The sequence below is a fragment of the Pipra filicauda genome, unplaced genomic scaffold, assembly GCF_003945595.2.
Source record: "Pipra filicauda isolate LSUMZ 115617 unplaced genomic scaffold, ASM394559v2 scaffold25_size4600443_pilon, whole genome shotgun sequence".
In the NCBI taxonomy this organism is placed as follows: Eukaryota; Metazoa; Chordata; class Aves; order Passeriformes; family Pipridae; genus Pipra; species Pipra filicauda.
Window position 1 is genome coordinate 2,791,232 of NW_024104376.1, and position 72,089 is coordinate 2,863,320.

The 72,089-nt window shown below is 40.0% G+C and overlaps 1 long non-coding RNA gene across 1 annotated transcript; it reads right to left on the reverse strand.

Annotated features, from left to right (window-relative positions):
- Positions 1-8,671: 8,671 nt before the first annotated feature.
- Positions 8,672-23,909, reverse strand: LOC113991036. The gene is made up of 3 exons (XR_005563845.1): positions 23,811-23,909; positions 9,156-9,242; positions 8,672-8,773 (listed from the first exon to the last, which is right to left on the reverse strand). It is a non-coding gene; the product is annotated as an uncharacterized LOC113991036 (long non-coding RNA).
- Positions 23,910-72,089: the final 48,180 nt, after the last annotated feature.

Below are 72,089 nucleotides of genomic sequence, written 5' to 3' on the forward strand. Positions count from 1 at the left end.
CTGTGCCATCTGCACATGAATATATTTGGGAAATGGCTAAGACTGTATCACTAGATAGGAAAGGAGGGAGGGTGGACACCGAGATGCCTGTAGGACATTCCTAGTGCTGTGCACAGGCCAAACCCCAGGATAGAGCTGGAAGGTAGATCGTCAAGTGTATGGGAAAACTGAAACTTTTACACTTGGGAAAATGTTTCCAGATCTAGGAGAACTTGGAAAAACAGAGGTATGTGTTTGCCATAGTCATGATGATACTCTCTGGGCATTTCTCTCCAATTTCATTTTTCTTTGCATCTCTCTCTGTGCTGTCTTTCTACATAAACATCTACATATGTCAGAGACCTCTTAAAGGTTAAAGAAGTCTATGCTGTGTTTATTCCACCTGTCAGTGCTACTTTAAATGTAAGATTTTCTACCTCCAGTCCTGAATCATTCTCCCAATGAACAACCCGAGGAGCAAATGGACTCAACGTATCTGAGCAGGGGGGCTTAACAAAGGTCTTTGACTAAAAAACCTTTGAAACAGTCAAAGCAAGTATAACCAAGTGTTCCCCTATAGGCAGAAAACTACTGTAGCTTCATATAAACTGTAACTACTCTTCACTTATTTCCTTTTACTCCCTGTTTGCACCCTACAACCTGTTTAAGGTCTGATTTAATTTCTGGAAAAAAAATATAAGAGAGGTTATTTCACAACATTAGAGCAGCAATACCCAAATGCAGTCTTACGAGGGTAAAAGCAACCCACAATTGGAGGCATTGTGTAGGAATATTAAAACTGTATTTCTGTTAGGAGCATTGTGAAGAATGTGCAGCACATGTGACTAGTGTGGCTCTTACTGTGATAACAACGCTGTCAAGCCGGACTCAATGCAGTGTCACTCTGTCCTTAATCTCACATAAGCCTGCAAAGCCATTTTTATTATATTTGCCGCACAACACTAATGAAATCAGTTGCATAAATAACCCTTAATTTTCTGTGGGACTCTAGTCTTTATTAAAAACAAGGTTAATTACAGTGGTGAGTTTTTAATATGTTGGTGCTTACCTTCATTTACAATGTCAAGGTCTGGGATTCTACCGGTCAATTAAGCTGCGTTTTCAAATCTGTGGCAGTCTCTTGATTGACTGATTAGAGCTTAGAAGTAGGTGTTTGTGTAGGTTTTTCTCTCTTTTCTGAATTTCAGCAGGTCCAAATTCCATAGTCAGCAGCTCACACACAAGAAATTGTTGTTGGTTCATTTGGAGCTGTGAGCCTTGGATGTAGGGGGTGGGAAAGAGCAGAGACTCACTCTGGTGTGAATCTAATTATGCCATTCAGTTACTCCACTTTACTCTGAAGCAATCAAATGCAGAATGTGATCCATGAACATCAGTAGAAATTGGTCTATAAATAGTTCACCTTAAGCTACTGCAAGTACCTAAAGGACGTGAGAGTTCATTTCTCTGTTCCAAATGATGGAAACCCCAGTTGGTAAATTTTTACATGTTAGGTACTCACTGAGGTGTGTGTGTAGGACACTCATGATACATGTTAAATAGACAACTTACATACTATTTCCTCTGCTTAGGGACCTACCTCTCTACTTGCTTTACAGAGAATTTGCATCCTTAACTTTGGTCACAGTGATGTGACACCTTCACAGGTCTGCAAGGAGAAGTGTGAATTACTCTCCTCATTATGTCTGAGGGTGTGACTGAGGGACATTTGCACTGCATTATACAAACTGCCAGATGATCACTGTCCTCCAACAAAGACATAGGATGGGAGTGAAGGACCAGTGTCCGACTTTATTTCCAGCTCAAAGCACTTGGGAGCCATTTTTCTGCCCTCCTCACTTCTCCTCCAACATCACAAGATTGACCTTTCATCTGTCAGGTTGTTAATCATGGAATTGTTTAGATTGGAAAAGACCTTTAGGATCATCAAGTCCAACCATTAACTTAGCACTGCCACTAAACTATGTCCCTAAGCAACACATCTATGCCGAGACACATTCACAGATCTTTTAAATACTTCTAGAGAAGGTGACTCAACCATGTCCCTGGGCAGTCTGTTTCAGGGCTTCACAACCATTTTGGTGAAGATTTTTTCCTGCAGAAAACTGCAATTCTGCTGACATCCCTCCTTATTTCTCAAAGAACTGAAAATTCTATAATTTCATGATCATTTTGACCAAGACAGTTTCCAACCATTGCACCACCCACCTGTCCTTTTCTGTTCACAAACAGCAGGTCCAGAGGGGCACATCCTTTAGTTTCCTCCCTCTCTAGCTTTGTTAGGAAATTCTCTTTCACACACTCCGGGAACCTTCTGGACTGCTTGCTCTCTGTTGTGTTGAATTTTCAGCAGACATCTGGCAAGCCTAAGTCCCCCACAAGAAAAAGGGCCAGTGATTGTAACACTTCTTCCAGCTTCTAATAAAACATTTCATCTGTCTCTTCATCATGGTTAGGTGGCAGAATCCCCCTGTGATATCTGCTTTATGATCATCCCCATCATCAAGCTCTAGACAGGCAAAACACTCTCTAACATACAGGGCTACACCATCGGCTCTCCTTCCTCGTCTGTCCATTCTAAAGAGTTCATACACATCCACTGAAGCACTCCAGTTGTGTGAGTTATCCCGACATGTTCCTGAGTTTAAAAAAATGGTAACCCCCGAGGGAGTGGTGTCTCTCTTGGTGTTGACCCAATCAGCACCCCTGCAAAATTTAAACATATCACACCAGACCAGAAAAGAAGGATGATGAGGTGGTTGGAGAAGAAGTGGCCATGTTCTGAGACCACGAGGAGTGAGAGAGGGGGCTAAGAGCCCTGCTGGGGGGCCACGGCCCCCCAGCCCCTGGCTGGGGTCATGGAAACTTGGAAACAGTGTTAAACTGGACTGAGTTCTGTGACTAGAAAAGCTGAGGGAATTTCTCCACTGTGAGTGGGCAGCAGAAGACAGAAAAGAGGCGGCAGAGGCAGTGCTGAGTGGAAGGCTATGGCTGAAAGCCAAAAGAGATAAGAGGGAAGCAGCAAAGAAGGCATACAGCAATGCAGAGAGATATCCTGCAAGGAGAGAGAGCCGGCAACAGAGCAGAGAAAGCTCAACAAAGACAGTTTTGGGGGTAAGAACTGAAGCAAAGCCCCTAAACCCTTTTGAGACCCCTCCTAAGAGGAGGGAGTGGACTCCTACTGGATGGAAGTCCTAAAATGCAACATGCAGCAGAGAGAAAGAGGAGCTAAGAAGCTCAGATGTCCTGGAAGCTGGACCGGGACGGCCAGATGGAATGTGGAGGAGGGCCTTGCCTCCCCCTGCTGCTGCCAAGCTGGCGGACTGAGACAGAGCAAAGGAGCTCTGATAGAACACTTAGGGCAAGGACTGAACTGAAAGCTGTCCTAAATGTTCTGACTCGAGGGAACTCAACCCCTCGAGGAAGGGACCTTCATGGGGGTCTTACACTCCATGATATGACGTGGTGAAGCGAGCCTGTCCCTGCTATCGCAGTCCACGGGAGAGAGACCTTCGCTTGGAGTCGAAGGGCCAAGAGGGGTGAGAGGAGACCTCCCTTGCGTGTAATGGAGAGAGAGATCCAGCTACAACACTCCAAGCTACAGCTGCTGCATTGAGGAGAAGAGACTGCTGCCCTAAAGGTGGAAAGTATCTTTCCTTCTTCCCTTCTGAACTTTTATTTGAGGGAAAAGAGATTTGATCCAATGTAAATACTGCTTTGTCATAGGAGAGATAGTTAAGATTATGTATATAATGTATTATAATATTTATTTGTGTAGTGATTGTAATACAATTCCCTTCCCCCCATATTGAGTCTTGTGTTGTGTCTGGAAAACCCCTCTCACACTGGGGTGAGTTGTGGGAGGGGAGCCTGGACTCAGGAACTGGATTTTTGGGGGTCTCAAACCACCACAGTTCCTGTGTTTGCAGTTATGTCATGGTTTTCCTGCTGCACAACTGCTTCCAACTCTTCTTGTTTGTTGACCATGCTGCAGTTGAGCTTTTGAGCCCACCATCTTTTTTATGCCCTGATTTGTATGAGTCTGTTCCCAGGTTCTTCTTTATTTTCTGACATCAATAATAGAATGTCATCACAGAGAAATGAGATGCTGATCTTGGTTGATATTTTGTGAGCCTTGTATTTTCTGCCTTTTCTACCTGACCTTAAGCTCTAGAAACTTTCTCTTCTTAATGAGAAGAAAATATTTCTCATTTAGTCACAGGATGCTGGGAGCTGGATTTTGAGTGAAAATACTGCATAATAGTACACTGGTGACATAATGAGAAAACTCACCGAGTGTAGCATTCATCTCAGCCTTCCTCAAATCTGTTCATGAATCCTCAGCTGCTTTGAGCTTGAAACCACAGGCCTTGTGCTTTCTTCAGCTGTATGCAGGAGAAGGGCTGGAGCCCAGCAATTAGCCTCCCTGTCTACCTTGCAGTTGTAATTAGGGAAAGCATTGGCTGTGGCATGCTACCCACCTGGAGAGAAGAAGGTCACTGCTGTAGCCCTTCCACATTCATTTGCACACCTGCCAAGGGCCAGTGACAGCGTGGTCCACTGGTCACAGGCATTACCCAGTGACAGAAGGCTGTAAGCTATGAAAAGTTTTTAGTTACAAGCCTTTTTGTGAATTAACCCCAACAGGCAACTAAGCACCACATAGCTGCTCCCTCCCTCCCTGTCTTCAAACCGAAGTCCCAGTGGGAAGGAAGGGAGAGAAAAGGAAGATAAAAAGTGAGAAAACTCATGGCTCAAGATTAAAAAAAAAAAACACAAAAAAACATAAAAAAAAAAACCAAACAAAAAAACCACACAAAAAAACCCCAACTTAAAAATCACAGGAGAAATGGAAGAAGAAAGCAAGCAAAACAAAACAAGCTATGCAGAGGCCATCACTCACCACCTCCCACGGGTAGCACGATGCACAGCTAATTCCTGAGCAAAAGAGCAAAAGATGCGTAACCTCCCTAAATCTCCTTCTCTCTCTTTTTTTTTTTTTTAAGTTGCTGAGCATGACACATATATGCCACGGATATCTCTTTGGCTAGTTTGGGTCATCTGCCTCGTTATGTCCCTGCCCGGCCTACTGTGCTGCCCCCACCAAGGGTGGGGAGCAGAGTAAGAAACAGTAATGTTCAGCAATGGATAAAACATTTGTCTGTTATTGGCATTGTTTTGGTCACAAATCTAAACCACAACACCATATAAGTTGCTATGAAGAAAATTAACCCCATCTCCCACTTAGGCCCAGTACAATCCCCTGTCTTTGAAAAGAACAGCTTAATACAGGACTGTTGTTAGGTAATGTTATCCATGCTTTCAATAGAATTTAGTACCTGTTCTTTATTCTTTTTCATTTGTAAAGCTCCTCTGAGCTGCAGGAAAAGATTTGAATAAAAGAAAAGGCAAAGTCACTCTCATCCTCTTGGGACAAAATGTTCCTGCTGGTTTTCTACTATTTTACTTCAAAGCAAGAGTATCAGGAACAGCTACAGCACTGAGTATGATGAACTACAGGTGTACCTAATGTTATTCAACATAAAATGTGTCACGATAAAGTAATCCAGGAATATCAGTCACTGTTGTGCTGGGAAAGGTGAGTCAGACAGGTGCTCCATGGAATACATCACTCTCTGGACAAGTTGCAGGGAGGCTCAGAAGTGCACGTGTCACTCCTGGCTCTGCTTGTGGTCGTGACTAAATATGAGCTCACACTGTTGTTTGGTGGCATTGGGTTGTATTTCCCTGAAAATCCAGAGCCTTTGGCAGAGACGCTTGAGTTTGGATGGACACCTGTGTTTCTCATTACTTCCCAAGGTGAGCACTGCATTTGCAGAGTCCTATCTTGACCTTGACTCAAGACAAGGCTGCCTGATTTGTGAGCAGGTGGGCTCTGTGTTGGTCATTTTTCAGTTTTGTGTGGTCTTCAGCAAGTCAGTTCCCAGGATCTTTTCTTTAACTGTTGTTGAAGGTTTTTAAACGACGGGAGTGTAGTGGAGATATGTGAATATTTCCCAGAAATAGTGTTTGAGATTTTATAAATGCATGCTGAGCATGTGTTTGTGTGTGTAGGATATGTACTGTATGATGTGAATGATACTGTACAGTCAGTTGGTTGTAGTGACTGGGAGATTTGTCCCCTATGGCACTACAGTCCTGAGAACTGGGTCCTGGGATCCATTACAGAACTATGGTAGATTTGATGTGCTCTGGCATATGATAACCTCCTCTTTTGCAGCTGTTTGGCCCTCTGAAGAGCCATTGTTCACCATTGTTTTCAGACCTGAATAACCTTTTTGGTATTATAAGGCAGACAATGGACACTCTTCTTGGCACAAAGATGAATACCTGCTTTAATCAGAGTCAGGGCTGAAATAGGGCCTTGCAAAGCCATCTGTAAGCACATCCTGCAGAAGGGGGCAATTTTCATACCAGTCACACGAAGATATTTGGGTTTGCTTTTTACTACGGTTATACTGTGTTATGTGGGCTCTGTTATAAGCACTGACCATGGGGACAACACTATGGACCTTACACAAACTAATGACCCATGATGAAGATGCTATAGACTTTTCTCTGCATAGCATTTTTTGAAACTCATTCTTTTTGGTAATAATAATTGCAGACAAAAATAGTAATTATACTACAGAGAAGTCTGTGTTTTAGAGTGTATTCTCAAAAGGAGCAAACCCCATCAGGCAGACCGAATTCAGGAGGCTGTCAGGAGGCTGCACTAACTGCATTTACACATGTCTGTGCTCTCCCCCATTTTTCACAGGCTACAAATCCACAGCTAGGGACACTCATCAAAAACAGTCTCTTCAAGGATCTGTTTCTCATAACAAAGAAAGAGATGGTATTTACTGCTTTTCTTAAAGAAAAGTGTTTTCTTTATATATACAATAAGGGATTGCCATTGCACCCTCTCTAAAGAGCATACACAACTTTTATGGTACTTAAAAGTGTTTCTGTCAGTGAACAGCTACAGAATTAATAAACCCTTCAAGGCCTAGTATGGCAAGATTTCTGTTACCACGCAGGTAGCACAGGAGTTGCCAGAAGCAGATGTTGTGAAAGCTGCAGAGAATAATCGATGTTTAGTACAGAAGGTAGAGAAAGACACTGATGAAAATAAATGGAAATATGTTTTTCTTAACAAATATTTGTCAAGAGCCTAATTTCTGTGGTATGGACCAAAATTGTTGCTGATATTTTCTGTAGTGAAGTTTCTTCTGATTTGCTCAAAGTCTCCATCTGCACTCTGAGTCATCCACTTTATTCCTGGAGTGGGTACGTAAGACAGACTTTCATATCCACAGGACCCTGGCATCCTCCTGCAAAATGCTCCATCTAGGAAAGGTTGAGGCAGATGGGTAATATAGGTCTGGGGCTACCTGCTTGCCACTGTATAAAAAGAGGCCTGAGAGAGAAAAATCAGCTTTGTATCTGGATCCTTCCCTCTGGCTTTTTTCTTTTCCTAACATTAAGTGTTTAAACTTTCTTCTAAATGCTTAAAACAGCAGTTATGTCTCATCTATCTTTTTACTTTCCTGGCTGGATCTATAGGCAATACAGTTTGGCATAGCTCTATTGAAATCAGAGGAACGATCCCAGTTTCCACCAAATGATGCGGATCTGGTGTTTAAAATGCATATTCAGAATAAAAGAGTCCTGTACAGAAAGTAGCTGTGGGTAATGAGGCAAGGATTTCAGCTAGAGGTTTCCGAAGTATTTATGAGCCTTAGAGCTGCATTTCTCATAGCTAGGAAAATAATATCTGTTCTGTCACTTGTTAATATAATTATCCTCTGTTTCAGGAGAATTAGCAAGTCACAGTGCATTTAGGAACTGCTGCATTGGTGTTTTACAAAGTTGAAAGAAGATAATGTATTTGACGCATTTAGTGGTCCAAAATATGTGTTATGTTTGTCTTTGGAAAAGATTCTGTTACCTGTCCTTCTCTACAGACAATCATTGGCCCGTCAGTGTGAATAATTTGTTTTGCTCTGGAAAATTTCAGCCCCTGCTAGGATTGACTAAGAGGAATTGTTGTTTCAGCAATAATCTCTGTTGATGTGCTGTGCATTAAGCAATAAGCGGCTGCTGAAATTGATTAATCATCGAAGTGGAGATGAGATTTTAAGGCAATTTCAAATTCTGTTCATTGCACTCATATTTTTTTATTAAATATCCCCTTGTTGTGCTGTTATGTACAAGATGAATAGAACTTGTTTTTATCAGACTTCTCGGTGTCATACATTACTTCCTAAACATTTGGGATGTTTGAAAATCCCAGATATAAGCAGCTCTATTTCCAAGCCTTCACTGAGGAAGGAGAAAAGGATAACCTTGTCTTTTAAAACATATTTGTCTGTGGTTTCTTGTGTGACAGCAGATTTTTTTTCCACTTGCAATATATACAACAAGGAGAATTGCCAGAGCAGGTCAAACCCAAGGTTGATGAAGGCCAGTCTTCTGCAGCTGGCAGCAGACAGCACCAGCTGCTTCAAAAGAGGAGACAAGAAGTTTCACAGCTAGTGGCAATTTGAAAATTAACCTTTGAGAAGTTTTCTCTCAGTTTCCATGGGTGGAAAATTCATTTACACCTGGAGGTAGGAGGCTTTGCAGGTCTTCCTTTTCTTTCTTTTCTCTTTTTTTTTTTCTTTTCTTTTTCTTTAGGGTTTGCTACTATAATTCTGCCCATTCTTGATACTTGTATACGATCTTGCATCTTTTTGATTCCTGCAAAGCTCTCAACCTTGATGATATCCTGTGCCAAAGAGGTGAATTTAAATTGGTAAGAAACACTGTGTCCTTGTATCAGTACAAAATATGTCACCTTCCAGTCTCAACAAGTCTGTTGTGTTTCTAACAGTTTGTGTTATCAGTGCCTGGTTAGTTGCAAGTTTTAGGCCACAGTTATCATCATCATATCATGGCTAGGCTTTGCGAACGAAGATTTAGGAAGGCTCTATCCACATTTGTTACAGGCACGCTGGTGGCTTATGAGGCCAATACGAGATAGACATATCTGATTGCAAAAGGCACGGTAGAAAGACTCCTTAGATGGCATATTCTGCAAGACACGGTTCTTTCTGCTTAGGCCACAGTAGTTTGTTGTTTACTTGCTGTTATCCCTTTCCTCTTTTTACCTCTCAAGTCCTTGGAGTGCAAGTTCTTCAGAGCAGGCAGATCTTCATACAGCTTTTATACAGCACTCAGTTCACTGCAGACATCAGCTGTTTGCAAAAGAAAAATATTTATCAAAATCTAGGGGAACTGAACATTAGTAACATATTATGACTCTTATTTGACTAAATGTGAGTAGAACAACAAAAAAAATTAACAAAATTAACACCTCTGCACATGAAATGTGTTAACTACATCACTTGCTAACAGTGTATACCAATGTACAAGGGGTCTTATGATCCACCAAAGACTTGAGGTATCTGTAGGAGTTGTGAGGTTGAAGTATTTTGATGGCCATGTGTCCTTCATTACTTCAGGCCTCTGCTCCCCCTTTTGCCAGGGTTTTTTATCTCTAATGATGACTGTGAAAATGATGGCATATTAGACTCTATGAGAGTGTTTTATGCGGACAGAGTCCATCCACTGAGTCTCCTTGAGCTGCTCCTGTTTGCACTATGCAAGGTGAGAACGGGGCACGCAGAAGTGCTATGTTGGCTGGGGAACACGAGCTGCTTCCCTGCTCTTCCTTATGGCTGATCTCTGAACCTTCCAAATTTAAAGACTCTAAGGCTTTGAGGAACCACTACGTTTGACATCAATTTATGCTTTCGCTCGAAGCCTTTCTTATGAATTTGACTTAGAGGCAATAGTTTTCACATAAGGACAAAACTGAATCTGTCTTTGTTGTCTCTTTGTAGGAGATGAGATAGGTTTGCAGTAGAGACTGCATAGGAAAGCATGGGTTTCCTTTACTTTTGTTTAACTCCAAGTGGAGTTGGACAGATTACTGAGAAAGATGAAAAATGCAAGCTCAGCATTAAGTGAAGCATTTTACTGTTCTAATTTACTATTTCTCTTACTATGAAGGGATGCATTTTGATTGTTGCATGGTGCTTTCCTCAGGTGGCATTTTACAGGAAACCTAGCTATGGGTGATAAAGGCTAATCTAAATCTGATGGAAACTTCTGTTTATATAATGTAGTCATTATACACTCAGTGTTCAACTCTGTAGGTATCTGAAAGGATATCTTACCACTACTACAGTTTGGGAAGAAACTCGGATCCTAGAGCAGCTTGTTTTCATGCAGAGACGACTCATAACAACTTTTTACCTCATAACAACAACAGCACAGCTTGTCACTCTGTTTAGTTTTGCTGCAGTCCTAATTCTCAGATGAATGTGGCACACACAGTAAATAAATATAATGTCTGAATGTGCATGTAGGGGGAAGAGATATGGGTATATGTCTCACCATACTTGTGAATTTGTGTGTGAGATTATAGAGTCCAATCAGGGCAACTGGGTTCCAGCTGATCTTTAAAAGTAGGTCTCAGGCTGTATTAAAATTCAAGGTAAATCCATGCCTTTTCACTACATCTAATCCAATGTGATGTGAAGTTGGGGTATAGTTCTGTTGAAAGGAAGTAGCTGAGATTGTTTCCCTTTGCTATTGGTAAAATGGCAGTGATTTATGCCAGCTGAAATCAGGCTGGGTGACATACCTCACAAAAACATGGCATTTCTGGTTTCAAGAAGAGGTGAGTTTGTTTTGTGTTTGTGCCATACTTGCCTGCTTTCAGAGTGCTACTTTGTCAAACAATAGCCTTTTCAGTGCTGGTTTATCAAGTCTTCATGGATTTAATCAGTTTTTGTCAGAAGGTAACATATTTCTTTTCAGCCTAGGCAAATAATTCAATTGCAAAAAAAAATCATTCCATTGCCATAGTTTATCTGCATGATATTTATCCTCAGCACATCGTAGTGGTATCTCAGGAGATCTCAAATGCAGAACTTGTACTAAGAAGAAAATACAAGAACTAATTTTTCTTGGTTTTTTCTTACATTTTTTCTTATTATTCCCATTCTCTGATGAGAATGAGCAACCTTTCCCTGCGCATGCCTGTGGGCTTTGTGCTTGCTGGTCTGGGTGGAGGTACCTGTGCTAGAAGCACTTTTCGTTCAGGCAGAGTGGAAATCTTGGGCACCAGTCAGCCTTTCCAGCACTTCAGCCAAAAAGGAATTAGAGAAGACAGCACAAGGAAGCATAGGTGGGGCCAGCATTCACAAAGAATGGGAGAAGAGGGGAAATATTTTGCTGAATATCATTAACATTTGTCACCTCTTGTATGATGACAAAGTTCTGCCCTACAAATCTGCCCTTGAATGATTCAAACAATGGGTGCAATTTCAAGTGAATCAGGTGATGGGATTAAGACCATTAACTTTCACACAAGCGATCTCCCTCATATTCCAGTAGATCTTTCTGGCCTTGAGGAACAAAAAGAAAGGCTTTCGGGGAGTGAAAATGTGATAGAGGTATTGACTGGGAAAATTCCTACATCTCGGGTCTATTTAATTTCTCTTTTGCCAGTCTATTTTATATTGTTGGGTCCTGCACAGTGCTTTGTCAGTTTCCTTGGCAGAGCTCTCTCATTTATGGTTATCTGACTCTGCTTCATTTTTATGCCCATATCGTAGGTTTATTGGATTGGAAAGTTGACTACAAGCCATCCAGGGAGGCTGTCAGCAGTAGAATATCACATTACTGAAGTGAACAGAAATTCAGCTCCTGTACATTTTGATGTTATTTGCTGAACTAAACAGAAACATTCCAAGGTATTTCCCAGGAGGAGACAATTTTTCACTCAGATATGGTCATGTTATCAACTGGCATGACTGGTCATTTCTAAAAAATGCCCTCAGTATCCTGTAAACTCACATCAAACGTGAGTTAAGAATGTGTGAAGCAGCTGGAATATGGCACAGCTCAATGTAGTTTATACCCTAGGTCCAAATCTGTTTTTGCTCATGAAAGAGAACATCAGCATGATCACAAAGGGAACATTATTACAGGATTTGGGGACCTTGAATTAACCACAGGCTGAAAGTGTACCTAACAACAATTAACCCCAAACCATACTCTAAAGTCTTATTCCGTTTCAAATTCTCCAAGGGATCTATGGTCCAAAAGGTCATTGCATCAAAACTAAAAACATTTCTGTTCAGTCCTGGCTTCTGACTACAAATCTGAGCTGAAGAAAAAGCAATAAAGCTTAACTGAAGCAGCCCTAAATCATTGCTCAATTTGAATATTACTTATTGGTGCAAAATTTCCTAATTTCGTGACTGGGGAAAAGCTGTCTTGCTTTTTAAAGAGAAGGAGTCACATGCTAACCAGAAAGCAGCACAATATATTAAACTGACATTGATTTTGCAAACAATATTTTCTTCATATATTTAAAAAAACCAGCCACATTTTTATCGTGAGAATAAGCTGGTACTGTACATGACATTAAATATAACCTGGATGGAATAGGTAGAGAGGTGGGGAAACTAATAACAATTATAGTTCTTTGTTTGGTGCAAAATCAGTTTATTGTATTGACAGAACACAAAGAAACAGGCTGCAGGATGCTGAAAAGGGAGTCAGGTAGATTGATATTAGAATACATAACTAGGAATAATGGGATAAGTTAAACAGAGAGACCCTCATAACATGAACATCTTGCACTGCAAAACAGTCTCCCCTAGTGTAGTGGTTTGAACCTTGTTTTCCCCAGAGACTAAGAGAAGTGGTAGACCCCAAGGGGTGGAAACCCCTGGAAGTTTTGAAGTTCTGCCCAATGGGCACTCCTGCAGAAATGTAAACATACCACAACCAGACCGGAAAAGAAGAGTTGTAGTTTTGGTTGTTGGGAGAGGTGGCCATGTTGTAGAGCCACGAGGTAGGGGCTCTGAGCCCCTTGGGGCCTCTGGCCCCCTCCCAGCCCCTGGCTGGGGGGCTGCAGGGACCTGGAACAGCATAAAGCTGGGCTAGGTGCCTGTAGTTATGCCGGGAGATGTTTTCTCCATGGGCACAGAGCAGCAGCCGACACTGACCAGAGAAACGGTGGCAGAGAGCCAGAGATAAGAACCTGAACTGGAAGGAGCAGCAGAAGCAACATGCAGCACCAGAGAAAGGACTCCTGGAAGGAGAGCCGAGGAAAGGAGAGCCAGCAACTGAGAGCTACAGAGTTCTTGGGGGTAAGACTGTACCACACTCCCCCAAAACTCCCTTGAGATCCCTCTTGGAGAAGAGGGACATGGACTCCTATTTTGGAGAGCAGTTTTAGACATGCAGCACCGGAGAGAGAGGAGCTGAGAAGCTCGGAGCGTCCCGCAGCTGGACCGGGACGGCCAGATGGAATGTGGGGGGGGCGACCTTGGCTTCCCCCCCTTGCACTGCTGCCACGGTGGCAGCCTGAGAGACAGGGCACAGAGGCCCTGCAAGGAGCTTGAATCTCCTGGAGATACCAGACCGTCACGAAGACCCCCCTGTGTCTTCGTGATATGACGTGGTGAAACGACCTTGTCTGGGGTTACGAAGTCCACGGAAGACCCCTCGGTTGTGAGGCGATGGGGCCGGGGGAGCTTGAATACCTCCCTCGTGGATGCTGGCAGAAAGCCAGCTATCAGCTGCTGCATGCATGAGAAGAAGAAACCTGCTGCCTCAGAAGATGCTGCTGTTTAAGGACTGGAAGGGATCTGTCCTTCTTTCCCTCCTGGACTTTTATTTGGAGGAGAGAAGAGATCTGATCCATTGTAAATACATATGTCATGGTAGAGATAGTTTGTGATCATGTGTATAATGTGATATGGTATTTATTTGTACAGTCATTGTAATATATTCCCTTTTCCCCACTTTGAGTCTGGTGTGTTTTGTCTGGAAAAACCTCTCTCACATTAGGTTGAGATGTGGGAGGGGGGATGGAGCTAGGGAATTGGATGTTGGGGCTATCTCAAACCATGACACCTAGGAAAAGAAGGATTAGATTATTAAATGAGTAATTTAAAATGATCAGAAAAAAAGCTGGAAAATATGCTATAGGGAACAATCCTGGAGACAGACTACTAGAAATTACTCTTCATTGCCTGTGATTATCTGCATTCATATTTTTTTTCCTTGTGTTCAAAATGTGGGAGTGAGGTAAATGGAGGTTGTGCCTTTCAGTTGCTCAGCTACACAAACTGAAAAAATGAGGTTTGATTTCTTAATGACATTACTTAACTGAAAAGCACTGACCTTTTCTTTAAAAAGGAGAACAAGAGACACACTTATAAATTGAAAAGGCAAGGAATTGTCAGCATGTGAGTTTAAATTCAGGGAGGAAGATCAAACACTGGATTCAAGTGCTATGACAGAAAGACCCCTCAGACACCTCCAGCAGTAATGTATGTTTAATCAAGGGGGAACAACTTTTTTCTGGTATGAGTGCTTGGAATTTGTAATTAATTTGTGCAATATTTATTAAAATCTTGACTAAGGAGTTTTCTTTGTCATCCTTTTTATTCTCTCCCTGCTCTCAAGTATCCAAAGAGGCAACTGCTTTTTTGGATATCTTGGGCTTCTTTCTTCATTAAATGTTACATACCATCGCTGGCATAGCTCGCAACCGCATAGGGGTACACAGGCTTCATTCCCATTAAAACGATTAGGGCAAATCTTTCGCTTCCTTCTTTTCTGCTGCCTATCTCAATCCCAAGGAAATACCCGGGAACAACCCTTTGTCCTGACCACCCTTTCGGGATGCAACAAATATATCCAGAACATACCGAACCTGGGCAGTAGCCGCAGGTGAGCCAAAACCAAACAAACAAACTGTTCCAGCCCCTGGACCCACCCAGGGCTCGGGTACCTCTCAAGGCCCCAGCCTGGCTGAGACCCCTATCACTCCACTTGAAGAAAAGTACAAAGATCAGTGTTTACAGAGCCACAGTGCTGTCTACTCTCTTATATGGATCTGAATCATGGGTCATCTACCGCCGCCACCTGCGACTCCTAGAACGCTTCCATCAACGCTGTCTCTGTACAATCCTAAACATCCACTGGTCAGATTATGTGACCAACACATCTGTTCTAGAACAAGCAGCAATCACAAGTATTGAGGTCATGTCGATGAGAACAGAACTGTCCTGGGCAGGACACATCTTAAGGATGAAGGACCACCGCCTCCCTAAGATCCTGCTTTATGGTGAACTTGCCACTGGCTGCCGCAAGAGAGGAGCCCTGAAGAAAAGATACAAGGACTCCCTGAAACAACATCTCAGCCTGGGCCATATTGATCAACATAACTGGTCTACTCTGGCCTCCAATCAGGAGGTCTGGAGACACACCATCTATAAAGCTGCTGCTGCTTTTGAGAAAGCACGCAGGATCACTCTTGAGGAGAAAAGACAATGCAGAAAGAATCGTGTCTTGCAGAATATACCACCTAAGGAGTCTTTCTGCTGTGCCTTTTGCAACCGGACGTGCCTGTCTCGTATTGGCCTTTTTAGCCACCAACGCGCTTGTAACAAATGTGGGTAGTGCCCTTCCCAAATCTTCGTTCGTGCAGCCTAGCCATGAGAAATGTTACATATCTCTGATGATGAGGAGTCATTTGTGCATGCAAACAGAATCAATTACACTTCTATCCACCCGATAGTCTGTTATGCTGCTAGAATGCTCTCCACAGTGGGAATATACTTGATAACTGAGGCACTTCGGATTTTTTGTGATTTCAATGCACGAGAATGGTTCTGCTCCTGAAATAAGTGGAATAGTTATTTACTTCAGTTAGGACACCTTTAGACTTTAAGTCAGGAGAAAGAAACTTAATGCTTCTCCTTTTCCCTGTCCCTTTGTGAGAGACTTCAAATTGCTTTGCTGAAAATTTCCCGTTTCCACTGACTCCTATAGATTAAGCTCAACAGAAAAAAATCGGAGTGAGATATGACCCAAGTAGAAATTCCCTTGTTTATCTGTAGATCAAGATAGTTTTTCAGTCCACTCAACAGCTGTCTTACAATCTTTACTCTGTGGTTACTGAGTACACTTGTCATACAGTAACAGCAAAGTAATCCAAGAGTGCTGTTGGAGTTCTGGTCCATAGGGTTAAATGGGCCCACAGGACCCTTGAAGACAGCTAGTTCTGCTTAGTAGTTACTGACTCCTCCTTTGCACTTAGTGGGAAAGAGTGCCAGGCTGTGTGTATGCAGATTTGGTGGCTCAACGACCAGTGACAGCAATAAAGTGTTTCCTCATTAATTTTGAATTCAGGACCAGATAAGCAGTATGATAGACATAGTAGTCAGGTGCTTTTTCTTTCCTGTAAGACACTGAAAGACAAAGGAGCTTTAGTGTATGCATATATGTGTATGTATGAATGTCCATATATACACATATACATACAATTGCTAGTCTATCTGCTGGCATACCAAAGGCTTATGAAATAGAAGGCAGATGTCACAGACAGATCAAAGATATTTAATTATCAAAGCTTTACCAATGTCCATTGTCTTTGGATGAACAAGATGATTGAGATTTAATGCTTCTAAGTATTCTTTTCTAAGCCTGGGTGAATACACACACACATGGCTAGGCTTCGTGAACGAAGATCTGGGAAGGCTCTATCCGCATTTGCTACAGGCACGCTGGTGGCTTATGAGGCCAATACGTGACAGACATATCCGATTACAAAAGGCACAGCAGAAAGATTCCTTAGATGGTATATTCTGCAATATACGGTTCTTTCTGCGTTGCCTTTTTTCCTCAAGAGTGATCCTGCGTGTGTTTTCAAAGGAGACAGCTGCGTTATAGATGGTGTGTCTCCAGGCCTCCCGATTTGAGGCCAGAGTAGACCAGTGATGAAGATCAATATGGCCAAGGCTGAGATGTTGTTTCAGGGAGTCCTTGTATCTTTTCTTCGGGGCTCCTCTCATGCGGCAGCCGGTGGCAAGTTCACCGTAAAGCAAGATCTTAGGGAGGCGGTGGTCCTTCATCCTGGAGACATGACCTGCCCAACGCAGCTGTGTTCTCATCAGCATGGCCTCAATACTTGTGATAGCTGCTTGCTCTAGAACAGATGTGTTGGTCACATAGTCTGACCAGTGGATGTTTAGGATTGTGCGGAGGCAGCGTTGATGGAAGCGTTCTAAGAGACGCAGGTGGTGGCGGTAGATGACCCATGATTCGGATCCATATAAGAGAGTCGACAACACTATGGCTTTGTAAACACTGATCTTGGTGCTTTTCTTCAGGTGTTTATTACGCCATACTCTTTTGTGGAGTTTTCCAAAAGCACTATATGCCTTTGCTAATCTGTTGTCTATCTCTCCGTCGATCTTACCATCTGAGGAGATGAGGCTACCGAGGTAATTAAACTGTTGGACTGATTTGAGCTCTGATTGGCCAATGGTGATGTGGGGATGATGGGGGACTTCCTGAGGTGCAGGTTGATGGAGGACCTCTGTCTTCTTTAAGCTGGGTGAAGCTGGGTTAAGCCTGGGTGAATGGTGGAGACTAATATTGTTCAAATTACTGAAGAGAGCTCCTAGTCAAGCACAGGTGTGATTACTCATGAGAGAAGTGGGTAGTCAAGTAGGGACTGCTCTAGGGTCAAACAAGATGGTATTGTACCAGGCACTGCTCTGCTGCATAACCCTCCTATCCATTAGCTTGGAAGGTCTTTGGAGCCAAAGTTAATCCCTCTGGTATATTAGAGACACTCCCCATCTGGGAAGCTCACTAGGGCCTCTCACCACTGCTGGGCTGCCAACAACATTAAGAACCCTCTGAATGGCATAAAATGAAATGTTGCTTAGACCCATCAAGAGATTAAATTCCTTTTACACTGCTAATCCTGTGGGGTTTTAGGGATGACCAAGTGCTATTGCCTTATCTTGCCACTTACAAAACTGTGCACGTGACTGAGAGGCACCAGATGTGTGAGAAATCTGGGCAATGTTGGCCTCCTGCACTCCCTCCTCCTCCTCAGCTCTCAGATAACACTGTCCACAACCCTTCCCTCTGCTCCCAAAGCAAAACCCTAAGATCACTATCCCTACTCCTCCACACCACACCACACCACTCCCAGCTCTGGTTCCACATCTAACCTACCAACCCTTGTTTTGCTGGGTGTACAGATACAGCCTGACTAATTCTTACACTGTATGCTCTGAAACAGGAGTGCAGCAAAGAAGGGAGCCCTAACATGCAGCTTGGATAGCAGGCAAGTTACTATTTATAAGTCTCTGCTTTATTGCTACGTATTTCTCTCTTCAGAATCAGTTTGGCAACGTCCAGATGGTCTTGCTAAAACACACATAGCTCAGAAGGAATCCAAACACCCAGTTGTGGGCATAATGCTTGTAAGTTGCACGCAATTTATCTCTTCATAGGGTTTGATTTGATCATCACTGTTAGATCACAAAGGACCCGGAAGCATTTCAGATGTAAATGAGGCTTCCTAAACTTGTTATTCTTATGGCGAAGAGTCTCCCTTGCACGTCACAGATCCAATTAAAAATAATCTTTCCTTCCATTTAAAATGTACATTGTTTCTCTTTTAAAGAAATATGGGGAAAATGCTCACGTGCTGTCAGTAAAAGCTGTATATAGGAAGCCACACCATTTTCTTTTATTTTCATGTTTGTTTAAAGGTAGGCTTAACTGTTTTTTTTTATTTATGAACTTTATTTATAAGGATTGCAGACTGAAAGAAACATTATTTGATCAACTAATATCCCAAATTTTATTCAGCATTTTATCTGGACATTTGTTGTACCTAATCATAATTGTGTTTTGACTCTGAGAAATAAGGGACTAATCTTGTTTTGATTTAAAATTATAAACTTATAACAATTGCAGTCTTGCATAGACCTATTTGAATACCATTGTAATTCTATGAGAGATACTTGGAAACGGGATAGCTGAGCTCTGTGGATAAAGCGCTATCATGCTGCAAGTGAAATTGAATATCCAGAGTACTCGGTCAGTCTTTTCAGTTTGAATGGGCCATAATCAGATCAGAGAGTCTGTGAGACTCACCGTGGGGATTGGACTGCAGGACTGTTTTGAAAAGAAAGCCCAACTGTAGGGTTTAAAACAGGTCAGATATCTGGTCTCTGCACAGACTCTCTCCTGCTTCCTAATTTTTAATGTGGGCATTTGTCTACTACTTTGCTCCAATCACTTTGATTAATCATGCTCAGGGTGAGTATCTCATCGTGGTGAACTAACAGCTTTCAAGTCCTGACACTCTGATACATGGTCAGAGCCTAAAAGGGAGGGGAAACATCCCCTCGACAAACCACTTATCTTGTCCCAGCATGGGCAGCCACAACACAAACTGCAGCTAAGCCACTCCTATTCTCCCAGCACAGCTTTGGCAACTGGTACCCAGCAGGAGCTGTGCTGGGAGCTTGAGCAGCTTGCTGAGAGTGGGCATGTGAGAGTCAGGACTGCAGGAGGGCAGAGGGTGTGGTGGGGTTGCTGTCTGAATCCTCTTGCTTTCTCATTCCTTGGCCCCAAAAACTTGTTTCTGTCCACATTCAACACCGAGGAGGAGAATGGGGGAATACTCTCTTGTTGCTTTAGTTTATGTTGCATGCCTGTCCTATTACCTTAGTACATGTGTTGTTTTATAAAATTATCATCATCTTTCCTTAAGCCCATTTGTAGTTTTTGACTCATTTCCATCAGTAACAGCTGGCAAGGAAGGGATTTCTTCCTATATTTCAATTAAATATTTTGATGCTTTAATTTTTCGTTAGAGGGTCATTTTTAAACTTAGTTAATTTGAGTTGTTAAAAAGAAGAAAATCAGTTTAGCTGTTTCCATGAAAAAGAATTTGTATCAGGGGAGGTGTGAGCAGAGAGTGTCCATTTGCTGAAAAGCTCCATTGCATCAAACCCCAGGTATATTACATCAGTATGATGTTAGCACCCAGGAAGAATTTGCAAACCTGTTTGTTTTTGTATGAAGCTGTTATCTTTCATAGCACAACAGGGAAAACAACGGCCTTGAAAAGACTTTTGTGCTGGATAGACATGAGAGGGTTCTCTGTTGGCCTCCCACTGAGCAGGCACAGAACAGTGTCTGTGCCATCATGTTTGAGGGATGGTGTTAGGTACGTTTCTGAGACAAATGACTGTGACTGCTGCCTGCAATGGTGATGGATGAGGCTACGTGGCCCAGGCTTGCCCTGTGAAAGGCTGGCTGCTGCAGCAGTGAGGCAGAGCCTTTCTGGGCTGCTCAGGCATGTATGTAAAACAAGAATTAAATAACATGTGCTTTCCTCATTTTAACAAAATGAGAATATGAGACCTCTGGGCAAGCATCTGAATTTCCTGTAGCAAGAGGGGTATGTAGGGTTTTGAATGATAAACCCTAATATGTAGGGTTTTGAATGATAAAAGCTTGTGCCTCTTTGCTTTTCCTAAGGCTATGCCTGTGACCCTGACAGGGTTCTTCTCCCAGTACCACTGAGCAAACATTCTCATACTGTATTTTGCAATGAGTGAGACAGGGATGAGCTGGGCCTGCAGGATGTGTGTGGGTTGTGGCTCTATCACTCCCCACAGCAATGGAGAGAGTGGGAGACAGTCTTGCTGCACTACAGCTGACCCCTCATGCAGGACATGGCTGAAGGGGCCAGATAGATAAAGTAGGGCAATGTGTGACATTTGGAGTCCTGACGTGGGAGAGGAGGGTGAAGTGGGACCTGGAAGGATGGACACTTCTGTCCCTCACTGACCAAGGGTCTTGGCTGGTCTGAGGAGTTACTCATGGTCTCTTTTACACGTGGCATTGTCTGTCTGCTGTGAGGTGTCCTTCCTACCCAGGGCAAAGCAGACCACAAACTCCAAAGGCTCCTCCACCACAGCTCAGTTCATCTAATCCCTGCTGATGGTTACAGATGAATCCCCAGCAGTTTCATCCTGCAGGATACTGTGTCCTCTGTTCCAGAGGGAGTCACAGGGTTCAGTATATCACTGGTGAAGGTGCAATGATAAGAAATCTGGATGATTTGTCCCCTCTAGTGATGGTCTGTCCATTCAGACAGTGACACAACATGTTTGTGCTGGTGAGGCCTTTAGTTGGAAAATCAACAAGCATAGCCACCATCATGGAGAGGGGAAGGTGATATATCCATCTTTTAGCAGTGCCTAAAGTTAGGGTGTGGGCCAATTTTCATAATTTTTGTTTGATTTTTATTTTGTCTTTTCTAAATTCTTTTTGAGCAATGAAATAGCTCATGATTCCGGAAGAAGAAATTCTTCTACCTTGAATATTTAACCTGAAATATTAAAATAATCTTCTGGTTTAGCCTCTCTAGACCTCAGGCAAAAATGGTTTTCATTTGGTACCCAGCTAATTAGCTTGCTGAGAGATGTTAATAATTAAGCTAATAATTACTACACCTTTGCAATGGATCTTGAGGTAACTTTAATGCAGGTAATTTAAAGATAAAAAAAATTATTTCTGCATTTTTTTAAGTAGAATAAAATTATTTTTATATTTATATTCTATCTCTGTTTCAGATTATAAATATGAACCAAAACACATGAAAGTTCCATAACTATTGACCAGAAAGGAAAATTGCCATGCTTCAGTATGGCTCACAGAGAAGGTTGAGAAAATGATTTCATTTCTTAGTAAGGTCTTTTTTGAGTTATACTGCTCCTTCAGTTGGGAACAAAGCACAGACAACTTCATTCACAGTTTATCCTCTTCTCCCCAAGTAGCATTTAGCCATTAGTGGCCAGCAGTTTTGGGATGTGCAGAATTGGCAAAATAAAATACAAAAATTAATTCTGTTAAAAGTACAGAAATAGTGAAACCCAAACTTCAACATATGCAGTTTTGCTCTTCATCATCACTTTCTTCACTCAGAGCTGCACACACTTTTAATGGGCCAGCAGAACCTTGGAACAACCCCTTTTTGCAGATGGGGACATTGGAGCAGAGTCATCAAGTTACTTCCCTAAACTTCACTGTGACCTGTCACGTGTGGATGGCAGAGCTGGGCACCAAGGGAACACCATTTATGAGAGTTCATGTCTCGCCCTTTCAAGCAACTGCAAGCAAAATGCAGAAGTAAATGACTTTGCTCTGTTTTGGAGCTGAGGGACATTCTTTCCCATCCCACCACTCTGGGGTTACTGCACCGATGTGATTTATACAGTAATTAAATCTGCAGAATATAGTTAGGTGCCTAAATGCTTTTTAAAAGATGAGTCCTTGAGGCCCAACATTCCAAGGCACTGACTCCCACTGGTACCCACACAGGCCAGTGGAGCATTGGCGCTTTAGCCACAGCATGGCCTTGAGCCAGAGCGCTCAGTGCCGTGTGGGAGAAAGCCCAGAAAGGCCTCTCTCATTGCACAGCAAGCTATTTCCTGCTAATTTGTACAACTTTGAAGCAGGAACACAGCAGGGGATGGTCTATCCCCTTGCTGAATAGCACCCTGAAAATTATTGTTGCAGGTAGGTACAGGGAGACTGACAAGTGAAATGCTATTTTCTTAGGCCAGTCGGTGCCAGCTCACTGATTACTTGCTGTATTTGATCTGACGTCTATTTGGAGTGACTCATTCCCTGCAGCCCCAGGAAAATGTGCTCTCTATAAGCATTTTAGAGGCTCTGTTGCTCAGTGTTAAGAAACAGAAGGAAATTCCTTCCAAATGTGTTTCACCAAAACGGTGAGCTAAATTTTCTGAAGACATCAAGCCTGTTAGGAAAAGGTCCATTGCAAAACAAGGCATACCTATATGACCATGAGAGAAGAGGAATTTAGTTTTCAAGCAAAGGCTGCAAAATGGCTAAACCATGTTGTAGTTAAAAAGTAACATTTATCTGTATATGACAGGGAGAAACGGATTTCATGCTGGCTCATTAGCACCCTGTCTTGCTCCCCACCTTTTTCCTTCAAAGAATTAAGTGGAAAATTTTCTTGCCTTTAAAACCAGAGGTGTGTGCTATGGTGACATTTTTGCCCGTATTGTGTTACTTTATACTTACCCATGTAGGACCTGGCATCCTGTGACAGGAGCTGAGGTGGTGTGTGGATGGGCTCCCCGCTCAGGTGCCAGAAAGAACATGACACATCGTAAAAAGGATCCAGATGAACTGGGGGAGCTGAGCTCCCAAATACCACTCACATGTGGTCTTGATGGATCAGGGTTGAACAAGGTAACAGAGCAAACACCTGAAAGCCAAACTGGCCTAATGAATGCTCCATATTATTCAAAACAGAGGTGATTATATTTTAATGTTAAAAAATGTGCATTATTTAAACTTAATTAGGCAAATGGCTTAACTTTAGATTTGCAGTGGAGTGAGGCAAAGTAGAATTATAGCTTCCTTTTACCTTTCTTTGGACCGGAGCAGCGCTGAGTTCAAACCTGTAAAAGCATATGTCAGCGAAGACTCCGGGTGAACATTTTTTTGTCCAGGTACATGGGGAGCAGGGAGGAGCTGGTGGAGTTACTTGGACCAAACATACTCACTAAGCCCATTTCTGTTTTCAGGTGTTGCTGACTGAGGTAAAAATTGGTACAGGTATGCGACAACTTAGCAAGTTTTTAAATAGCCCAGGATGCTGCAATGGGGCAGGGCCTCTTCCAGCACCCCCAATATTTTCCTGTGCCATCGCGACTTCCTGTGCTTCCTATCTCCCATTCACTTCAGTTCCTTTAAGGCATTGCCTTTCCCAGTCTAGCACAGAGGCAGTGGACTAGGCAGTGGTTAGACCAAGAAGGGTGGATCAAAGATTTAGCGAGATAGGAGATTTAACAAGTTTCACCTCTACTGACCTCATTCCCAACTAGATTCTTTCCTCTGGAGCCAAGGCTCCATGCAGGGCAGCTTCTTCTGCTGCTGGTCACCTTCTTACAGATAATCTGACCTTTTCTTTCTGCAATACTGATAACATAAAAAAAAAGTTATAGATTGGACAGCAAACCGCTTTTCTTGAATGTTTAGAGGTATCCTACAAAAATGGGACCAGGGCAGTTTTGGGGAGGGTGGACAGCCAAGGGGCTGCTGCTGCTGAGGTATGGTGCCCACTCCTTCCCAGGACAGGTGGACATGGCTTCCCCAGCACTGTCACTGCAGACCTGATGGGGGATCTCATCACGTGTACTCCTTGAGCCATGCAAATGGAGAGGATTTCGGCTAAGCTCCCCAACAGCACAAGCTGACCAGAAATAATTTTAGTATTCTGCAGGTTAAATCAGAGTTCCTTTCTTCCTTCTTTGTGTGTCGTGTTCTGATCAGTGCTCCTTTGTCTTGGCAGGCAATTGCTGTTCCTAATTTGTATAATAAAATCTGTTGTCTCCTTGGACCAGAAGTTTTTCTCTGAACTACATAGACACCACTTGTTACTGAAATGTGTGACATTCATTTTGTGTGTTTGTTCTCAGGAAATGAAATGAGCAGATTTTTCATTTTGTTCCTGTGGTTTTGCTAAGCCAGCAGGCCATATTTTATCAGTACCAGACTTGTAAGCATCCACTCTTTTGAAAAATTTGAACAGAATTCCTGCTTTCCTCAGTGTAAATACAGGGGGAAAGCAGCAGGAACTGTGACTCTATATTTTATAATGTCTCATTCTTCCTATACAATGAGTTGCATCAAAGCAGTCCTGAGAAGGGGGCAGTGTGATTACACACATTTTTACAGGTGGGACAGCTGAGGCATGGCTTAGTGGTAAAGCTGGAATAGAGTTGAGATGCTGGGACTCCAAAAGTTCAGTTTGTCATGTCACACAGCCTCCCTCACAGTGCTTGCATTAACAGGGTCTGACAACCCCTTGAACACTGCTGAGTTTATCCTTGTAACACACTCATGAAGTACTTTGTTTATGCAGGTGGGCTACTGAAGCAAGTATGTGTGCATGTACTTTAGGAGCAGAGAGAAAGAGGGAGAAACATATTGCAAACCCTGATCTAATGGGAATAAGAAAACTTGATTAATTTTAAACATTCACCTTCTTGCTCTGCTCAGTTTGGCCCAAAATGTTCTAGTCTTAGTATGCCTATTATTGACTTGAGGCCCTGGTCTTCAGTGAAATGTGTAGTTGCTCTTACTTGGGACTCCCAGGTAGAGCCCAACAGCAACCTCTGCCCAAGGCTGAACATGGGCTCAGAAGGTCTCAGCATACCAAGTTCTACAGAGCTGTGTCATTCTTCCCCAGTGCTGATGGGCCTCTTTTCTGGGGACAGGGGTCCTGCCATGTCCTGAATCCTCCTCAATAAAATTTTAGCCATGCAATCCTGGTGGCTCCCCAAAATAGTCCTCATTTTGTACTTTGGCCAATGAAGCAGCTGTCTTGGGGAAGGACTGCTCCAGAGAGTGGAAAACACAACAAACTTGCAGTGGAGAGTAAGTGTGAGAAAACCTTTGCTGGTGTCAAGGGGCTGGCCCAAAACTTTGTACGCCTTTATTATCTTCCTGGGGCAAAGAGGTCAGAAACCACCACTGAAATAGCAAAATACCTCAAGAACACTATGCAGAAGGGTCTCCTCTTTAAATTTGTTGCTAGAGTAAGGGAAGGGCACATGAAGCTATGGATTTATATTTGTAAGGATCCAGTAATCTCAGGGCTTTAAGAAGCTGATAAGGGAATGTGGTTGCTGCATGCAGGGAGTGAGTGAGAGAGCAAGCAGATCTGCAGTCTGGCTTCTGAACTTGTTTCACTTCTGCAAGCATCCTCTCCCCTCACGCAGAACCTGATTATGAAAAGTTCGTATGGCTGCAGCAAATTTTAGCCTATAAATATATTAATTCTTTTTTTGTGCACTTTGTGCATCATTGCAGTGCTTCAAATGTTGTCTCAATATGTTGTTAATTACTGAATCATTGAGAACATACAGGAAGAAGTAAGTGGGCTGAGAAACAGTTTTGGTTTTGTAATGCTTGACTTGAGTCTGTGCAGTATTTAACTTCCAGTCTATGAAGCATATAGGTTATAATAATGTTTGACATGGATGTCTAATCTGTTCATCTAGCTAGAATGGATCCTATTTCCCTTCTGCATTTGTCTTCATCTGTTCAAAACTATGGGAAGATTTCTGTCAAAAATGAAGAGAAGGTTTCTCTTTTCAGAAAGGGTCAAAATAGAATATCAATTTATATATTCTAAGGTCAAAAGTACAAGAACAAACGCAGAGTTATCATAATTTTGACAGCTATGTTATCTTTCTAGTAAGAAAAAAATTCTCAGAGAATTTTCTCTATTCCTTTCACAGAATATATTAGAAATTAGGATACTAATGGGTTTTTAAAAAATATTACAGTCTCTCTTTTTTATGTTAATATGTCAAACTACTTTGAGCAAAAACAAAAAAGTAGAAACAATGAGAAATTAATGTATTAGAATTTGATTTTTAATTCTGAGTACTGCAATATTTCTAAAATGTAGGCGTACAAGTGTACAGGTTACAATCTATCTCCATATTTATGCTTGGGGATGTGAAAAAGAGAATGTAATAAGTGATGTTGGCAACAAAAAAGAGTGGGAGATGAAAAATTGTCAAAAGGCTGGTCATCAGCTATCCTTCAAAATGTCTTTATAATGAAAAATATGCTACTCTATTCTGTGATTTACACTTTTCAAATTATCTTGGAATGAAAAAGTGCTGTCAAAATATGTGAAATAGAAATACATTTTTTCAAACAATTTTATTGCTTAGAGTCTTACCCCAAAATACCCAATAATCAATATTTGTCTAATCTTTAAAAGCTTCTCTTATTTATGTGGCTTCTGGTTATATTTTTCATATTTTTATGAGGTTCAATCAACAGAGAGGTAAGGTTCACAGGTTCACTGGCTGAACTGCCTCTCTGCAGGGACAGTTACCCAGAGAGATTCCAGCTGAGCTCATACAAGGAATAAAGGAGAATTTGTCTTGGCTTTAATCTGGACTGAGCTCCCTGGAATGTCAAATTGGAACTGGCTGCAAAATGGAGACAAATTTTCATTTTAAAATTGGCAAGATAAAACTTGTCACCATTTCCCTCCTCCCTTGCCCTCAAATTTCAGCAGTGGTAATATGAACAGAGGTGTTGTCAAGCTGAGTAAATGTATTTAGAGACTTACTACAAATGTAGTCCTGGCTGTTTGCTTTTAAAGAGTGGAAAGACAGATTTATACACAAACTTCAAAAGACCCGAAAACTGCTCCTCTTTTTGTGGGTAAGAGCAGATGCCAACAATCAGCTCTAGTACTTAAGTTAATGCCAACTTTGGACAGCTGCAATTTATACAATTATTCCTTTATACTTCCTAATGCTGGAGAGATTATTGCTTTCTTATAAAAAAGTGATTTTTTTCCCCCTCATTTTAAAGGTACAGCTCAATGCAAACACAGAATAGGGTTGCAGAGGCTTTCAAACCATCAACCAGGGATAATGAAGTGACCCACTTAAACAGGGGCATCTTTCCTGAAAGACAGGTAGGAAGTCTTAGCACTGACCTGACTGCACATGCTAAAGAGGTTACCACTGCTTTAGCAGTTAGACCAAGGTTAAGAGCTTTTGTAAATCATATTCTAGAAGTAGACGCTATTTCTCACAGATCCTGTTTCGCAAAGCCTGTTCCCCTTGGTCCCTTATCACCCAGATGAAAGTGATCTCAAGTTGTCCATTATTGTGATACTCTGCCAAAGCCACACTAAAGCTGCACAGACCTTAATGCAAGAGTAGGATGTGAAATGGGGATGGTCCAGATGCATTGTAAGGTTTAGCAAAAGGAATAGAAGAGTTAGAACATCTGAACTCTATTTTCCAATTGATTGTGACCTCTAATATCATAGAACTGTAGAATCATAAAATGACCCAGGTTGGAAGGGACCTCTGAAATCACCAAGTCCAATCACACTGCCGTGGTTACTAGACCATGGCACTAAGTGCCACATCCAGTCTCATCTTAAAAACCTCTAGGGATGGAGAATCCACCACTTCCCTGGGCAGCCCATTCCAATGTCTGATTACCCTCTCTGTAAAGGTCTTTGATAGGACATTTTGGGGTTTTGGGCTCTGTTCTGGAAACTTTTCATGTGAACTCAGCAAAAGTAAAGTCCTCACTGGGCTAATTAGAATCTTCTGGGACACAGACTATAATTTCTAATTAGTGTCAGTGGAACTGCTACATAAAAACTGAGGTTACAGGCTATTTTCAAGAGGTTCTTCATATCAAGGAAAATTATTTTTTTTTTTAGGGCCAAATAGAATGAATGCCAGTGCCTAGTAATCAAAGAAAGATTCTTGACTGAAATATCAAATATCCAAATACAGCAGATATAACTATGATGATTTGAAAGAAAACCTTCCTTTATAGGATTGTACTGGGAAACCAGTGACTCCCAAAATCAACTTAGTTCACAAATGCAGCAGTACAGGATCAATTACCCACCTGAACTTATTTTCTTCATTTGGGGCTTTAAACATTAATCCACGAAAAACTCAAAGTGCAGTGCCAGAATTACACTCAATTCTGACCTCTGAATGACGAATTATGAGTTCAGTGACAGCTGTTCAGCTGTTTTTCCTTCTTCAGATAAGCTCAGCTGGATCTGTCAGAACATTAGTGAGCAAATCAGTGGTCAATGGACAAGAATTAACAGAAACACTCTTTTTTTTCTGTCTCTTGGAGCTACAATGGGGTCTTACAGGCTGAAAATAAAGAACAGCATCAAATTCTTGTTTTCATCTCTACAGATTATAGAAGCAACCTTAAATGTATCTCTGGAGGTGTCAGAATGGTGCTATTTTTACATAATTGTTTGAAAGTAGCAGCGAAAATGTAGATAATTCATATTTATTTTACTTTTCTATAAATGGCAGATAAGAAGGATGGCCTCAAGAACTTTGTTTGGAAAGGAAAAGCAAAAGTCTGAGGTTGGAGTTTCTTTTTTTTTGCAGTTTTAGGGTGCATCTGTACTGAGGTGTCTGGGATACGAACTCCTTGGCTCAGGATTAAACAAATGGGTTCAAATCCTAACTGCAAGTTAGCTAAATCTGTATGAAGATGTCACATGATTTAATTTACTTTGCTGACATTCCTTTGCATGCTGGCAGACTGCAGGTTTCTGCTACCAATTTTTCCCAGTTTCTTGCTAGGTCATATAAAATAAGCTTGGTGTCTGCCCTGGACTGCTTCTTACCATCAAAGGCTCACATCCCCACTCTTCATCCGTGAGGTCTGGGAGTCCACAGAAAGGTGACATCACTGATCCTCACATTCTGAAACTCCAGAAAAACATGGGAGGTGCCACAAACCATGTTTTTGAAAATGGAGGAAACTTTAAAATAAGAGAACCTATTATACTTTCTTCACCACATTTTTTCAAACCTCTGTAGTTTATTCACATCAAAGTATTCACCTTTGCTCTGCAACCATGAGAGTGCAACCTTTTGCCTTCTTTTCTTTCCAGATGAGAGCTAAAATTTGTTCTTTATTCATTTGTACCCAAGAAGGTTCAGTTTTAGAGTGAAAATTTACCTTTCCTTGTCAGAATCTGGTTCTACCAGTTGTGGCCTATGGCAACAACTTATTTAGCACTTCTTATTTAATTTATGAAGTTTAAAATAGAGTTTTCCAAAGCCTTCCACTGAAGGTGTTTATTTTTTTTGTTTCTGTTTCTCTTTTTGTCAATTTCTACATACGTAGTTTGCTTCCTTTTTTTTTTTTTTTCCCAAGATGAAGCAAATACCTTTTCTCCTTGGTCTTGCTGTGTTTTCTCTATTACAAAATTTCTTGCCAGCATCTCAGGTTGGGAAGATGGTATTATAACCCTGATCAATAACTGAAGTCGCTGTGTCTGTTTCCTTTAGCTTTCCTCATTCATCATCTGAAGAATGATGACATTTTTTGTGTTATTTGGTAGACACTCTTCTGAAAGCTTTGTTAAAAATTGCACATTTCTTTTAACTTTGAATAAAACTCTGGCACTACAGACATTCTGGATGAATCACAGTGGAAATTAAAGTGGAATTTTGTTCATCTGTGTCTTGTTTGAGCCTTTCAGACATTGCTAAATTTCTTGGACAAGAGGTTGTTACTGTATTCGTTATGATATCAGCAAGGGTAGTTTTCTGGGATGAGGAAGTAATTCACAATTCAGACCACCAAATCTCTGCCCCTTACATATTACTGTTTCCACATAAACCACAGTATATTTTTGAAAGTCCTTTTTTCATACTGACTCACCATCTTATGCTTCTTTATGCAATTACAATGCAAAGGACAAAGATTGGGAGTTTCCTTTTTCCTTCGCTGACAACCCTAGACCAAGGACACATTCAATGACACAATGAGATAATAAATTCAAAACTGCATAAAGAACATATCTCTTCATGCAGCTTGTAATTTATGCTGGAACTCACAACTTCACCATGGCATAGAGGCCAGAAATAGGTGGATAGGTCACAATAGGGATCGAAACTATATAAAGATAATAAAATACAGTGATACACAATTGTAAAAGCTAACATTTTGGAACACATTTAGCTTTGTTTTTCCCTCCTGCATTTCAGCCAATCAAACACTATTCGAGATTAGGGGACACCAGAGGTTGGAGGTATATTAAAAAACATCTGCCAAGTCTGGGATGCCTTTTGCCTTCTGAAACATGGGATACTGTCTCCTAACAGAAGCTGAATTAATAAACTTCAGCACATGGATTTCTTTTTTCCCATTCTGATATGAAGAAAATAACTGCAGACATTTGTATGTTTGAAAAAATGCATGCATATGGTCCTGGAAAATTTACTTTATTAATTTATTTTTGAACCTTAGAAGCTTGTATTTGGAGCCCAAGCACTAAAGTGGAGGGAAGATGGACAACTTATCACAAAGCAGCAAAGGAAGTAAGTTCACTTAATGACACTGCTGGCTGTTTAATTATGCAAAGAAATTATCTTCTCCACTTCACTGTTTTTAAAAATGAGCTTGCTACATTCAGATTTTAAGTGGCATATTCATAAATTTAGGTTTAATGCCACCGTACAGAGGCTTTCCCAGATAATTCAAAAGCTTATTTTCTTGAAGCCATAGAGACTGTCATTCTGACTAGACAAACTCTATGTTCTGTGCGTAATATCAGAGATGGATGATGTTGTATGAGAGTGCTCTGAAACTTTGGGGAGGTCTGTGTGGGTATCTGATTGTGGCTTTTGATTCTTTCCCTTTTTATACACTGGTACCTGAGGTTTAAGTGCAGCAATGTCATCTAACACCTTCTTCCTGCTGTGTTGAAACTAATACAGCATAATTACCTCAACTTCAATAGTCACAGTAGTTCATACTGCCTGAATGTGCTAAGGTAAAATTCAAGGCAATTCCTTGAAAAACTAAGCTGAGCACTTTTCATTTGTTTGAGGTTTCATATCTCTCTAATTTAGTTATCTATTAATTCTACAAAGATCACAGCATGATGACGATTAAAAGTCTGAATTGCCCCACTCATCTTGATTAAAATTTCTCTGTCAGACACAGGAAGAAGTTGTTGCTCACCACTTCAGAGTGGGCAGCATTGCATCAGTGAAGTGACTCTCCTAGTGGGACCCTTTGAGATGAAAACAATGGGACACTACTGGCCTTGGAAAGGCATGGGAAAGTACACATAATATTTAGCATCTGGAGGAGGAAGAACTTACTCAAACATAAATATTTTTTTCAGCACCCTGTTGTAAATGTTCACCATAGTGCACAGGGATTTACTTGCTCAACTTCCATCAAATATATATTAATGGAAGTTGTGTAGATAAATCCCTAGACTTCTCTAGGAACAGCTCTTCTGTATTTATTATTCCTCTTGAATTTCAATGCCCCTCAAAGATTAAGGAACCTCAGGTTTTATTTTACTTTTCTGGGAGTTTTAGTAAGTTGTGATAACATCCTGGGAACATGACAAGTGTGAAAAAGACTGTGTTCTTTATTGTACCGATCACATCCCTTGCATGTTAAAGGAGAATATTTTCTGTTTCTCAGACTTCAGTATGTGCTGATGCAATATTTGCGTCAGCAGCTATCTGCAATTCCCTGGGAAAGGAAGAAACTGTGAGAAAGAATTCTTAGGTTGTTTGTTCTTAATGTTGAATTTTGCCAGTGTTGGTATGAATTCTCTTGTGAAATACAAATTTATCAATACAGAAAGATGAAGTAGACTGAGTAATGTCATTAGGTCTAGGACTGTCAAAGGTTAGTGAGGTTAACTGCTGGCTTCTCCAGATAGTGTCCCCCAAATTCCTCTTGAGCTCATCCTGCAGTAATTGATTCCTCCTTCTATGCATTTGATGCGTTTCCCCTAAATGCAAAGAAAACCCCCAAACACCTAGTGTTAAGGAAACCTCCTTTTCTGACCATTCAGGAAGCCCTCTGGCACACTCCCACCACTGGAGCCTTTCACTGATGGGATTGAAACCCCTTCACAGTGGCAGCTCCAGTGACCTGACGGGTCCTCACTTGACTCCCTACACACCCACCCAAACAGTCAGACTGGGTTTCCTCACCAGTTCGACCCTGGGTTTCCCACAGCATAATCTCACATGTCTTGTTCCAGAAAGCAATTTATTCACAGTGCAGTAACACAGAATCAGTTCGAGCTGGTGCCTGCCAGCAGTTCATGGCCTCTTGCCTTGGGCTCCGAGTGCCCAGAGATTAACCTGCAGCTCACACTACAGCTGCTCACTGAGCTTGTATTCCTCAACACTAGCAGTGTTATTTTCTTCCAACTGACGACCTTTGAAGGTATAGAGTTATTTGTCAAATTAAAAGGCTGCTGCTAGGTTAGGAACAGATCTTGCTCTACCTTAATATTGATCAAGGTTATGCTCTTCCTTTCCACCAACTGCAGTGAAGAGACACAGTCTGTGGGCTTCTGACTGCTTTACTCCTTTATTGCTCTAGTACTATGCCAGAGATGAAAAAAAATGTATGTGTTCTTCATGTTCTTTATTCTCTTCCATGCTCAAACTTTCAACTCAATTTTCATGTCTGTAAAGAATTTCTCCCATTTTTCCCTGCTTTCTGGAACTCTGTATAAAAATATATGGTCTGACCTGTGCATTAAGACAAGCCAGATAAAGAAAATGGCCTCTCTAAACTGCTCATCTATGTATAGTACATGTAGACTGAAGGTGGAGTGCTTTCGACTCGTTTTGGTGTCTCTTCAGTTTAATCTACCAGGGACAGATTTCACTTGTTAAACCAAAACTGGATGACATCACATGACACTTCCACACTAAAACTGCAGCTCAGTTTACCAGCATTCAAAAGCCCTGTCCCTCTGAGAGCAGGAAATAAAGTGTCACAGGAACAATTTTTTGGAAGCAAAGCATTCTTTGTTTGTCAAAAGGTACGTCATACAGAGCACAATGAGCAAAAGCAGCAAAGACTTGTCTGATGATGAATCTTTCTTCCAAATTGAAGTTTTTCTCTCAGATAGTGGACTATCTCCTTAAAAGCATGTAATGCTCAGGATCAGACAACTGCCTTGAAATTGCCTAGTCCCTCTCTGACATCTGCTTGACTTGACTGAAAACCGTGTAAGCCGAAGATTACATCTACACTGCTAAGTGCATATCTTCATGGGAGTAAATCCTGGTTTCCAGGCTGGATGGTGTGAACTGTTTCTGGCTGCCTTGCTGTGAGCTCCTTTAGAAGCAGACTGGCTGCATTCACCCTACACAGTACTTGCCCTTGGATCTCTTCTATGCCCCTTGTAATGCCTCTGTGATTTTAAAATTTTTGTGTGGGATCTGTTCATTTTAGTGCTCAAAAACAATGAAAAATGTCTGACTGCTAAAATATTTGCAAGCTTTGCCTAAAGACAAACCCCACTGTAAAGGGAAGCTTTTAAGGTGTTAGTTCTTCCTTTTTCACTGGTGCTAGATTTTCTTCCCCCCCACACTATTTGGCTTTTCTCCAGAATTACCTGTGTTTACTAGGCTTTTATTTTATCTCCCTCTCTAAAGCAGAGGAAACCTAGGGAGAAGCAACATAGTAATTCAGGTGTAGGATAGGCTTGATTTTGTGGACACCTTTGTATGACGTAAGACAAAGAAGGCTTTGTCAGCTTGAATCTGGATTCAACTTAAATATGCTGGCATGGTGCTATGCCTGCCTAACACTCTGTTAGTGCCAAAAGGCATTTCCACACCCAAGCTGTTGTGTAGAACCATGTGGAATGACTTACCCCTTAGGAATCCACTTGCTCAAAAATTTCTTTACCATTTTGCCTTTTTCAGGTAAGACTTCCTGTTGAGAATGCAGTGTGTTCTCTTGAACCATTACCACTGGCAAAGATACACAAGAAAGGGACACCTTAGTGTGAGCTCTCAGATTCCAAGTACAGTTTGCATGGAGAGTTGTACAATATTTATGAAGTCAATGTGTTTGATCTGGAAATCATTGAGAAACAGAAAACACAGAACTCTATCATACCATATTTTTTTCAAAGTCACACTCCCTAGTGCAAAATATCCCAAAATATGTTTAAAATTCTTGTTATTAGTATTACAAAATGAGAAATGCAGGAAAATAGCAGAGTCTGTTCAAATCACCAGAAAGCAAGAGCACACTGAATCTTCCTTTGTAAATAAAGAAGTAGTGTGGAATTTTTATTGGTTTCTTGCAAAGGTATCCTGGCAAAGAATTTTATTTTCTTAGCTGTGATGTAAATCAAGACTAACTTAGTTGTGCCTAACTAAGTCTAAAAAAAGAGATGCCAGCCCTTTTGTACGCTGTAGGGGATCTCAGAAAATGAATGGTCTTGGGAAAAATGTCAAGTGTGAAAATTTCCTTGTACAAGTCCCAAGCACTATAAAAAAATGCCACATTCTTCTTGCCAGCTCCAGCAGTTCAGAAGCTTGCAGGAAATGGACAGCCCAAAGTGTATTAGATGGTCTCTACCATTTTAACAGAGGAAGATAAGAGAGCTTTCAGTAAGCCTTGAATTTACTGACCTTCTCTTCCAATTTGAGCTAATTCATTAGCTTCATAAAAGCCTTTCACCACTTTCTCAATAATTATTTTGTTCCACATAGCTGAGTTCTGAATTATTATTCAGCTCTCTGAAGAGAAGAGAGTGTTATAAACACTCTAATGTATGGAGTTGAAAATCACTTCTCCTGATGACTGCAATAGATCTGTGGGGAATTTTCTGTGATTCCTTTCTAGATCCTTTTATAGGACCTTTCCATGCTTTTATCTTCCCAAGTGTTCAATGAGGTAAGATTATTACAGCACCAGAATAGGTGGCCACTGCTGTACCATAGCTGCAGGTCTCCTTTTTGTCTTCAAGAAGTGGTATGCCAAATATTATGTACATAGGGTTTTTTCTTTCCCTGAAGGCAACTTAGTGATACCCTGAGGATCCCCGGCTTACCTTTATCCACAAAATAGGATCTATGATGACTGATATTTTCATACTCATGCACTTCTAAGCTTTCTTGAATGACCACTTGTACCGGAAGGTGACATATTTCAATCGGAGGTTGTGGAGTTCCCCATCTTTCTAATTACAAATATGCATTCCAGTCACTGGAAGTTAAACCATAGCTATCTTCTTGTTTGCTACAAAACCACCATATATTATGTCTATGGTATCTAAACTATTTGTTACTAGAATATCATTAAGGCCGCAAAGCTCCAGTGGAATCTGTTCACTTTAGATACATGAAAAATTAGATCTAAGCTCTGTTACTTGCAGAAGGCTTTTACTGCCTGAGAGAAATAATCCAAGGCAGTAACAGAGCACACTGCCTGATAAGAAGGTATATGAAACAGATGCAAGAACTAGAGATGCCTTCCTTATCTCCATGCTGCTAGGCTGGAAAAGGGTGCTATGGAGTGATTTGTTGCTGAAATAAGCAAGTTTTTAGGTGCAAATGAAAAGCTTGACAGAAGAATCCTACATTTGCCTAAACTCCATGGGTCTGCTCTAGCTTCAGCCTGGTCTGCTGTCTAATGGCTATTCCTTATCCAGTTTTGGACACTGTTAGATGGCAAATTCCTGGGATAGGTCTAAAACTCTGTCAAGGCTAAAAATAAGCTCATTTTTTCAAACTCCTATTCCTTCTTTTTCAAATTATGAATGTTTTCAACACTACTGTAAATCTGATTTATTCCAAAAGTGTATATTTGTAGTGGTTACAGTATACCCAAAGTAATTCACAAATCCTACTGGAAATTACTGACTCCTTTGGTTTAGAGCACTATTGCCTCAAAATAGAGTAAAAACCTCAGGGTTTGGTCTATGGATCATCACCTTTCCTTCTGCCTTGAAAAAAATAGTTTCTTGGACATGCATCAGTGAAAGATACTTTTGTGACTATGCCTGATTTTTGATCCTGCTGTGTTTGATCATTTGTATGTGCATGTGTCTGTGACTGCTTGCATGATTATAATTAATACGACACTGAATGTTAATGTTGTGGCTCGAGTGGAAAGATTGGTATAACCAACACTGATCCTAGTGATACAACTCCTGAACTGTGCTGTATTGAGAGGAGTGCATCAGGTGGCTCCTGGCTCACAAGACAAGTATAGACATATTTAAAGCCATATTTAGCCACAGACATATTTAAAGTCAAGTCTTTTTCAGCCTTCATTGGAGCTGACTGAAGGGAACCACATGAAGGTCGAGTACTGCAATGGTAAGAAAAGGCCAGAAAAACCCCTGCTCCAGGAATGGTGGCACCCAGTGATATGAAAGCAATAGTGAGAATGGGAGAGGGATCCCTGACAGTGGGTATGAATTCAAAGGCGAAGAAATTGTTTGACAAATTGAATATGTGGGAGGAAGACAGGAGAAAAACATCAGAAAATGAGAGCAACAGATGTGAGTGTATCCCTGAGGAAAAGCAACAGGTAGAGATTTTATAGAATATAACACACTGGAAAAGTAGGTTTGGAAATTCTGAGTGAGACAGTTGTGTGCTGTCACTTGTTTCTGTCTATTCAGAAGACAGAACTTGGTTGATTTTTTGCAAAGAAAGAAGGTTGCATCAAAAGCTATAAATGTTTCATACTAGACTTTAGTTACCTGTTTCATACTAGATTTTAGTTTAAGAAGAAATATTCCCACAAGTTCCTATCTACTTACTGACTTCTTTGGTCAAAGTGATAACAATATTTGACTCTTAAGAAAAAGTGCCAAAGTGACCTGGAGGAGAGACTATTCTTTCTCTTGATACTGCCCAGAAGCTTCTTGTGTTTGTGTGTGCTGGTAATTTACTGCAATGAGCATTACCACAATTGCTCAGTTGCCAGCTTTTGATAAAGGAGGGTTGGGAGCTTGTAGGGATGTTTTAAAAGAACAGTTCCTACAGGTAACACTTTTCCATATTTCAAGCTTTTGTGGGATGTCTGAACTACTTGGCAATGAGCACAATGGATTTGCAATAAAGCATAACTTAAGTCACTTCTTTTTACACAGATATCACTTTTAAGTAATCACATGCCTCTTAATTAATTGTACAGTTGTTCTCTAAAAAGAAAACTACCCTATTTGATTTACACCAGTGTCACTTAAACAATACTGATTGGGTTTTATTCCCACTGCATAATATATAGACTGAATGGGGCAAAGCAAAGCAGAGATTTTTATTTTTTCTAATTATGAACCTCCTCTAACAATGTGAGGAGGATCAAAAGGTCACCTTGAATGTGAATGTTACTGGGTAGGTAGAAAGGACTTGAAAAACAAGTGATAAAGAGGAGAAAAATCATGATGATCTAATCAATATAGTTAATGGAGCATTCAGCACACCCTCCAGGAGGCAGCGGGAGCTCAATCCAGCTCACTAGATAGAATAGATGTCCAAGTGCCAACTTAAGCGACATTTGTCAGCCCCTTAGGGCTTCCTGAAATAATAAAAAACATGTCAAAGAGCTCTGGACACCTCTGTTAGGCAACAGATCTGGGCCTCATCTGAACTGCTGCAATGCTGTATTGTGAAGAGAACTTGAATTTTGCTCTTCATCAGTACGTATTTCTTACTATTTGAGATATGCTGTCTTGATCTGTCTTGTCTCCATCTAAGACTCTCAAAGAGGACATGTCTCCCATATGTCTCATACCACATCTACCAGCCCCGTGCAGGTACTTCAGGCAACCTAAGCATATCCTATAGCTTTATACCTCTTTGCCTGACCAGCTGAATTGAGTGTCACTGCAGATGTCCTAATTTCAGCTGTATCTCACCTCAAGTATCTCAGATCCTGGTCACTCCATGGCAGACGGAGGTGCCCAAAGCCATCACTGACAAATGCCTATTACTGGATTCTTCCTTTCTGATGTAAGGTTTGCACAGGAATGCTGAGGGTGAAGGAAAAGATGATCAGATCAATGTTCCTTGTGACATTCCTGAAAGAAGGTAAAGCAGTGAGAAGAGCTAATCATCAAAATGGAATCACATTTAATTGTACATCTCCAGAAACTAAGCTATGATTTCTGATTTACTGGGGTGGCACTTAAACATTACTGACTGGGTTTTATTCCCAGCACATGGATTAAGTACGGAAATATATTTTTTTGAATGCATTATGTATTGTTTTAGGTTTTAAAAAAATTCTTTTTGTCTTCAAGTAAGTTCATGGTGTTATCATGATGAAATAACACATGTTAAGGCACGGTCCACTCCTATGATGATCATTACCACTGAACATGTGAGGCATAACAATATGGGGCCAAGGCCAGGTCTAGATCCTCACTCCACCATGTTGGAAGCTCTCACTGGTGGTTAAAGCTGTAAGGAAAACAAAGAGAAGAAGTACACAGTAAGACTGCAGATCTGTCTGGGGGCCTTCCTCTTAACTGTGTTGCAAATTTTTTCTATATTGGTGATTTAAAACAGGTCTGTCAAAAAGAAATCATGCTTTAAAAATGAAGGCAGTTAATAATAGATGAATTACTGGAAGAGTAAAAGTATGGAAGGACAGCGTGCCATTTATGTCCTGCAGCCATTTAAACAAAAGAAGCACAGTCCTAGACAAACTAGGGGCAGAGAATGTAACAGAAACCATTGCAATTAATACCACATCAGTCTGATGGACAGGAAACATAAGACTAGGAAGAAAATGTGACATTTTGAACCACACTGAGAAATCTGGCTTAAACGAAGATGACTTTCTGGACTCCACTGATGTGGAGACACCCCTCTTTGAAGCTGATTTTTCCATTTGGTGTATTTATAGTTCAATCAAATATTCTTATTGATCCAAGAATGAGGTATTTTCCTTCGGAAAGGGATAATGAATGTCTACATGTCCAGTAAACCCTCTAGAGATGTGAGCTGCTGGGATGCTGATTGAGGTTGACACTGTTGGAATGCTGACTGTGTCGCTCTGCCTGGCTGCCCACTGTGCCATGCCTTTAAAGATCAGGTGGTAGACCAATTAGTTATTTTAATTATGCTTATATTAATTTCAATTACCCTGTCAGATGTCAGAGAAGCTAAGAGAGCTTCTTACTGTCATTCTAAAAATCAGTACATAAAAGAATTGAAGAATGTCTCATGGAGTGTTTCAGTGTTTCGGAAAGGACACAAAACATCAGTCTTCCTGATCCTAGTCAGAGTAGAAATGAGACTTTAATGGAATAAGTCTTTAAAAGACCCTATTTTTCTTGTCTGCAAGGTGATAGTTCTTTTTTCTTCATTTTTATTCCATTGTAAATAAAATAATTGGAATTGTACACGTGATTTAAGAACTCACATCTCATTTTCAAAAGCTGGCTTTGGCATGCTAGAGTGAATGTAACATTGACTTTTAGTGAAACTTTGGGTCCATATGATGCTGTTTTAGATGAGGACATTCATCATCTTTGCAACTCTGGTGTTTTCCTTCGAAGTCCCGACATGGTTGTCACATTAAAAGAAACAGAAAAGAAGAACTTCCTGTCCAACTTGTATGGTTTTTTTTTTTTGCTATCCATGTCCCCCCCAGGAGATCAAAGCCTTTTAATGTCCAAAACAATCTGTTAGTGTCTCCTTAGATGAGACGCTTCGCTTAACAGATTCACTGAAATGACACAGGACATTTGATACCATTTATATAGGGACAAAATGGCAATAGGGAAACCCCTCAATCAGTTTCTCCTATGAGTTATTTCACTGTCGATGAAACTGTCAGCACCTAAAAACGGAGTCACTCAAGCAGTTCATGAAAAAACACATTTATTCATACAAATTTATGACAATTTATGGGGTTTGTATCGTCAGTGAGAACATTTAACTGCAAAAATTAGACTGAAACCATGTAGCAACAACAAAGCCAGGCATAAGCACACACTCTAAGGCAAAGCAACTTACAAAGAATACTAATACCTCTCAACCTAAGCAAAAACTCTAAAGCAAAGTGACTTACAAAGCACATGCTCTAAAGCAACTTAACTTACAAACTTAAAGCAAAAGCTTAAGTACACACTCTAAAGCAAAAGCAACTTGTAAATAAGTAAGACAATGTACAAAGGATAAGTAAAGCAAAAACTTAAGGACACACCCTAAAGCAAAAACAACTTACAAATAAGTAAAAGATTTAAAGTATTATGAAGCAAAATGAAAATGAATATATATAGATATATATATGTATAAAATGATCGCTCACCCCAAGGCATCCTGAGAGAGTGAAGGGAGAAAAAAATTACCAGAAGAGTTGAAGGAACTTCTCCCCAATTTTTGCTTGGGTCAAATCCCTTTTTCTATTTTATTTTTCTTTAGGCAGTTTGAGTGGCTATAGTCAATAAATTAATTTTGGGGTGATAGACAGTTGACAGAAGCCCAAGGATCCCAGCAGGATGGTTGTGAGAAAAGGCAGTGTTATGTTGCTATCACTCCTTTCTTTGTTTAATCCTTTTACCAGTTTCTGGGAATGTCTCCCTGGGTGTGGGGGTTTTTCCAGGAAACCATCAGGAGCCTTTTTCTACTTCTACGTGGCCTTATCTATCACCTTACAACGGTATTTGGAAGATTCCCCTGCCTCCCCAGTACTCTGAGTCTGTATTCAGTGTCTTTCCAGTGTGACGCAGTGAGGAAGCCCATGCATTTGGGCTGAAGTTCTCAGCTTCTCAGTATGTTACTCTGGTTCAGTTTATGTGGTAACATGGATGCTACCAGAAAGTCAGCAGACAAAGTCTGCTTTTCTTTGTAAGAAGGGAGGCAGGTACGAAACCAAGTTCATTTTGGTCCTGTAAAAAGTCCTCCCAGAATCAAATTCTATCTTCCACTGGTTACTGACATACTTTATCCTTTGTTTTGCATATACTGTTTATCACTGGAAATCCCACAGTGAATGACATTGCTAATATCCCGTGGATGGAGAAAATCTCACCTACACCTGCTGAATACCATGCCCCTGTAGATGAGGGATAGCTAGTTTTCATTCTGTCCTAACTCCTTGGATTCCCATGAGGTTAAGCCAGTAAAACTGTCTGTGATGCTTAGTTAATTAATGGTGATCAAAGCAATTGAGCTTGCTTTGAGATTCTTAGGTTATATTTTGTGATAAAATTTTGCAGTTTTCTTTGTCCAAACTCTGAAACATAAATCACAGCTTGAACCAAAAAGCAGTCTGTGATGTTACAAAGGTACAAATTTCTCTCTTCCTCTGTGAAGAGAATAAAAATGGGTAGCAGTTATAATTTTTTTTGCATACAAAGTGTTTGTTTGTGCTGACACAGATTATTCTTCTCAGTGGGACTAGATAAATAAATTTAAAAAATATAATTTTCTTCCTGGGAAGGTATTCAGTTGCAAAATGCAGTAAATTAATTCACTTACATGGAGATATTTCATAAGTTGTTGTGAAAGCTAGACCCATAACTTGAAATGATGGGCAGATCCACTAGAGGTTGTGTTGAAGACTGGTCTGTACCTGAATTTGACTCATAGGTAAGAGGTGTTTTAACTTTCAAATTACTGTTTAAAATACTAAGCAGAAGCTCTTTTGCTCAAGTGCTGATAAACCTCACTTATGACAATTTCATTTCAGAAGGTTTCTGTCTTAGAATTCAAAATAACAAGGGCCAAATCCATTAAAAATCCAAGAAGCTGTGGTGCAGAAGCATCTCCATGATCAGAGCAGCTGGAAAACACCAACTTTCAGGGTCCCATATGGACCTAGAGGAAAGCTGAAGATAATGGCCCTGGGCCCAGGCTGCAGCACACTTGTACTTGACATAGTCCAACCGTGGGTAAATAAAGTTGCACTAAAATTCAGAATTGTTTTAATTTACACGGGTTTGTCAATAACCACTAGAGACAAAGAAAACCCAACAAGTGGAATTGTTGATGTCACACCCCCTTCATGGAAAGCATAAGGAATAGAAAAGCAAGAGGGTCATGTGCCAGTTACATCTCCTGAAAGCCCCACAGCTCTGGACACTCTTCTGAGTCAGAGATACTGCTGCGTAATTTGTTCTACGTCTGTTGTTAAAATGGGTTTACTGAAATTTTTCATTTATCCACATTTATCTCTTTTAAAGCCTGTCCTAAACCTTGCCTGCTTACTGAACTGCTCTGCCAGTAAGGTGGTTTTACTGAGTATGGACAGTGTTTCACTAAATGAAATTTGTGAGATTCTAATAAGGAAAGTTTCAGCAGCTTGAGAGTATAAATATTTCAGGATGATCGTGATAATAAGGTGTGACACAAGATATGCTCTAATACACTGGGAAATAGTGAGGAACATGTTTATGATTCCAGAAGGTGTTATTGAAGAGGGATCTAGTTCCCATATGTCCTCTCCTTGTCTATGTAGCAGAATTATGTGAGGATGGATTAATGCCCAGACTGAACTCCTACCAGCATGAGTTGGCTATGGATACTTTCCCTCAAAGCAAGGGCAAATATATTCAGGAGATGGCATCTCACAGAGAGGCAGGCTGCCATTTGGACCAATATCCTGGGAAATGGGCCAAGGACCACAGCTTGGTCAGAAGAGAGCTGTGGGTTACCAGCAAACCAGACCACTGACAGCACCACAGCCTCTGTATACCCTGGAGATCCTGGATAGCTACTTAGCTCTGCAGAGTTTCTGGAGCAAATAACCTTTTTGGAATTGTTGCCTAATCCACAGAGCTAAAGCAACATGGAAAAAAAAGAGTAGGCAGAGAGGAGAAGTAAGTGATTTTCAGAGCCCTGCATGGGATACCTTTAGGGATATAATTTGGATGCTGGGTATAGGTTAGGTTTTGGCAGCTAAGATTTTCAAATAAACAAATTAAAACTACAGCAAAGTGGGCTGAGAGCCATTTTCTTCCTCAAACCTTACTGTTGCTTTATTTATTTATCCTTCTCTCTCCTTTGCAGCTATCATTGTGTCAGGTTCAAGAGGGCCTGAAAATAAGACAACAGAAAACACTAGTGGCAGATCCAATCTATGTGGGATTGGCCCTTGGCTACATTACCTCCAAACTGAAATATATAAACAACATATAGATGTTACATGAATGTTCTGACCATAGATACCTTCAAGTGCAGTAGCGTAAAACAAAGCTGGAAACCACCATATGGTTACAAACACAGCACCGTTTAAAAAAATCCCTGCATTTTGAAGTGTATTACCATGCACTAGGAAAAGAGGCTTAAAGCAACCTTTAGAATATCAACCTGAAGAGCAAATTATAAACATTTTACATGCCTTGAATAAAAAATGTTGTTCCTCTAAGCCATTTTTCACATACTAATTTCACATTAATCTCATTGTGTAACATTAGTAAGAGAAATATTTCACCAAAATCACTTGAATTCTAAAAGTCTACTGACAAACTATTCAGTTTGGCTAAAAAAGTAATTATTCTTATTACTTTTTTCTTTAAAATAAACTATTTGCTTAGAATGGCACTTACATTGTTAGCAGAAACATAAAGAAATAATGGACCATTTAGTGGGCTAATATATTTTTCATTTTCTTTTTATCAACTTCCTTTAAAAAAACAAAAATATCACTGCTGAGGGTGAAATCCTATAATAAGGTTAATGAGTAAAGAAATAACACAGAACTGTGTTTATCATACTTAGCAGGTCTAAATCACAAAACAGGAGAAACAGATGCTTTGGAATGCAGCCGAGGAGTTGATCAGTAGAAGCTGATTATCTATTAATGAGAGGTTTTTAGTGGTGTACCCTGGTGTAAAAATCACTAGACTCCATTCAGGCAGTCACCAGTTGCAAATGCCATGTATATGAATCACTTGATTGATGTACAAAATTCAAAACAGATTTCCCCTGGTGCCCTATGGGTTGTCACGCACTGATGCTCTCCTATCTGTTTATGTTAATGAAACAGGGTTTTTCAGTAAGTAAATATGTGTAGTATTTAATTAAACTCACTGCTGAGCTCTGTGTGAAAATGTAGCCACATTGTTTAGAAGTAGTCTGACTGTAGTTCTTTGTTTTCACCTCAGTTTTCCTTCCCAGTTGCCTCAGCTCCCTGTCTAAAGAGAAGCTGGGTTTGTCCCATGCCAAGACGTTGTGAGCACCAAGATCTTGCGCCTTTACTCTTAAGTGGAAGGTGCCTTTGACTTCAATAATGGCAGAACAAACCCTCACGTTCTCGTCACCAGCCCCACAATTAGTAGGATTGCAAAGAGGGACCTTCTGGAGACTGAACTGCACTGGCATTGAGCAAACTGCTCTGCTTTTGACCCCCTTTGGGGTCTACATGAGGGCTGGGCAAATGGTTTTTTATACGGTTTGTTGCCGTATTAGGAGGTAAAGACTTTATGAAGTATTTGGAGACTGAATGGTTAAAACACTTTCATGAAAATATATATTATGATTAGAGTAGAAGTAAAAGCTCCTGGCTCCTACTTCAAGGCCCTACATGTGGGTAGGACAATGCAGAAAGAAGCATGAAAAGAATAAAAATCAGGCTTAAGGTAGAAGCCTGTAAAAATATTTGCCTCGGCTCAAACAAAGATATTATACCTTTTGTTAAAGAGGAATCAAGGTTGTTATTAATATTATTATTATTATTATTTCATCTCAGTGCATTTTCTGCCTTTTTTTTTGTTACTGTCATCATTATTCTCCTGAAAGAAATAGAGCAGCTGCTCATATGCTTTGCAGCACTCATAGTAAGTCCTGGCATGATTTGTGGCTCTATTTATTGAAGAGCTGGTTAATAGTTTACATTTATTAGTGGCTGCTTGCCCTTTACTGTGGCATGTGTTTGCAATTTAATGCTGCCATGTGTCAATAGTATTTGCATGTTTGGTATTTTATTAGGCATCAGCAGTGCTCATGCATTTTACTTAGACCATCCTATAACTTTCCCTGGCTTTTTGTGGGACTGTACATAGGAAAGGGTCAGTGTAACAGTTCCCTTCTTCACATTTCCAAGAGTCCAAAAGCTGCAAAGGCCACACCCGTTCAGATCTCTCCTCCTCTTCCTATCCGGTAAGATATCAAGGATCTTTTCTGGACTAATAGTGTTAGGAATACTTTGCTGAATATGATCTTTTCTCTTGTGGCATCATTAATCAACTGAGAAAGCAATTTAAAAGGAATGCTGGACTCTGCTTTGGCTGTTTTGTCTGGTTTTTTTCCTGAGGTTCGATGCAGAGGGGGGCTCAGAATCCAATTAACTGAAGTTATTGTTATATTCATGAAGAACTGCTCCTTCTACCATAGTCTCACTAACATACAAATATTTCAGAAATCCTACTTTCTCATGGCTTTTTTTTTTTTTAAACAACAAAAAACATTTTCAGTGTCATTCCAGATCAATGATACACAGCACATGACCAAGGGAAGCAGAAATGCCAGTTCCAGCCATGGCTGTGCCTACATTCTGTCAATATGTATGAGAATGATGGCTTTGTTCCTACAGACAGTAGACCTTTCCCCTAAATGAATAAACATGCTACCAACAGGTCCTTCTCTCATGCTGCAAAAGTTCTGCTTTGGCAGAAACAGAGAAAGATATTTCCAAAGGATATATATTCCTTTTCTGAAAGTACAGTAAAAGCGCTAAGTTCAATTCACTTGTTGAGTTACTGCCTTCCATCTGATTTGTGGGGACTTTGAAAGCTACTTGGAGATGGATGAGCATAGCTGGTGAAAAACTGTGGAATATTACTTGCAAAGTAGCCTTCAAATTAAATTCCCCAAATTGCCTTTTGCTGTGTTTTTTTAATCACCTAGCGGTCTTGTTTACAAAACTTCATGCAAATGACATATCAAAACATGGTTATTTATGAAGAAAACAAATCATCCAGACCTACTCGTTCTTTCATTTAAAGTTGAATATTTTTTATGTACTGAATGCATTCTCTGTTGCCAAGCCCTGAGCTGTCATGAGACTGGCTTAACACTGTGGTGATATTTTGTTTGAAAGATCACACAAATAGTGTTCTTTAGTGTTCATTTATCTGGTTGCAGAGCTCTCTAGTATTCACATTTCTAAGCTTTACATGCATCTGTGTGTATTGCATGTGTACCAGAAAGAGAGACTCTCATACCTCTCCTGAGAGTTAAAACTCTAGCAGTACCAAAAATAGTGGGTTCTTAATGAGGAAATCATTACATTTGGCAATTTCTGAAAACTCATGAGGTCTATAGTAAAACCTCCACTGATTTTTTTATGCAGCCCAGATTTTGCCCCATGTGAAATCAAATATTTAATCAAATTCTGCATTACTGTAAAAAAATATGGCAAAATTAGGACAGCTGTGAGTATATCTAAATTTTTTTGGCCACAGTCTGCATCTAAATCTGACACCTAGTTCTTCAAAAGTCTTGTCCAACATCTAAGGTATGAAAGAGCTGAAATCATGCTTTTTTTTCCCCCCTAACTCAATCTACATAGATTCACAGTCTAGATGATCTTACACTAAGATTCTTGAATATAGGGCTTGAACAGAGAGATAATAGTCTCATTTTCCAGTTTAGACTGTAAAAAAAAGGATAACAGCAGGGGCACACTACATAGTCACACAAACATTAAGGTGCTTAAAAGCTTTGATTTAAATTCAGGTTCCACACATGACGTTTCTATGTTACTAACACCACAATCTTTCAACTGAGTGCCCCAACCAGTTAGAGGTATTCTCAGGTGGCTGTCTTACGGTCTCTAATCTCAAGAATGTTTCCTATCTAACTAGTTTAATCATCCAACGCAGAAAGAACCGTGTCTTGCAGAATACACCATCTAAGGAATCTTTCTGCTGTGCCTTTTGCAATCGGATATGTCTGTCACGTATTGGCCTCATAAGCCACCAGCGTGCCTGCAGCAAATGTGGATAGAGCCTTCCCAAATCTTCGTTCGCAAAGCCCAGCCATGATGATGAGTTTAATCATCACTGAATATGGCACAGGAATATGAACAACTGTGGGAATTATGATGTCTCTACCGGAAAAAAACCCCACATCTACAGTGATGTTGGACAAGAGTGGCAGGATCAGTCCTTAGCAAACCCATCACCGGGAGAAACAGATTTTTTTCTTTTTTTTTTTTTTTGATGAACTTTTTGGCTAACATTACACAGAGCTGAAATAAATTTAATTTGCCCTATGAGGAATAAAAGCTTTTGTTGCAGAAAAAAGCCAACTTGCTGCAAATGAATAAGAGTGATTTGTCCATTCCTCCAACAGGATCCTGCTCTTATGACAGTGGAAGTTCTTCAGCACCGTCTTCTTTATCATTGCTTGTAATGGGGATAGGGCAATTTGAGGCAGATATTAAAAGTGCTGGGTCCTCCATGGGTGAAAGAAATACCACTGTGAAAAGACAGTAATTCAGAACAAACTCCTCAATTTCTTACAAGCTGCCTTAATACAGTAATGGAACATAATTTTCCATGAATGCAAGAATAAAATAATAAATAAATTGACTGCATCTTGATGTGCTTGTATATTATAGAATCCTCTTTTTTTTAACAGGTCAAAGTATGTAAGAAGGTGAAATTAAATTAACAACCCCATAGATGTGTCCTTGTCTGACAGGGACAGGCTAGTCAGGAGATGGGATCAATTTCCACTTTTGTTCAGTATGTATTTATTGGAATTCTATATATACAAGCATAAAAGCATATATACACTCTGAAGCTCTATGTTTTTAGGTTGGACCTTGAAGAATTTTTTTATGTCTAGGCACTCTTTGATTTGGAGTAGCATGGGTCACACACGAACACAGAAGGAAAGGGCAACTTGTGTTCCTTTAATCTCTATGCTCATACTGGTAAGGAAAGGTAAAAGGATTATTTGGAAAAATTGCATTTGTTGAAAAAGGGAGAGCAAGAGGAGACTGGTTTAGATTAGCAGAGAGATTCCTGCAAAGGGCTGTCTGTGCCTTGAAGAGTTTGTATCTTAAGTAACTGAATAATTAAACCCCATCTCTAGCATTTAAGATCAGGAAGACAGGGATTGACATTGTCATATGTGTTCTGGGCTGTCTTTTGCAACTGGACGTGCCTATCTCGTATTGGCCTTTTTAGGCACCAGCGCGCTTGTAACAAACGTGGGTAGAGCCCTCCCCAAATCTTCGTTCGCAAAGCCCAGCCATGATGATGATGATGTGTTCTGGGTATCTGCAGGACACGACTTTGGGTTTTTAGAGTGCCTGTCTAGCAGCTGCACCACAAAATGATGAAGAGGAGGACTTCCATGCTCTGACTTCTAGAAGCAGAGACATAAGCTGGCCCAACTCTGTTAAGTGCTGCAGGCAACTTTGGAAGGCTCCTGGTGGCTTACAGAATCATGCTCACAGGCAGGTGGAAAGACAGTACAAGATTAAACATCAAAGACTAAATTTAACAGAAAGATAATTCAATTACTTTGGTTTCCTAAGTTTTAAAGACAGTTGTGAAGCTTTAGAAAGAGAATCTGAGATGATGACCTGCTGAAAATCTTTATTTTGATTGAAAGAGTATTCTCTTAAATTCATAGTCCTTACTTAATCCTTCTCCTAGGTTTTCTATAAAAGGTGCACCATAATGATCTTAATTTTTTAGTCTTTATTTCTTTGAGTGGTTTTTCATCCCACAGAGAAGCCACGGGGTTTTTTTTTAAGAGCACGGTGAGAGAAATTATCTCTCAGACTGGCTGCATTAGAGGGTAGTCCCAAGGCACCAAGGAAAAGAGAGATGCTTTAACTGTTGCTGGTGGCTAAGGTTCAGCCTGCATCCATCTTTACAGGGAACAGATCATTAGGTTTGTGAGTCAGGGCAAGATCTGTGAGTGTGGATGTGTGCACGACCGAGAGCGAGGGACCAGAACGTGCACAGAATAGTTAATATCCTCCGTATAACAGGCAGCTGCCAAGCATCCTCTTGTGTATCGTAGAAACTATATCAAAAGACACATTTTCCACCTAAGTCTGGTGTACTGGCCTGTCCTCACTGTGATGTTGCAGCTATTCCTGACCAAGACAGTAGAAGTGAGAAGAAAACTAGTTTTTTGACTCAAAATGGATCGAGATTGGCAACATTGGAGGAATGTTTGATAAACATCCTGCTTCTAATAATTTTTTTAAAACCAAAACTGTTTTGTTGGGAGATATTAGAAGTATTTTAGATAAGTTTTCCATGCTCCACATAATTTAAATCTTTTTTTTTCTGTATGATATTCCAATTTGAAGAATGCAAATTGTTTCTTTCAAAAATTAATTTAATGGCAATAATTTAACAACATTAACAAAGAGAAGTCAAGGTGAAATCAAATTTTGAACTAAATCCAAAAAAATATTTTGGAACAAGTAGGATTTTTTTTTATCTTAAATTTTGGCATGTGCAGTAATTTGGGGAGATTACGATGTACAAAAGGAATATAAAATGCAGGAAAACTGGTTTTTACCAAAATGTATGAATGTGTTTCTGTATATTTCTTGTGTAGTTTTTTATTTTGGGTCTTCCATTTCCCCCTAAACCATGCTGATTATAATGCAAATGGTACACAACTGGGATGCATTTCTCAGTGTCTCTTTCTCTGTATTTAATCTTTGTGACCCTTTTACCTTACTTGCTAGTATATTTCTTCATATTTAGTACAATCATATCAACCAGGAAACTGTCTGACAGTGTCAAACTTTATTTTAATATGGGCTCCTTCTCATCCCAGGCAGACAGAATGTACACGGTGCAGCTCCAGATTTCCCCAAATATTGCTCAACTGCTTTCAATGATGCCAGACTCTTTTTGTAAGCCAAATGTTGGCTTGACAGTGATGTTATAACAAGAGAATAGAAGTTATGGATCCCTGTGGATCCATCTTATGGGATCACAGGATCAAACTGCAAGGAAATGTCAAACTAAGGTATTTGTAGAGAAATTCCCTTTCTAGGATGTTGGGCTGTAACCCTGATTCCTTTGATTCCCCACGCAGAGCTGAGCTCAGGTGTGAGCTCAGGTTTCATGAACTGTCTCTGCCTTATTAGGAACCATCCTTTGGCTTACTTCTCTGCAAGGCTGAGAGACACAGACAGGGTAAAATCCATTTCAATTAATGTTGGGTGTCTGGTGTAGATGTTCGTGTTAGAGCTAATCACTGGGTAACTTTCATAATCAATGCAGAGAAGTGGGTTCGTCAAGTGCATGGTCCATCTTATCCCAAGATAAATACGTAAAATAGACTAATTTCACCTTACAGATGACTCTTTCTCCCCATTGACTGTAGGGAGAGGTTAGATGGCAAGATGTTCTAAAAGTAGATCAAATGGTTGTTGCTGAAGAAGTCTTCCAGCACTGCAATGAAGACAGGGTTTTTTCCTTATCTTGCTTTGGCTGTACTCCAGATGTAGATTCATGCCTCACATTTGATGGTGCACTGTGCAGGGAGGTCTTCATAAAAGTCTTGCAGTAGGAGTGGCTTATCCAGCAGAGATTGTAGTACATTTTCCTGGCCAGTGCAGAGACTTATGCTGTGCAAGTGGACTAGGTTATAAACCTAATCTGAGTACATTATTATTAGGCCTTTGAATTTTAAGTCACTGATTTAATACCTTATTTTGTAAAGCTTATTGTCAAAAAAGTTGTAGAAGTTTGAAGCCTAAGTTGGGCTTAAAAGGTTCCCTTAATAATAATATGTTTTTAAAAAACATAAAATGTGTGTATGAACACATGTACACATAAATATATATTCTAAAGTAAAAGGGTTTTTTAGCATAGCCACTTCTATAGCTGAACTAGAACACAATGCCTGAGGAAATCTATAGTCATGAGTTATATTCTCTGAAGATACTTTTCCACTGAAGGCTCATTTATTATAAGACCTAATACAAAAAAATGAATATTTGTTTTAAGTCAAGTCAGGACCAGAATTTATCTCCCAGGGAATATGTGTAATCTTTGTGATAACCAGAAAAGACTGTCTTCCCCTGGAGTGAACTCCACTGGATTTAGTGCTGCATTAGTACATTGAGCATCTGAACTGTGCTTATTGGTAATTTAGCTTCTCTTCAGCAGAGCACTAGGGTGTTTCTTTTCTTAAGCATGCATGTAGTCATAGAGATTGATTTCAATGGAACTACTCAGGAAATCAAGATGATTATTTCTGTTTGTTTTGCAGATATAATACTTCTGATTTTAGAGGAATAGGCTTTTCTGAAAATTGGATTTTAAGGCCACAATAATAATTTTTGTTTCTAGACATCAATCTGAAAGTATCACAGAAATATTAATACTAATAGAATCAGTATTAGGAAAATTGTGTTGCCCATTAGAATTAATTTTATGAGAAAAAATTATGCCATTTACATTTGTATTAAGCCTGTAAATGTATAGAAGGCTTTTATATGCTCAAGACTTTGTATGCCTCAAATTACTTTCATTATGCTATTTTCTGTAGTGTAGCTACAAGTTAGAAAAAGCTTTCAGGTTTCAGTTTTGGTCCAGTTCAATAATTCACCGTAAGTGCTCTAACCTTCTAGGTTCTTTTTACATATCTTGAAGAAGAGGAATCTCACACTACATGCTTAGCACCTGTCACTTGGAGAAAGGCTTTGAATGGAGGTCGCCTGTAGTCCTGATGAGTCCTTTACTGAAGACGCTCAATGGGAAAGACAAACTTCTGCTTCTTCCCCTATTGTTTCTACTTGGGGCTTGGTACTGGGGCTGAGACTGTAAAATGTTTTCATTACTGAGGGGAAAGATCAGACAGACAGCAGCTCAAGCAAGGTGAGGGGTGATGCCAAACAGGGGGAGCAATCTGCATCTGAAGTCATCCCTTCTCTGAATATGGGGTGGACCCAGGAAACCTTCACGGCTTCCACTCCATCTGATTCATTCAATGACTCTTATTTTTTGCAATTAACTGGAAAGTGTTGCACTTCAGGAAAAGTTCTGATGGCATTAATCTGTTTGACAGCAAAGCCCCTATGGGACTGAGTTTTATAATTTACTCACTTTCTATATCCTATAAAAACAAGGCAACATCTTCACGCCCTTGAGTTAATTATTTCTTTTTGCTCCATGGACCCTGAAGTCTTCCTACCATCTTCAATAGGACAGGTGTACCTACTCATTCACATTATCATTCTGTAGCTGATGACTTTAGACCCCGTCAGGATTTAATTGCCATAGAAGAAGACAAACTTTGACTCCAGGTTGACTGAGCAGTCCAATGTGGGACTGATGGAGCCCTAATTGTTGATAATAAGATAGTGATGAAAACTGTTCTTGATAACTTGGTATGCTGGGATGTGCAAGTTTTGAGCTGGCTTCCCGCCAAGTCCCCCGAAACTCGACAACAAGGACCCGCCTCCCAGAGAGGGAAAAGAAAAAAAACCAAGCAGCCAAAGCTATAGCAAATATATATATATATGTATATATATATATATATTTTACATATGAGACAGATACACAAAAGGAGAATACCACACACCGGGGGGGGTGGGGAGGGAAGGGAAGGGAGAAGGACAAAAAGGGGCAAGGACCGCACAAGTCAAACAGCCAGCAGAAGGCAAACTAGCAAAAATCTCACCACTTCCCTTCGAACAGGCAGGATGGCTAGACACGGTCCTAGGTTCTCCCCTCACGGGTGGCAGATAACAGCAGTCACTGTAGGCCTCGGCTCCAGATAAGCCCGACCGAAACAGGGACCCACCGTTCTCGAACCTCACCGGAAAGGAAGAGGGAGCGATCCCTCCCGCTGGCTTTATTTATACCTCAAGTTACGTAAAGGAATAGCATGGAATACTTCCATGATCACTTTTCTAGTTCCTTCCTGGTTACAAGTTGGTCTCCAGGAAGGCCTAGAGTGAAACCACCACATGGGACCACTGAGCTAAAGTGTGTGACACCATCAATTACCAGAACAGTGCACTTTGGAAGGGAGGTGGGAGGCAGACAACAGATCTACATATCTGACCATAAAAGAAGTGTGCCACACATCTAAATACACTGTGGCAGCTGATAGGTGGGGGCTGGGCTGCAGCTTCAGGCTTAATACCTAAATCTTTCATTTGAAGGGGAAGGGGAAAGGGAGAGAGAGGAGAAAGGGGTGGGATTTGACTGCAAAACCTGTTTCACAAAAATGCAATAAAATTCTAAATCTCAGCTCTGCTGTAAAGTCACTGGGGCAAAGACTTTACCCAAAACAAGAACCTTCCAGTGACTTCTCATTTGCTGTCATGTTGCTTCAGAGCTAATGGTTGATTAGCAGACACCTGAAAAACATATGTAAAGAGGGTGGCATACAGACTCTAAAATTGTTGTGAAGCAGCAGGGGACAGAGCTGCAGCTCTAAACGATCCTATTCTTTACCTGGGTGAAAGTTCTGGAACAAAGATCAATACAGTGAGACCACAAATAATATGATATGGGAGAATTAATGTAAATTTTTCATCTTTAAAGTTATATTTTGGAGACCAGTGTATAAAAATGGTCTTCTTAATAAGATGCCTGGATTCCATATGGAAACTGATATTAACATTTTATAGAAATAAGATTTTATAGAATCATATAGTCATAGACTCATTTATTTTGGAAAAAACCTTTAAGATCATCGAGTTCAACACTTAATCCAGCACTTCAAGTCCATGACAAAACCATGTCCCTAAGTGCCATGTCTACATATCTTTTAAATACCTCCAGGGATGGCGACTCCATCACTTCCCTGGGCAGCCTGTTCCAAAGCTTGACAACCCTTCCTGTGAAGAAACTTTTCCTAATATCTAACCGAAAGCTCCCCTGGCACAACTTGGGGCCATTTCCTCTTGTCCTTTTGCTTGTTAATTGGAAGAAGAGAGAGACCCCCACCTCATAACAACCTCCTTTCAGGTAGTTGTAGAGTGATAAAGTCTCCTCTGAGCCTCCTTTTCTCCAGACTAAACACCCTCACCTTCCGCAGCAACTGCTCATAGGATTTGTGCTTCAGACCCTTCACCAGCTTTGTTGCCCTTCCCTGGACACACTGGTTGTTGACCAGCACCCCCAGGTGCTTTTCCGCTGTGTTGTGCTTTCAGAAGCCATCTTGCAAGTTGAAGTCCTCCAGGAGAGCAAGGGCTAGCAATCATGAGACTTCCCCCAGATGCCTATAGAATATTTAATCTGTCTCTTCATCCTGGTTGAGTGGTCTGTAACAGACTCCCACCATGATATCTGCCTTGTTGACCTTTCTCTGATTTTTACCTATAAACACTCAACACTTTCATCAGCATCATTAAGCTCAGATAGCCAAACCACTCCCTAACGTACAGGGCTACACCACCGCATCTCTTTCCTTGCCTACCCCTTCTGAGGAGTTTATAGCCACCATTTATAGCAGCATTCCAGACATGTGACTTATCTCACTATGTTTCTGTGATGGTAACTATGTCATAGTTTTCCTGCTGCTCAGCAGCTTTCAACTCCTCCTGCTTATTGTCCACTGAAGGCATTGCTGTAGATGCACTTCAGTTGGGCTATTGATCTCGTCACTTTTTTGGCAGGAGAAATGCTAATTCCTACGTGACTGTTCTCAAGCACTTCTGTGTTTTCAAGAATCAATAACTCTTCTGTCTTTGCTCCCACATGGATCTCCATCCCTACCTTCACTGAGACTGAAGGACCATGCTAGCACATGGTTCTTCAAACACTGACATGTTGCCTTCAGGGTTTTCTCTAGCAAGCTTGATTTTTATCCCTTTAACCCTTCAATTCTAGCTTAAAGCTCTTTTAGTGAGCCCTGCTAACCACAGCTGATATCCCATACCATATGGTGTCATGATCAGCATATAAAGCTGGGTGGCAGGAGAAGGAAGAGGGGGTATTTGGAATGGTGACATTTGTCTTTCCGAGTCGCCATTATGTGTGCTGAAGCCCTGCTTTCCTGGAGGTGCTGAACACTTGCCTGCCCATGGGAAGTGATGAAGTTGTTTTGCTTTGCTGGCATAATGGCTTTTACCTTACTGATTAAACTACCTTTATCTCAAGTCACAAGTTTTCTCACTTTTACCCTTCCAGTTCTCTTCCCCAAGACACTGTGGGAGAGTGAGTGAGTGGCTGTGTGGGACTGAGTTGATGGGTGGGGTTAAACCATGACAATGAACAGGGTAGAGCAGTGTATGGATGTGAATTATATTCTACCTACAGCATTCGATGTATTGATTCCAAAATATTTTTATATTGTGAGAGTCTGTATTATTTGAAGAATTTAAAAAAGCTGGAATATATGCAAAAAGATACCCATGAAGCAGTGGCCCAAAGACCTGCAAAAGACCCCATGTGTAATAAGGTTGGGGGCTGGTTTGTTGAAAGGTCACTTGATCACAGCGTGCATGTAAAAAAATATCAGAAGTTAAATGTGTGTTTGGTGCCTCAAGGGGAAGGGTAACAGAATCTGATGCCTGAAACTTAAGTGAGAAGGAAAAGTAGGAGGCATGGTGTGCTGGAACATACCATTGCAGTACTTGTGAGTTTTTGTTTTGAAACTATTCAAATTTTTTGTATTCAGAAGTAGAATAAAGAACATTCATTTGAAGATGAAACTGAAATAGTGTTGCATATTAAATTTAAGGTTGTACATTTGAGTAAGGGATGTGAAAGAGGTCATACTAGGGCTTGAAGAATCTTATGTGGATCTGAACCGGTCATTGGTAAGTGCAGGCTAGAGATGGGTGAAACATTTCCAATTATGATAGCAGAAAGGTCCTAAAATATCCTTTCATTAAAAGTAACTGGGGTGTTCTGAGGAGACTGTTTAGTTTATTAGGACAATTTTGTGATACCACAATAGTGACCCACAATAGTGCTCCCTGGGCTTACTTAAACATGGAGGTTCTTTTCACTTGTATGTTCTAATGAATCAAACAGAAGAGGTCAGAGTGAATGGACCTTTTCATCTCTACATTATGCAACTTGGTAGGACGGAGTGTTTGTGGTGCATACACTTGCTGAGAAAGACAACTGGCTGTGCTACAGTCTTCCATTAATTTCTGTCAGCGCAATACCTCTTTTTGTAGTGTTTCATTCTTGTCTCTTTTGAAGACCAGACCATGAGAGGAGAGGGTATTCAAAACCCTGTAGTCTGAGATCAACATTGCTAAAATGCAAAGTATCGCAATGGTTCAGAAATTTTTAAAAACTGAAATGTAGTAAAAATGCACAGTCAGAAAGTATTATTGAAAATATCGTGGCAATCAAAAGACTTGAATAAAGGTAAACAACTGTAAATCTCTATGTGCACCTGAATGATCCACATCTCTAATGTCAAATAGAAACGCTGGCATGCAAGTAAACATTTTCATGTGAACTCTACTTTTTTGTTTTGGTAGAGCTGAAATATCAACAGAAACTGCCCTCTTCCAGTATTTTGACGTTGCTATTTAAAGTCCATCTTGAAATCAAACTAGGAGATTATTATAGATGATATCAATTACCTATGCCATCATTTAAACAGTTGGTCCAAGTTTAAGCAAATGCTTAATTTAATTAAATTCTTTCCTGAAGTTCTCTCAAAACAAAATCTCTCTGTTTTTGTCTGTGACACAGGTTAAAATCTGCATCTTCTGAAAGATTTTAATGCTCCTTCTGCTACCTGGATATCTAGTTTAACGCCATTGGCTTCTCAAATGTCATGCTTAAAATAGGCTTTAACTTTCTAATACTGAGTGAATACTGTTGGAGGTAAGCCATGAGTGTAGCAAAAACCATAGGTTTGAGTTAGCCACGGAACACATTCCTATATTCAGAACCTCCACCCCCAAGAATATGGTGATCATTTGTACCAGCCTCTGCCTCTCATATAAGACTGAGAATTTATTTCCCATATTTCAAGTCCATAAATTGGTTGAAGAGTATTATATCACTATAATGATCCCTAAAACTAAAATTATTTCACTGAAATTTAGTCACAAAAGAAAAACCACTTCACTATGTGGTTTTGGAAGCACAAGGTCTTGAGACCTTGGGCAGGATACATCGTTTAATGGGCAGATTAGGTAAAAAGAGGTAATCATGAGGATATGACAATGAATACAGAATTCTTGGGAAAAAACTGTTAAGATTTATCTCAAACAGAAAATACTTAAAATTTGTATTCTACAGATTCGGAAAATCCACAGTTTGAATGGATTTCTTGTTCATTTTATGGAACCTCAGGTTTAATTCAATGAAACTGATGATCTGGTGACCTTTGTGGTGTCCTGATAGTCTCCAGAATGCAAACCTTCAAACAGAGATGCTGAAAGTAAGTTTTCCTTTTTCTCAGCACTGATTCTAAAGCCCAGGTATGTAATTCAAACACTTATTTTACAATCACAATGGTAACTGTCCAATACTTTCACATGTTACAGGTAACAGACATGTTTTACTGTTCTATAGAGCTAAAAAAGTTTGACTGGCTTTTGAAAGCCAGTCTTTTGAATATTCAAAAACAGAGAAAAAGATTGGTAAGTGTAGAGTCATAGATTCCTCTGTTAGAAAATCTCTCAGTTTTTAATGTGTCACAACAACACTATGAGGGAGGTATGGGGGAGCTTTCATTCCATTTTGAAGTAGATACTTAAATTCACAAAGGTGTCAAGTTGGTGAGTTCCGTCTGAAACTGGATATAGCAAGAGCCTGAATATATTTGAAAGCTTGGAGAGAGACACCTCACACCTAATTGATTTGTCTTTTACTTTTGCTAGTAGTGGTAGAAAATAGTAGAAAATTGTGCTTAGTATGGTCAGTTTTCAAAATGCTTACTTGACAAAAATTAATTAGATATCACAGCATCCTCAAAATAACTTACTGTTTTCTGTTTATTAGCTAGTAAACTGAAAGGAGGGACTGAAATTACTTTGCTGAAGCCACACATCAAGTCAAGATTAGAACTTGTATTTCCACGTTCTCAATTTTGTGCTGTAACAGTCTGATTATACTGCCGGCAGTTTATCACCTTGCCAGCGCAGCAGTGCTCCCCTAGGCCTCCTTCTTCCTAATAGTGGTTAACTTTCAGACCATGTTAAATGCTCACTGGAAATGGGGCTGAGGGGGATTGGCCAAAACTGTTACTCTCACTCTTTTTTACACAGTTTTTAAAGCTAACATTAATTTTTTACTGCGTGAATGCCTAGAGCCATATTATACACCCAAATTAAGGTAGACCTGAATTCTTCTGAGTCGCTAAGTATCATAACGCTTCATTAAATCAGTGGAGGTATTTATTGTTGTGAGCATCCCCGAAAAGCAAGAAACTTTTATTTAGCTCTCTGAAGGCAGGCACTTAAGTCTAAAACTCATGACCTGACTTTTAAGTGATAAGACTCATTAGGAAGTGAGAAAATAGTTTTCTATACAGTGTTTCACAGTAATCCTGGGTGATTTTCTTTTTTTAAAGAAAAGACAGATTTCCAGTATGTAGTGTCGTGTTCTTAAATCAGTGAACTAAGAATAAATGTGAAGTTTTTCTTAGATGAATATAGTTTATCCCTAGACTTGGTAGGCAACACAAGATGCCTGTTCTTATGAGAACAAGGAATATATGAGAGATACATTGTTTTAGATGCAATGAGGCCATTTGTTAACAATTTCCTAGAAAACTGCTGTAATCTTTATCAGTTATGGGGACTGGCTTTTGCTGTATTAGGCTGACCCACTCCTAGTAGAGCAGTTCAATAAAAAAAAAAATTCATTACATGAATGCAATGGAAACTCAAATACACAATTGTAACCCCTATGTGTTAATGAAGAAAAAAGATAATACTAAATGAAAACACAGGATTATTTGCTTTCTGTCCCATACCTTTTTAGAAAAGCTGAGACTAGCAGCCCAAAACTTTAATGCAGAAGTGCTAGAATATCATAGGCAGGCCCTCAGCTCTGATGGGCTGACAAGGAAAGAATAAGCACTCTTGAAGTCATTAAAGAAAATCCTAATAAAATTCTCACACACCTTAGGTCTGTAGGATGACAGTATTAAATGTCATCCCTCTGCCTCCTGCCATCAGAGGTCCAGTTAAAGACCTGACAGATTGCCTTTCACAAAACAATAGATTAAGGATGCGTTTTTTACGTGTCTTCCAGTTTCGTTCAAGAGGTAGTTATGAGCAAAGGAGATTATTTTACATGTTTATCTGTCCCAACCACACTATTGCTAAAATAAACCCCCAAACAGGAAAAAACTAGTATAGATATAGTCATACCCATCAGGAAATGAAAAAATCAGGGCCAGCACCCAGGAGCAATTACACAACAGTGCTGGTACAAGGGCACCAAGGAAGAACAGCCATGGGACTCAGACCTTAAGAAAAAAGGAACAGGTAACACTTTTTCCACTAGTGCATCCTTGGCATGGGTGCAAGTGAGGGAGACCTATCCACCACAGTCCAGCTTTTTCTGTCACTCTCTTGCAAGCAGCATTACAACTAGAGACACAGCTATAAGCAGAGCATATAAAGCAGCCATGTAATGACAGTGACTTAGTGGTCCTTTGCAGGATGAACATAATTAACTGTGGGCACACAGCAGCACATCCTCACTGCATGCAAAGTGTGGCATGTGACAGCAGACTGTGGCTGCCCCAAGGGTACTTACTTCTGTTTCTCAAATCTTCTTCCTGCCCAGGATGATGGCTAGTGAGCTCTTTGCTCACTACAGAAATGACTCCATTACAGAAATAACTTATTTATCAGCATTACTGAAATACTGGATAAAAAGAAAAGTCTAATTAGCTAAAGGTTCCTTCCTCTGCCCCATATTTTAAATAATCCTGCACAAAGGAATTTTATCTGTTTCCCCAACTCTTGTTAATATGGTCTGATTAGACATGAAAGCAGAAAATTCAGTGATTAGATATACCAGTACTTTAAATTAAATCACATCTGTATCTGTGCATCCCTTTTAGGCTTACTTACTGTCATGCCTAAATAAATGTAGCTGGACATTGCAGGCAAATGAACATTCAGATAATACGTTACATCCAAAGTCTCATTCTAAGGGGTCTGCTTATTCAATGAGGCATTAGAATTAGGTGTCTGACTTGTCAAGGCCTATCAAAATGCATCAGGATAAATTTTGAGCTAACCTAAATCAGTATAGTTCACCAAAACTGACTTCAACAAGTGGAGAATCTGTCCCACAGCTATTTCAGGCCTTGCAATAAGTTGCTTATGAAAAAGCTCATAGCCAAGAATTATTCATAGGAATAGGAAAATAACTTCAAACACAAAATAAATCGGACAGAATAGAAATCTCTCTGCATTCACCCTGTGAACACAATGCAGAATTCATCATTTCTGAGGGAAACTTGCATTAGGCAGAAGTGTATGCCAGAGAGCTATCTCTGACAGGTAGCAATATCATTGCCCCAGTACAATAGCTCCATGGTCAGGGCATTTTTCTAGGCACTGGGAAAACTGGATTCAACTTCAAATACAATGGGGACCACAGTGACACAGCGTCACAGTTTCCCTGTGACACAGCCAGCTGGAGCAGGCAGCAGTTGGACAGGTTCTCGTGGATCCCTCAGTATCCAATGGGTTGGTTTCAGTGTGCTGTGTTAAAATGTTTAGGTGTGTTGTGTTTGACTTACAGCAAAAATGGGAACCTGTACTCTTTTACTGGAATGCTGGGGGATTTTGCAAAAAAAAAAAAAATCAGAATTGTCTCTCATTTTGTCAGGACATTTGACAAGTCTGCTTGCAGCAGCTGGCTCATTGGCTTTGGCCTTGAATAGGCTATCCAGAAGTGCCCAACTCCTACTAAAATCTAGGTTATCCATTCTTGCCATTGGCTTCTCTCCAAACTGCCCTTCAAGGTCATTGTAGCATTATTTCCAGATTATAATTCAAAAAGTTTCCTTTTCTTAAAATTGCTATAAATACTTCAGAATAACTTCACCAGTGTAACAGGACTAAGACAATTTGAATAAGTATGTTTCTCATTTGAAAACTAACTTCTCCTTCCTCTGACTATGACCTCAATGAAGTAAATCGATGATTTTTGACTTCTACCACCACAAATAATCCATTTTTAAGCCAACCACATTTATTATGTCTATTTAAACACCAAGCACACATTTATCTGAAGCCAATGGCACTTTCTCCGTATTGTGAATTCTAGTGTGCAGAGAAGAGGAAAAAAAAAGAGACTGATCTCAAGCTTAGAAAATCCAAACACTGAAAAAACAAATCCTTCCATTGAGGCTCATCTGGTCTTTCAAGAAATAAATTCTGTATCTCTTCATTCTGCTTTTGTGTCTATGTCTAGTGCTCATGTAATTTATGCAGTGAACTCTCTATTTCTATACATGACTAGGCTTCTTCTTTATTCCTTTTTTTTCTGACATCTTATTACAAAGTTCCTGTTGAAATTCTCTTAAAAATCAGAAACTCATCCCATTTGTGACCTTTCATTATATTCAGTGACAAAGACACCTGCCATTTGACCTTGTCATCGAGACATTTGTCACTGTCAGCTCGAGATTCCAAAAAGGTTTTCATTTTCTTTGAAACACTGTCCTTCTCACTTTGGCAGTAAACCAATTCTTGAGAGGTCAGCAGGAGCTATTGACATCTTCACAGTCATCACAGACCAAAATTGTAAATGTTTTTTGCAAATCAAATACCGAATCAGGTACTGCAGCTGTCTCATGATGTTCTGCCTCCTAGGGAGAGAATCTACTAATCTTTGAAAAAGTAGAGAGCCAAATCAAGTGAATCAAGAGATCTATCAGCTCAATGAGAGTTACTATATGGAAATTTCTGGTCTGTATTATGCAGGAAGCCAGACTAGGATGGTGTAATAGGTTTTTTTCACCTTAAAATGGATGTGTCTATCAGCCATTTCAGTGGAATCACTCAAAATGGCATCAGCTGAGGTTCTGACCTGTTTATTTCTTTCATCCTTTTTTCTGGGAAAGGAATTGTTTCTATGACTGTAACTTGATTTAGTACCTTTAATTTTTCTTCCTTCTTGGAGGAAAAAGGAAAGTTCCCCATACTCTGATATACTATGTTTAATTATTCTCCAAAGATCAGAAAGTTTTGTGTAAGGGGAAAGGAACGTATAAATGAAAAGGTCACAGGTTTATCCTGTATTGCCTCTCATGAAGTGTGCCTAACAGCTTCTGGAAACTCTCATTGTATACTCAAGTTAGTATGTTACACACATTTTTGTCTCAGCATTTTTTTTTCCCAGATTATCATATTATTCTGTTCTCAGTTACAATACTGTGATCTTGAAATGGTTTATAATGGGATATTTAGATTTATTTTTAACATGCTTAAATATTTCAAATGCACTGAGAATTCTGAATCAAGCACTGGGTAGACTGACACAATTATTCACAAAATGTTTGAAAAAAAATTCTTCACTCTGTAGACCTCCAGAGACAAACGCACACACACAAGGACCTATTTTACATACAGTAAAAATAACGGAATAAAATTGAAGTCATCATTTAAAAATACAACTTAAGATGAGAAAAAATGCTATGTTACAGTTGTCCCCTAAACAAATTGCACAAATTCTGCAGTCAAAGTTAAATCTAAACGAAATGGAAGGTACAGAAATGCACAGTTAAGGCATTCAGACAGTCTTAGTGTGTGTCAGTGTAATAACAAAAATATACATTAAAATCAAACTACTTGAATTTTGGTCCCAACTTGTATTAACTTGATTTATCAGACCGAATTTCTGTGTTTTTTAATTTTCATGATGTCACTTGAGGATAGAATTGAAGCTATTTTATTATCTTATCTGTAAAAAGTCTAATTCACCATATTTAATTTTTTTTTCAGAGTAAAATAATTCATCAAATCTAAAGAGCAGATGAGAAGTCGCTCAAAGGAGAAGACAATTGTATGGAGCAAAATGCAGACAATTGGAATGAATACATGATACTGTACATTGATCCACTTTCCTTTGTTTCCTCTTTCCATGATAACAAAATCAATCAGCCTTATGGACAACGGTCAGATATAACCAGGCATCCCTCATTGCATTAATCCATCTTCCAGTGCCTAAAAAGGGTTTATAAGAGAGCTGGAGAGTGGCTTCCTTTAGAGGCATGTACAAATAGGACAAAGTAATGGCTTCAAACTGAAAGGGAGTAGGTTTAGGTCAGATATTGGGAAGAAATTCTTTACTGTGAGGGTGGCGAGGCTCTGGAAGAGTTTTCCCAGAGAAGTTGTGGATGCCCCATCCCTGGAGGTGTTCAAGGCCAGGTTGGATGGGGTTGTGAGCAACCTGGTCCAGTGAAAGGTGTTCCTGTCCATGGCAGGGGGCAATTGTCATCATCACCAAGGAATTATGAAATTAATTCTTAGTATATAAGTATATATTTTATACTTATATATGTATGAAAAAATTATTATTAAATTTAATTTTTTATTGTTTAAGTATTGACTAGGGGGTTGTGATTTAGACAGTTTACAATTTCTGAATCAAAGTAAATAACTTAATTAAATATTACATTACAGCCTCTGGGAAACATTACCTACATTTTAAGTAGAAAGGGAAAAAAGTTTGAATATATTAATAAGGAGTTGCAAAGATTTATGCCTGCACTAAAAGAAACAGTAAACATAGCCATGATCAGATAAATTTTTTATCTAGGAGCATAAAGAATAGGACATATGCATCCATTATATCTAAACTTTTAATAAATCTTGGTATATTTCACCTTTACTCATGCAAATGCCTTGTCATCTTGCTGTATTGTAAAGTTCAAGGTAGGTTTTTTATCTAGTTGTCACCTAGTTGAACACCAACACAAACCATTTATTTGGACTACATTACAAAAACATACTGCAGTTTAGCTCACAGATAAGTTAGAATTATGTTAAACAAATCATTTTTTCTTCCCTGGTTGCTTTTGCATCAGTGATTCAACAGCAATTTGCTCTTTTACTAGCTAAACAGAATTTTTGTCACAGGTGCAATCTTTCCTCTGTTATTTATGCTCATAAATAATAAGTTCCTGCACTGTAATATATATAATATTTTACCAATTAGTAAGCTGATTCTTCTTAAAGTAAGTTTTGGAATTGAGTTCCTAGCATTATCTATTATGAATAAATTCTCTGAGTATATAGACTGCTGTTCCGACTTCAGTGTTCTTATTAGAATGCATGGGGTTTCTTTCTTTCCAGGGGTAAAACAGAAGCTTAAACATTTGCATCATAAATCTCAACACTGTAGATGTAAACTTATTTTTTCCTTAAATCATATGAATGTGTATGATGTCACATCTTATTCTAATTATATTTTAGTTCTTTGACTGTGTTAAGTGTTTCAGCTTAAGCAACTACACAATACCTTAATTCTCTTGATGATCAACTGTGTTGATAATTTAGTTGCAACAACAGCAACTACCCCCAAAAAAGCAAGCTTAAATCATAATTCTTCTTTTTTTTCTTGATGTTTTTCTTTCATTTCTTCATTCAGTTTGTAGTGTTTTCTTATGAAATATATACCCCCTGGCCTGAAAACCTATACTCTATGTCATCTGGTTTGAATATTGCAGGTGCTATGAAAATATATTAGCACATGGATAAATAAATAAAAAAAAACAACTCCAAAATCATTGATAGCACAGTCAAGCATATATTGCATATTTTACCTCAGAGGCCCTTTTTAATTTTTAATAAGCTTATTGCTGTTCCTGGTCTTTAGGACTACAGTGCCATTAGTAAAGAAAAATGCCATTTGGCACTAAAGGAATGTAAGGAATAAACAAACAAAGAAAAAAGGCAGAAAAGTTTTATGAAAAAACTGTGAGCTTTCCAGAATAATACTGGAAAATAATTTGAAAAACCATTTTTCCTGCTCCTTAAAGAACCTAAATAAAAATGCACAGTGAATTCTGAATGCATATAAACAGATGTTTTTTGTTTATAACTCTTCATTTGCATCTTATCTCCACGTTACAATAATAAAAAACTACTTAATTCTGGATAGGTAGCACTGAAAAAAAATTCTCTTGTTTTAGTTACAACTCAATTGGAAATTGAGGACCTAGTCAGTTCTGCTGCCAGGTGCAAGGCTCCAGTCTACATCAAGTAAACTGGCCTTTTTGCTTCACAAAGGAGTGTGGGTGCCTGGCGCCAGAGGTAACAGAAGCCTGAATGAGACACCTGCTTTTTCTTGTGGAAGTACTGACTTCTGTGCTCTGTGTGCTAGGGGAATAGGCTTTCTGAACAGATACCCAGAGGGTATCACTGGAACAAGAAGGACACCCAGAAGACATAAGAAATCTGCAGCAAAGCCTGAAACTGCAGCTGCTTGTCTCAGACTGGTTTCAAAAGAACCACCCTACCTGCTTGCCTCTCCACAGAAACTCACCCCACATTGATGCCTCTGTGATGGAGGCTGAAGGTCAAGACCAGAATGTCTGGGATTGGGGTTTTGCCTAGGGAAGGGGCCTGACTTTAGTCATTGTAGGGCTCCCTGGGGCAGCTAGGCAGGACCATGGGAAGCTTTGATAGAAGCAGGATGCACTGTGTGTGGACAAGGGCCATATAAGGAGGTGGTGTCCCAGCAGAGCCGTGAGGAACTCTTCAGAGCTCAGGGCCACACTTCCCAGAGAATGGCCACAGAGTGTGAGTGGTGTTGAATGCTGGTCAGGCTTCCACAGCCCCTTTTTCTCTCTCACCACTTTTCTTTCTACACCTGTTCTCCCTTGACTACAGCAGGCCTGTACAAGCACATGTCGCAGTACACTTCTGCCTTCTCCCTCCTGGGTCATTCAGCCAAGAGCTTATGAAACTTTCTGTAAGGTTCCAAAAACATTAAGGCAAGGAAACCAATAGAACCCCAGCCCAAATAGCTGCCTTACAGGCAGCTGTATGCTCTGCCAGAGCTGTGCCAAGGGGAGTTTGCCCCTACCCTCTCTATGCACAAAATACCTCAAAATATAGTTTCCAATTCACAGGTCTGTTACCTGTTTTTTCTAGTTTGGGTGGCCTTTCTTGCGAATGCTTTCAAGGCTTTACATCACATGCTTCTGAAGACAGCATTTTGTTCTGATTTTCTATATTCACAAATGACGTTGCCTCTGTGTGTATAAATATACATAAAAGTATATATATTTATATATGAGTACTTCCTAATCCAAGGGAAATAGGCAATCAGAGAGTACTCTGAGATCAGAGCAACTTTGTCCAGTGGAATGTGTCCCTGTCCATGGGGGGGGGGGGGGGGGGGGGATGGGAACTATATGATCTTTAAGATCTCTTCCAACACAAACCGTTCAATGATGGGTTCAGATTACGGCATTCAGCCAGTGATGGAGCAGTACAAAAACACCTGGAGGAAGATGGTGTCCATGGGAAGATGAGACAGAGCATCTGTCACATCCTGTCTCTTGTCACAGTTGCCCTCCTGTGACTAGACAAGCTTATAATGAAGATTTGCCTTATTATCAGTGTCTGGAATAGGATTATAATGTTGTAGCACCCTAAAAGAAACAAGGAAAAAAAGAAATATCTGTGAAGGAAAATTTCTATGAGAAGTAACAGATGTGATTCCATAAGACTTCTCTGAAAAGCGTTTTAAGTTTCAATTATTTAGAGTTTCTCACTGTATAGAAGCAAACCTCATACAGATTTCTGAACCATAAAAGCAGATTCAGATTACATTTGAAGAAATTTAATGCCAGTGGAAGAGTGGACCCATTTGTACAGAATTAAACCATACAAAATATCATCTGTGGAGGTATAGTCAAAAAAGATTTAATTTAAATAATATGCAAAAAGCAAGGTAAAATGAAGGATTTGTACAAAGAATAAATTCCTATTCATTCCCACAAAAGAAATGATGAAATTCCAAGTTCTTACTACACTGAAAATAAAACGTAACAAAGTGCTGATGATTACTGGAAAAAAACCCACCTTCTGACAGGGATATGTAATACATGACTGAAAAGGTGCTTTTATCTTGTTTTCATTTCTAATTTCATACTTATTGATTAACAGTTTTACTCTGCGTTTCATATGATATTATGCATTATTCAAGCAACTTAAAATTTAACAAAAGCACAAGAAACTAGAGAATATCATTACACACAGAATTTTAAATGTTGTTAAACCAAAGGTATACTTTAAAGAAAATATCTACTAAGCATACCAACATAAACAAGCTGGTTTCCACACAGCATGAAGCCTAATTTTGTTTGCCTTGTTTACCTGGGTTTTTCCCTGCCAGGAGCCCTGTGTACAAAGCGGTGCAGTAGCTCAGTAACATGCTGCAACTAAGCGAATCATTATAGAAAGGAAAACACAATTCTTGCTCATTAGGCTCACAATTCTTATTCATTAGTATATTCTTTCACCTTGATTAAGCAGTAAAAAGGAAGAGAACTGGGGATTTTAAGAGAGATACACAGGCTTTTGGAGTGCAGTAATTCTCAGCAATTCTCAAAACACTGCAAGGAGTTAAGAAGGAAAGAGTGATTTCTGTGTGCAGCCCCACAATTTAATCAATCCAGGTTACATGCTTTCTCAGCAGGTAAAATTCTATATTCTGAAATAAAGCGTGGTAATGTCGAGATGGTACAGAACTTGAAGTACTGAATGCAGATAAATTATAATAGCTTCCAGTCTCATTTCCTGGAAATATACTGTATAATTAAGAGTTTTCCACTTGAGTGAAAACTCCTAATGTTCCATTCTTTTACTGACCTCTACTTTGCCCTAAATAATCTTGTTTATGCTGTTTGACTTCAGACCTGATTACATTTTTCACTATGATCACTTCAAGCTTTCTATTGACATGGTTTTGTCAAGACAAACAGAAAAGCGAAACACAAAAAAGCACAATCACAATGAAATGTGAGCGTTACTCAGTCACAAGGTGCTTTCAGTCTAGAGAACATGATAACACTCAGCAATAGTGATAAGCAAGAGACAACAGACTTCCTGATAGACTGAGATTACAGAGAGTTCCTAAGATTTACAGAACCAACTGCAATTAAATCGTACTTGAGCTCCGGGCTCCCTAGGGAACCGTTCACACATATCACAATTTGGTATCACAATTATTGTGACTATGCCAATCACAAGAGAATCTCACAAGATCCTATGAGTCATTAGGAATAAGTACCCCAAAGTGTGAATGCTTAGCCAGAAAGGCCTTTTCTCTGCCTCACGAGACTGAGAATTTACTATTACAGAATTTACTAAACACATGTGTAGATGCTGTCATTTTAGGGCCAGACTTCTCCTATAGCAAGAGGCTGAAGAAGATTGTCAGTATGGCTAGTGAAATTACAAACAGTAGTCTTTCTCTGTCTGTGGGAGAGAGAAAGAAAACATACCTACATTTAGAGTGTTTTCTCATGTAAACTTTTTTAGCAGGTTGCCTTGTGCTGACTGGATATGTAGATGATATGTGGATTAGGCAGCAGACAGATCATCTATCTAAATACCATCATGAAACAACTGCCCTCTTATTTTCTATCCTGTTAATGCTAATCTTCCAAATCTCAAGCAGGCACTGCTGTTATTCCTAGAAAGACAATAATCAGAGCAATGGACCCAACAGAACACTATGCAAAATGGCATGTCACATTAGAGGAGCACTTTGTTTTCATCTGAGTATTCAAAGTGTTGGAGGCAGCACATTTAGAACAAAACTCCTGGACTGAAACCTCGAGAGCTTCACAAATCACAATTTCTTTGCAAGCCAACACAGCATTTTTTTTCTAATTGCCAAGCTGTTGATTTTAATGTAGAGTGGGCTCTGTCAATAGACTGGGATTAATGTTGTGGAGATGCTGCAAGTACCTAACAGGAAGTAGCATTCCTTCTGATAAAATCATCTTTATTACTTGTACTCCCACTTGCACTTTTTGGTTCTAATGAAAAATCCCTGGCCCAGGATGTTGGAGAGATGTTATGCATTTATCTATGGCTCATTCATTATTATAATTACAGTTGCTGTCTGGAACTGAATCATGCACATCAGGGTTTTTTGCCTCTCTTCTCTACAACCAGATTTGCTGAACTTCTTGAACTTTACGTGACTCTTGAGGACGGTCCCGCAGAGCTAAGAGTTGGACTTGATCCCTGTGGGTCCCTTCCTACTCAGCATATTCCATGATTCTGTGCACTTTGTGTGAAACCTTCTAATGCTATTTAGTATTGGTACACAGCTGTGAGCCACTGCATCTCTGGAGTATGTCTGCATATGTTTTCTGTTTGTATCTTACCATGTCTATTCTGCTGACTTCTGTATGCTGGAGACCATGGGGATACCAGTGAAGCTCCTTGTGTGGCTCACAAGACACAAGGAAGGGAAGGTGCTGTGAATAGAGTTACGTGACATGGGATTGATTGTTGTTAAAATCTTTGATGTCTGGACACTTGCTATTAAACACACATCAGCATCTCTAACAGCAGCCACAAAAATTCAAACTGTTCTGGTAGGAAGACATTTATAAAACTGTTGAGTAAGTATTAGAAGATGATATGGTTTTCTTTTTACAATAAGTATGAAATTCAAACTACCTGAAATCTAAAATAATGTGGGTTTGTGTGAAGTTCTCATGCTCCCTGGTGTGAGCTCCACATTTTCTTTTTGTTGGCAAAGCTGATTAACATGATGCATGTTTTGCAGGCAGATACATAACCCAGACAACTACCTGGCCATGATGTGAGCCATGGCTGGGAAGGACTCTTTCACTTTTCAAAGACAGGTATAACAGCCACATAGTCAAATGCATGCATACCTGCTTCCTATAAACTTGTCGTGTGAAATGAGGATGCAGGGGTTTTACACGGCTACAGATCCAGCTGGTTACAGATGTAATCAGAGCTTAGAGTTTTCCATATGTTATCATCCAGGTATAATTTTACTTGTTCACATATGTAAAAGGCTACTAACCCCTGTGAAGAAGTTAGTAAACTATTTAAAATGCATTAAAAATACACTTGGAATATAAAAAGTGACCAGATGAAGTTTTCCTTCCACTGTTTGAAATCAGTTGAGAACCAGGCATGCTTCGGTCTTTCAGCACTGCACAAGCTCATGTTTGGAAAATTATTTGGCCCTCTCTATTAGAGGGTCAGTAGGGTGTGCAGTACCACTGTCCCTTTTCTGCAGCTAAGACCAGTGCATGGAATATGATTTTTCTAAAAACAAATCAAATCTCTCCCCCATTTACCTGGAAGAAGCTTGTTTTGGATGAGTACACTTTACAGTGACACAACTTGTCTGTGATGCTTCAGGGCCTGGGGGCAGTACCCAGGCAGTGGGACGCTCATGGGCAGCCCTGTCACATGCCAGGGAGATGTCATGAGGCTGGTGTGATGGTCTGGCATTGCTTCCTTGGTCTGAATAACATCTGCTCTCACCTGAATTCACATTTGACCATGACACACGCTGTGGGCACCAAAGTCAGTGTTCAGTGAGTCATTGCCACCATTTTTTCTGCAGAGAGATATTTAGGTGCAAACTTATGATGCTTAACAGCAGGGACAGGTGAAGGTATTGTGGAGTAGATATCTTTTACCTTTGTACTGAGTAAATTGAAAGACCACTGTGTGGTGAACAAGTTCAGCAGTAAATATGACCTCAAGTGATGTAGCACTGATGTTTGTTTCCTGTGGACCTGTAACTTACCCCTGTGCAAGGTTAATACATTCTGCTTTGGACAGGTGCTGAGCTGATCCCACTGACAGCCACCTGGAGGAGCTTGAATAATTTTATAGGAATTTATCTTTTTACTCTTCATGGCAGGAACTGGGAAAAGTCAGTTAAGAAAATTACTTCAGAGTATTCTGGTGTCTTCTAAGACACTTTTTCATCACACTGGCAATTCCTTCTGCCCTGGGGAAGGAATGGGTGCCATTTCTCGGGGTTATACCGTGCTCCATGTACTGCAGCTGAACTGCCAGCTGAGTCCCCAGGACAGGCCAGTAATTGGCTGAGTGCATATCAGGTTCCATTCCACTCCCCTTTGTGAACACAAAGGCTGGGAGGTAGCCAAGGCAAGAAAGTGAACAGCAAAACACAGCTGACATGAATGGCATAATAAACAAAAGCAGATGTGCCTCTCCACATAGTCAGTGTGAGGGAGGTGGGAGCAAAGCGTGTTTCAACAACAACAAAAGAAAACTGGTACCTGAACACAGGAGGCTTTGCAGACAAAGAAAGATACTGTCAGTGATGGTTAGTGAAGTCACATTTGCAGATCACAAGATACCAGCTGTAAGGAAATGGCTGTTGTGATTATGAAACCCACACAACAGCCCAAACAAATGACAAAAGCATGATGTCCAAGTTCAAGGCTTCCAATGAAATATCGTTGGCATTTGGGCTGGCAAACCCAAAGTGCTTCACAAATCTATTAGATGGATCCAAGTTCACTACTGCTGTGCCACATACTGTGTACTTGCAGATGAGGAAGTTTTTTGGACCCAGACCAAGGGAAACAATGTAAGAAATTAAACATGATTTAAATTTGAATGAGTGTCAAGTGCAGATGATGGCACTCTTGAAATTCAAGATGCTTCAATGTTTTAGGTATGCCTGGCTTATGGATTGCTATAAATCTGCTGTTGCTATAATGTTAAGACCACTGTGAAAGTACTGGCCTCTGTATTCATATACAGAGTTTTCTCTGCATGTTTTAGCAGTAACAAGTGGAATGATAATGGGTATTTTTGATCACACCTAAGACAAAGATTGCACTGAGCTAAGAGTTTTACCTGCCAGTTTCACGTACCACCCTCAACCACTAAGAAAC